Source organism: Sander lucioperca, chromosome 8 (genome assembly GCF_008315115.2).
Source record: "Sander lucioperca isolate FBNREF2018 chromosome 8, SLUC_FBN_1.2, whole genome shotgun sequence".
Lineage (NCBI taxonomy): Eukaryota > Metazoa > Chordata > Actinopteri > Perciformes > Percidae > Sander > Sander lucioperca.
The window spans coordinates 2,879,829-2,951,917 of NC_050180.1; the positions used below are offsets into that span (position 1 = coordinate 2,879,829).

Below are 72,089 nucleotides of genomic sequence, written 5' to 3' on the forward strand. Positions count from 1 at the left end.
CAAGTCTTAAATATGAAGCCCGTGCTAGTTTTGAGAGTGATGAGGTTTAACCATACATACTCATACACATATGACACATCAGTCTTATCATTTTGAGCCTGCTAGGTGTCCATTGTGACATTGTGTTGTGATGTGAGGAGAATCAGGGGTGAACTGGGTCAGGCTGTTCTCATGAACCATCTGTACAAAAAGCTATGTATGCTAAGTAATGCACTGTAATTCGTAAGCATATATACCACATATTTTTTTGCTGCATGCACCACAGTGAGGGCCGCTGTATAGGAACGCTATGGACCGTGTAGGGAGGAGGTGGATGGGTGGGTCATAAATAGCAGCGCTTTCAAGCCGCGGAGCGGAGTTAGCTTCCCGGTGAAAACAATAAACGTATACCCAGGAAATGCTTGTTCCTTGGGAGTGTTTTAATCCAAACCACAATCTTTTTCCTAAACTTAACTAGTTGTTTTGGTGCCCAAACTGAATTGTCATTGTCATCATCTTTTTGTCGCTAAACTTAAAGGTGCAGTAGGTAACCCTTATAAAACTAACTTTCTGTCATATTTGCTGAAACTGACCCTATGTTCCAGTAGAACTACATGAAGTAGGTAATAAAAAATTAAAAAAACGCTCCCTGTTCAGATGCACCAATCAGGGCCAGGAGTGTCTAACTGCATGTCAATTACTCATGCACACGCATTCACTCTCCCTTGTGGGGGGAGGGGCTTAGGAGACCGTTTTGGGCTTTAGCGGAAAGGGGGGAGGGATTGAGAAGTTAATTAGTAATTATTTGGCTAAATCCTGGATCTTCGCAATCCTACCTACGGCACCTTTAACTGTAATTTCCGCCAAAACGACCAGCAGTTCGCGGTGCCCTATACCCGTCGGCGTGGCCGTTTGGAACAACTAAAAACATTTTTGATTTTCGATGCTGTCAGACAACATTTACGTACGAACCGCTTCTCTTCTAGCATAACCTGCATGCACCAATAAAAAACAGGCCCATATACCAGCCAAGATGCCTGCACACAAGCTCAAAAGCACACACATATATAATACAACCGTCCTCCTCCGTCCTCTGCCCGTCCTCTGCCCGTCCTCCTGTAACTGCCGCATGACCTTTGACCCTGACTTTGGAGGTCCATCCCAGCCAATAATCCTCTCAGTCTACCTCTGAGCTCGCTCACTCATGCCTGGTCATGCACAGAGACACCAGCCAACCGACACTCTTGCCAATATTCAGCCCTTTCTGCTTCGTCCTTACTGCCTCAGCAGACACTGCTCTTAGTGAGAAGTGATACTGCAGTTGCCATTACACTTAGAAAAACTGACTGCTGTCATACAGGATACATACAGTATGTAGTTCCCCTACACAGAGAGCTGTTAGTGAGCATTCACACCAAGAAAAGTGATCTGGCGATTTTATCGCAGGGTGTTGAGGCTGAGGGGAGTGTCAGTGAAACGGCCCATTTGTGCGACATCCTGTTTTGTTCTGAAACCCCCCAACAAAGCACAAGTAGACTTTATATTTCACAATTACTGTTTTTCGTCAGTGTTTATAGATTTTGACGTTTCCGACCGCACATGAAGGCAGCTTTATTTCACAGGAGAGAAAAAGAAAAGAGAGGAGTGAGTTGTTTTAACGATCTAAGCGCACGGCGTGAAGCGCCTGGTGCAGGTGTGTTTAGGGCGTGTCCAAATCCACTTTTGCTAGTTTGACGGCGGAAAAAAGGGTCCGTGCGCCGGGCACATGGTTCTAAAGGGTTGTACTTAGTGTCTTCATTAATCAGAGGTGTGTTTTGGGCGTAACATGCAATAAACCAATCAGAGATCATCTCCCATTCCCTTTAAAAGCCAGGCGCGTTTGGACCTTGGAGCATTGCTATTATGATGGAGGATTTGCACCGTAATATTTTTATTTGTAATCTTTTGCATGTGTGTGTGCTGCTGTGCGTCCCTGTGTGTGTAACAAGCATAGTGTGCACGCGCTGTGCACGAGCCTAGGAGCATTTTACTAATGCTCTGTTAAAATAACAATGAAATGCTGCGTTATTGACTTTAGACCAGGTTTTTGTTGGTCAATGATGCGATCACTTCCCGCTGCCTCAAGATAACAATACACCCAGAATGCACCTGAACACACCTCCCTGTAAGACCAGCACAGCCATGGGTGCAAAGATGGATGGAAAATTGACAACTGCGTCGGTCTTAAACTAGCAAAGACACTTGCGTCGGGCTTTGCGCTGTGCTGCGCCGGGTGCAAGATAGAGTGCTTTGTTGTTGATGGAAAATTTCAGCTATTACACAAACTCCCGGGCAGTTCAGTGCTTGTGTTTCGTTTTTCATCCGAATAGTGTTTTAAAACTTTCTTGTGGCAGCCATAGAGGCAGCGATAGAGGCAGCCATGTTTCCTGTACGGGACTCTCACACCACCTCATACAATAGCTCAAAACACACTGACAAGTCTGATCTCTGGTTACGTGATTGGCCAACTCAGCGAGACGTAGGGTTGCGTTTATCCAAAAGTTGAGTGGGTCTCAACTTTTCCTACTGTGTTTTTTTTAGTGTCCCTCCTTCGGCAACCCCCCGCCGCGGCCTAAACCCACTACCCCCATTCATAATGAATTGAAAGACCTGCGTTTTTGCCGGAACGTCGGACGGCGGACACAGGCAGTCTGAACGCGGCCTTAAGCATTGATTTCAAACATAGCATTGATTTCAGAAAGGAGAATTAATCTCAAGAAATCTTGAGAGAAGTGATGTTGAATAATATTACACACTTATTTGGGCTTGAGTATGAAACTTGAAATTAAACATTAATTCAACAAAATACTCAACAGGCTGACACCTTGCATCTTCCTCTTCCCTTTGATTTCAGTTCCACTCCAACATCTGCCTGATCATGTTAAAATGCCCCCTCACACTCTTTTTGTGCCTTGCTAAAAATCTAACTATTGCATCAGAACCTCTGTTCTAGTTCCCAGCTAGGATAATGCTCAGTCTCGGCCTCCGTTAACTCTTCACACACCACCTAACTCCACCTCAACCTCTCTAAGGTTAACCATGGCTTTTTTTTCTGTTAAAGCTCGGCAGACTGAAACAGAGAGGGAACTGGAAGGGAAGCATGCCAGAGAGGGAATGGAAAGATTTGGGAAAAGACAGACATGAGAAGGTAAATTAAAAAGGTAACGGGTGAGTGAGCGGAGGAATCAGGGAGGGAGGGTGCCACAGAAAGAGAGAGACAAAGAGCAAGTCCCAAGTATAACCACACTTCTGTTGCTCTCTGAATCTAGGAGGTTGATCAATGAGAAAGATTTCTCCAGCTGCTTCCACGTCTATACACACTGATCCACACGGCAGCCACACACACACACACACACACACACACACTCAACAAATACACTCTTTTAAAAATGTTGTACACTCTTGCAGTGATGATGTGGTTGCTGCGTGGCTGACAGATTAGTGTCAAAGAGAAGGAGATGCAATTGTGCATGAAGCTGCACACATACAGACAGGGAGACATACACACACACACACACACACACACACACACACACACACACTGGTTGTAATGACTTTAGATACTTGATGATGCAGGGAGTATTTGTTAATTGAATTGTAAAATAATTATCATCACATTCATTCAACAGTTTCTAACTCTGTTAGCTCTGTCCCTTTTTGGTTCCTGTCAATAACATGTTTTAAGATTATGAATGAATGAATCAATGCGCATAAACTAAACATAATTTTTTTCTCTCTTTCAGATGTTTATTTGCAATATTTAATTTTCCAAAAATAGCCAATTTCATTGAATTTTGTGGGGTCTTGTTTTTTTTGTTTTTTTTCAAAGAGGTGCTTTAGGTCATCGACATCAGTATTTATCCAGACTTGGTCTGTTCCTTTGATTTGGAAAAGGACACAAGGAGAGCAGACCAGTGCCTGAGCATCACAACAGGCAGTTAGCCATGACATTTTTACAAACCACTTGTTAAAACTTGATTGATTGAGCACTGAGTACTGTTGCTTCACAGCAAGTGGGCACTGCTGAGTACTAGCGTTGCTCCCCCCACAATTTGATTCGATTATAATTATTCTGTCAACGATTCCGCCAATGCACGATGCATCACCTCCTCAGTATTATTATATATTGCTGCACATGGTTTTCATCAACAAATTCAAGCACTCAGATATGTATGAACTCCCCTTTTCATTGTATCTGCACGGCAGACAACAGACAAAAGGCAAAAACAGTAAGCAGTAATTGATTATGGTCTGTCACTGCATCGATGAAGAGTCGTCCACGTCTTCATCGCGATGCATCGATGTAAGGATTCATTTCATCACCCCTAAAGCTTAGAAATGACAATACAGGCATCTTTACCTCTGTCACTGGTTTCCTGGTCAATTGTAACGTAATGCTGATTCCCCCCCCCCCCCCCCAATGCAGCCATGTTTTTTGTCTGAACACCTACTGTAGTGTAGTAAGAGCTGCTAGTGCAGCAACATGGATACAATCCCTCACTGGCTGGCTGCCAACCTTCGATCATCATCAGTTGCAATAGAAAAATCCGGGCTAATATACAGTACTAATATGAAGGAATTTTCTATAATTATTTTTCACATTTGTTTTTCCGTATTTGGATTTTGGTTAACGGAAATTTCCGTTAAAGGTTCAGAGGATGAACTGTAAATCTACAGAATTTTCTTTTTTTCTGCCAGGACATTATCCATTTTCCTACAGATTTTTTTCTTACAGTGTGTGTTTGAAAGCAAGCAGTCTCTTTTCACACTCATACTTAAACTTCTTAGCCGAGTAAACATCTGTTAGGTCAGTTAGTGAGTGAGCTGTAAAAGCTATTGGCTAAAAAGGTATGTGCCCTGGTTATAACAACACATCTTCTGCTGCCTTTAAGCTCCGGGCTTTGCATTTCATTTGTGGGTGTTGCTGGTGTGCATTAAGTTACTCTTGAGATCATGAATTATTCCTCCCAAGGCTATTATCAGGCCACGGGTTTAGTTATCGATACAGCCTAATGCAGCAGTGAATGATAGCTTGAGTGCATGTAGTAGCATTAGTTATGGGGATTAACATTTGCTGCTGTGATGCAGCCTTCGATAACAGCTAATAATGCCTGTTGTCAATTGGTCTTAGAGTGTTTGGCTTTCTCACATTGGCTGACAATTGAGAAATGGCTAACTTTTGCACAAACCTGACAACATGGGTTTGTCTATTTCACATCCAATTTCCTGTACAAATGTCCTGTCAAACATGGAGGCATTGCTATATTTAACCAGCAGCAGGCTATTCATGCTTTTTGCTATTGAATCCTCTCTGTTATCATCTGGATTTTGTCATAAAAAGTCAACAAAGTCTGAAAAAGAGTTAGCCTCGGACCATGGTTTTTATCGGCTTTAAAGTTGAACCGTATCAGAACAAAACCAGCTGCAGAAAGAACAAACTGCTCCTAGGACTAAAATCTCTGCTACTGCCTCCCTAATTTAGACCATTTGTTGTTTTTAAAGAAGGGCACAGCAGCCGCCGGTGCGGTCGACATGTTTGTTGTCCTCTCTCACGTGTGGCTGCACGAAGCAGATACGTTACGCGTTGCATGTTACATAGGTACGTTACAGGTTACACAGGGAGGGGAATAACATTCAGCTATCAGACGTTCTACTAAAAATAAAGATATCACGAGTCCCGCATCTCAAGTCTGAGTCAAGTCTTCTTTTCTTAACAGTTTTTATTGTCCCAGCACACAACAAAAGCTGAAAGCTAAAAAACTGAAAGCAAATTGTATGACTGTTTTACATGTATATCTCTTCCGACAGCACCTTGGGTGATAAAAAAAATGAATAAAAATAAGTTACAGTTGCACTTGTATGTGTCTCTTTGTAGTTTGGCTTATTTAAAGCACTTAATTGGAAGTTGCTTTGGATAAAAGCGTCAGTTAAATTACATGTAATGTAATGAACAGAATGAAATAGGAAACAATGGCACCTCCAGTAGAGTTTAGATTCTCTGCCGGAGCCCGAGCCCGCGGGCCAGGTCGCGCCGATATTTCCTGCCACTATCCCCGGGCCTGGCCCTTGATCAAGCATTTGTGTTTTTTTAATCATTACTTTGTTAGCCTAATTGGGTGGGGAGAAAGCTATGCCTCTCCAGCTTCTCCCGTAGCTCTGGGTGTATGTCCTGCATTGACTTGAGTGTGAGGTAAACTGCTGAATCGTGTCTCCCCCATCTGTAGCACTGTCTTCCATAACTGCGCAACCAGGCCAGATTGTTTCAGATATCTCACGAGTCCTTTAGCAGCAGATATGGTCTGTCCTATATCCGGCGCGTTGTCGGCCAGTGCGTCGGCATGCAGACTGTGCCGAAGGACAGTATTAATTAGGTGATCGAGACAAGAAAGTCTACTATATGGTTCCAGGGCTTTGACTGTGTTACTGCCTTGATCTGTTACCCACACTATTTGGCTGAGGGAGGGAATATGTGTAAATTGGGCTCTGGCTCATAATTACAGTTAATGTGTCGGGCTGGGCCGGGCCGGGCCGGGCCAGGCTCGGACACAACGTGCACGGGCTAGGGTAGGATCAGTCTTGATTTTCTTGGGCCCGATCTAAGCTTTAACCTCCAGCAAAGCCATGATAGGCACAAATATAAAAACGAACAGGAATTGCACCTCTGCAGTAACCCTTTCGAGACATGCCCCAGTCCTTTCTCCTTCTGGGGTCCACCACTTATTGAATTTTAGGTATCCTGTCCCGCATTTCCCCTCTGTAGAAGCTCCCCTATGTCTCCTTTTTTAATAAACTGGTCAAATGCATTCCAGTTTTTCTCATACACCCCTAATTTGTTTTTTAATATAAATGTTAATCTCTCAATGCATTGCGCCATATTCTTGATCCAAGCACCAATTGTAGGTGCCTCCATTTTCTTCCAGATGAGAGCTATTTTTGCCTGCAGTATAGCAAAATCAACACATTTATATTCTTGGGGTTTCAGATTCAGATTGGTTGGATACAGGTGCAGCAAAATCATCTCAGGGTCAAGTGGACTGGTCACAGACAAGATGAACATAGTTTTATTGATCACCTCCCTCAGGAATTTTTTAATTTCCAGACACAGTGCTTACATGTTCCTTTAGCCTCACTGCATTTAAAACAAAGGTCAGGTATAGGAGGTATAGGTATATGTATGGAGGCATACAGCTCTTCCTCCCTTCCCCCCTCTGGGCAGGTCAGACCACAACCTGATCTACCTCAACATGGCCCTGGTTAAAGGTACAATATGTAACATTTCTGCATTAAAATGTCTAAAAACGACTATACCTATGTTATATATTTTGTTGAGTTGTTACTCTATCCCAAAGGTTTCCAACAATGTTCAAACCCAGAGAAATCTGTCATTTTATTTTAATGACACGGGACGTCTCATTTAGTCGCCTGTCAATGGCGTCATATAACCTAGACCCCTCTGGTTCCTCTAACTTCCGTCAAAACACGGGAACCCAGATGATACGTTCGAGAGTAATTGGAAATCATACAATATCTCAGAAAGAGTTATACACAGTAACCGTAATACAGCTTTTTTTTTCTGCCACACAGCATCATTTGGTCATTAATTACATGCCACTTTGCAACACAGTAATACAGCAGAGACCTTATGTATTGATATATTTCAATATCGATAGATACAGCTTAACGTTGCTATGATGTGCTGGTTGACAAGCAATAATGCTAATGCTACAGTGGGTACAATTACATATTGTACATTTAAGTGACAGCCTCTAACCACCAGAAGAGCCAGAACAGTGAGGAGATGGTCTGAGGAGTTCTTTGAATCACAGCAGGGATGTTTTAAGGTGGCTGACTGGAATGGACTCAGTGAGACGCACGGAAGGGACATTTGATGGGCTTACTGAGTGCATATAGACATAAACTTCTGTGTGGACTCCATTGTTACTCCATTATTAGTCTCGCTCTGCCAGACCTTCCTCCACAGAGCTGCAGAGGAGGGTCTGGCTAGTCCACACAGCATTCCTGGATGGGAGAAAAACATGCTCTGGTTTATTGGCATTTCTTTAAACCAATCACAATCGTCGAGGGCGGGGCTAAGCTCCAGATGGAGCAACGGTACCTCTGCAAAATAGTCTCGGGAAGGAACTTGTTTTGGTGGAACATTCAAAAGTAGTTTTAGCCGTGCAACAGAAAACTCAGATTGGACAGATAGTCTAGCTAGCTGTCTGGATTTACCCTGCAGAGATCTGAGGAGCAGTGAACCATAGTCCTCACAAATCCACCAGAGGTTAGAACGCCAACACAAAGAAAGCCCAAGGCAACTGATATTCGGCCTAAATGAGTGAAATCAGGAGGAATTTTCATCGGCAATGGAGCAATCCCGGAAGTGGAATGTCGTGGATATAGAATACCCACCTATTGACTTGCTCTTTTCTTACTCTTATTGTGACTTTAATTTGACTGTGAGCAACTGTAACAGAATAATTTCCCTGATGGGGATCAATAAAGCATTCTGATTGTGATTCTGATATTACTGTTGTATTTAATTTGACAGGAGTTGTGTATGTCTGCATCAGCCAATTATATTGGAGTAGCTTTAAATGAGTGTTTGCTGTTTGTTTCTGAGGTGTGTCACAGGAGTCTGAAGTCTTTTGAGGCCGAGTCTCAAGTCAAGTCTGAAGTCACTGTGTGTGAGACTTAAGTGCGACTCGAGTCCGAGTCTCAAACTCGAGTCCCCATCTCTGCCTCTATGATTCCATTCACATCTCTGTTATGTTTCCCACATTAGCGCTGCTTTAGCTGCTGTTGTGATAACAGAGGAGACCTGACCTGAGCAGCCAGCCTCTTCCTCCCCTGCAAGCCTTTTCAACGGGAACCTTTGCCCCATTGTTCTCTCTCACTCTCTGTTTTTCTCCACGCACAGCCAAAGGCTTGTAATGCTGTGCTCGGTCACTCTTTTCTCTTTCTATTCCCTGCGGTTTAAGTTCCAGCACCTTAGATTATTTACCTTGGACTTCAAGGTGCTTTACTGCTTTCAGGTCAGAAGGAATGTAGTGGGCAGAGAAAACCCCACAGCTGTTGGTGCATTTATCCTCAAGGTAAATCGTGTGTTCCATTTCTATTCTGAAGTCTGATTTTCTGAGGTCAAAGTCGTAAACACGCCCCCCTGACCTCTGGTTTCCGAGCTCGGAACTCGGGCAACCACCGAGTACCCTGAGATAAAAATCCAACATGGCTGCCCCGTGCATCAACAGTTGTGAAAGCTGTAGTAACATACAGTTATAAGCACGTCTGTGTTATTTGTGTCTCACTAAATCAGTCGTACAAGCAGCGCTGTCCATATTCACGAAAAGGACACTGCTAATGGTTTGTGTAGAGACAGATACAACATGTATGTGTCATTGTTGTAATGATGTGGCTGCTAAAATGTATTGTAATACTGATGGCTCACTCCTGGCAATATCCTCCTCTGCAGCCATCAATATAGATACAGATCGATTAACACACATTACTTTACCTCACACTCTAGGGCAGCAAAAATCTGACTTATTGACTCATTAAAGGGTAACTACCAAAAACCCTATTTTCCTATGTTTTTGTGTCTAAGTGACTGATGGGAACAACAATCTTTGACATTGGTCCAGTAGTAAGCGAGATCGCTGCAGTCGGCAGCGGAGAAACAAGCTACAATGTAATTATGTTTTTTTTTTTTTGTGTGAACTATTTACGTTCACACAAAAAGTGCTCGTTTTGCCGCTGACAGGCTCAGATTAATATTCTAAGTGTCTGACAACATTATGGAAAGGTTGACCTTTCTGTAAAACAGAAAGATCCTTTTTTTTAAACAAAACACATCACAACTCTAGTTTTGGTTGAAATAAACACATAGTTTACAGATTTACATGTGAAAATATCTTGGCTCTATACACGTTAAAAGTATTGCTTTTTTAAATGGAGTCTGGTGGGTTTAGCGTTAGCGACTTCAGAGCTGTTTCAGGTTAAATATAAAGGTCTCAAAGAGGGTTTAAAGGTCTATCTCTGTAGGGATCATTTCCGTAATGTTGTCAGACACTTAGAATAATAATCTAATCCTTTAAGTGACAAAATAAATCACTTTTAGTGGACCAAATTGACGATGCATATTTTCCCCATAGGGTTACATTGCAATTCACACTTAATACTGGACCAGTGTCAAAGATTGTTGTTCCCATCAGTCACTTAGACAAAAAAACGTGGAATGGAAAATAGGGTTGGAAAAAAAAAGGAATTACTCTTTTAAAACATTGAGCATGATAGGAATCTTGAAATCCTGGCCAATGAGATAAGAGGATTAAGTCTGTCTTTTAAATCGACTTTTATCATCTTGTATTCAGTTTCTCCACTCATCCATCTGATACCTCTGTGTTTGTGTTTACAGCACTGCTAATCCAGCTCAGCCTCTCCTCTCACACTTCCTCTCGCTTCACAAAGGGCACCCAGTGGCTCCAGCTACACTGCCGTGCAAAGGCAAAAGGCTGTAACTTGTATGATATTTTTGGGACATTCAAGACAATCCTTTATCACGTGGATAAGTATCTTGAGTCAATTTCGTTGTTTTTTCGAGAAAATAATGGGTTGTCTTAACAGAAACTTCCAAAAGCCCAGGAGAAACCAAGGCAGAACACCGTAACACCAGTTACCGCTCTTTGACTTTGTTTTGGACCGCTCAAATCGAGTTAGGGTACAGGATAGCAATAAGTAGATGGCTATAATTGTAAATCATCAAAAATAAATGCCATGATCACTAGATTGTATACAGGTGTTACTATAATGATTTTGTAAATGGTGATCAGCAACCAATCATTGATAATGTGGAGGTAACTGCCTTTTGCCTTGGCGTGACTTCTCAATTTTTGCAGACAATACAAAGACAGAGTACAGTAACTTCATTTTGAGGTCAAAAGTCAAAATGTCATGTTTGAGCTTGAGATTTTTTATGTAGATAAATATAATTACTAAAACATCTAATTGTCAGATTTCCAGTGTCCTACCTATAAATCAGTTGGCTGGACAGCTAAAAAACTTTAAAGTCATTTTTCTCAGTTCCACACTCTAGTGAGTTCAGGTCTTTTGCCTTTGTAGGGCAGTAGAGGCATCATATGTGATAGTTGATAACGCATAGACCAGGGTAACTCTGCAATTCACAATAAGCACTTTTTGAGTAAAAAAAAAAAAAATCAATTAAAAACAATCTGTGAAACAACATCCCAATCATCTGGTCTGCTCCTCTATCAAGACATAAAAACAGAAATACAACTGTGAGTGGCAAATAATCCATTACAATTAAATCCCTGTATAAAAGTCTCACTTAAAAGAATAGGGTGTTAGCATTGCACTTCAATAACATTGTCTCACGACAGACAGACAGTTTATCTAAACCGATGCCGCAGAACAGTGTTGCAAGATGGGAAACTGGCGTGCCAGCAGCTTAAAATGATAGTATTTTAAAGAAAATTAGTCCTTACCACCCCAGGGTATGAATCCGACCTCCGGGCCTTTGCTTCATGTCTTCCCCCTCTCTCTCCCCACTTTCACGTCTACAACTGTCCTTTCCATTAAAGGCCGATAAGCCACTGTTCTATTATTTTCATTAAATACCATTTCTGATGCATTCTTCTTTTCTTCAGTAGTGTGTTCTTCTGCTGCTGTAACAAGGGAATTCCCCCAGTGTGGGATCAATAAAATCTATCTTATGTTATCTTATCATATCTTCTTGGGCCTGACTGTAACCCTGTTAATTTTAACATTGGTTCACTGTATTAAAGTCATTTTTCTTTGAGCTTTTCTGCCTCAGTGTCTCCATTTGGGTCCTCTTCCCATTACCTCGTACACATATTTGTAACAGGCTTGTTGACCAGTGACTCTACCGTATATTACAGCACACCGAGACTCTACAGTACTACCTAAAGTGTTGTGCTAATTTGCGTTTAATGAGCTCATTTATCCTGGAGTGATTCCATTTTTATTTTCCCTGCGCTCCAGAATAATTCCCAACATACTGTAACCGTGTTCCTCATCAGGGATTCTTTAGTGGAACTCAATGAATTACGTTTGAAGTGCGCCATCATCATAGATTGACCCATTTTATCATTCCAATCAGTATAGTGAGCCTGGATCCAATCAGCCACGCATCTGTCCCCCCCCCCCCCCCACCCCCCACCCCCTGTACAAATGGCTTTACTGTAACAACATGCTCGCCCAAATAATGACAAAGTTAAAACAGAGCTACCCCACAGTGTAAATTCACTACAGTGGAATATAAACATGTACTGCTGGTTTTGGAGGATTGATTGGTAAGGTATAAGGGAATGAAATTGCCAGTGAAAGGGTATTTCTTTTTGCAAAAATAAAAACTGACAGAACAGATTATTAGGTAATGGACTGTCTTTGAATGTGGGTGTTTGCATAAATTTGACTGAAATTACATAAGGGCCAGCAAATATTTTGCATGTGTGCACTTAACTGATAAATATCTACTAAACAGAATAGCTCAACATGTGTGCATGTGTGTGTGTGTGTGTGTGTGTGTGTGTGTGTGTGTGCGTGTGTGTGTGCGTGTGCGTGTGTGCGTGTGTGCGTGTGTGTGTGTGTGTGTGTGTGTGTGTGTGTGTGTGTGCTCACATGTTGTTGCATGTATTTTAACATGGGCCAAACTCCACGCATACTGTAAATGAATGTCCCCGATACATATATTTAGACCCTGTGTATTTAATGCAGCATTTCAGGGTCATACAGTATAAGCACATAAATCCACATCTGTAACACACAGCTGGCTCTAATCTGTCTGAAGGAGTCTGTATTTCAGGGTTAGCAGTGTGTATATTGCTTCAACACTGTTGTTGCATGTTTGTGTGCATAAAGGAACTTGTGCATACTCTGTGTGCGTTCACGTGTGGTTTGCACCATGAATGTTTATTGCATGGTTCATACATTTGCTACAAATGAGGTCAGCTAGAAGTGCATTATTTCCATCCATCCATTATCTATGCCCACTTATATTTTTGCAGAGCATATGGCCGGCTAATCGGGCTCTGCAAACTTGTGCAGTGACATAGTTGCGGCCAGAGCATGAGTGGAGAGGAGTGCAAGCGAGCGGGAAGATTTTGGTTGAAACACAGAGCGGATTCTTGAGTTTACGTTATTTTTTTTGATAATGAGGTTTTTTTTAATTGAGTTTGATAATGCCCCAGTCCGTACACACAGTACATGCAGAAAAACGGCACCCGCCCTTACTCCAAGTCACAAAGTGAGGGTTGATGCTCTAAATGGGATATGGAAACGCCTTCCCAGATTAGTTTGGACATAGCAAACATTTAACTCACAGGACTGATCAGCTGTTCCGCTGTCGCCGTCTTCCCGGTTATTCTTATGACATGTCTTTGTCTCCTGACAGCATAAGACATGGCCAATGGCCATGGTTTTCTGGTAAGCAACCTTTTTCTGGAGGGTTACAGCCATGCGTAGTCTATAGTGCCAACTTCTGACCAAACTACACTGTAGCCGAGTTTATTCCCGTCCAAACCAGGTGATGGAAATGCACATAATTTACATTTCTTTTTTGCAACATTTCAAGTTTGCTCAAATTTCCCCTGACAATTGGGGAACACAATAGTAACATTTAATTTAATTATCCTGCTTAATGTTTTGTATATGTATGGTTTTGATGTAATTTCATTGTTAGATGCAAAGTTAATGTTGTAAAGAGTAATTATTGTCAAGGCAATAATTAATTGGGATCCCAATAAACGACAAAACCTTTTGCTCTGCTTGTTGCACATGGTTTCTGCATTTGTAATGTTTTTAATATTGGTGACTACAATTATTTCCATATCTTACAAAAAACTTTTACACAGATGTAAATTTTAAAATAAAACAGTGTGTGTGTGTGTGTGTGTGTGTGTGTGTGTGTGTGTGTTTGTGTGTGTGTGTGTGTGTGTGTGTGTGTGTGTGTGTGTGTATTTGCAGACCTCCCTGTGCCTGGTGTTTGCTCAGAGATGAGGATCACAAAGCCGTGAAGAGCAGGATTAAGCACCTTCACACCTTGACTACATACAAGCAGCCAAGTGCTAAAAGGAAGGTACACATCGCAGAGTGAGCAATAACACAAACTCAGCGGCTGTCAGATCTTCATTTCACCAATGAAGTCAACCTTTAATCCGGCCTTTTAGGTTGGGTGCTGACCTGGAGAGGTACAGGGCAGAGTTTGGTCTTTGAATTAGGGAAGTACTTTGTCACTGTGGCAGGTAGAGACATAAAGGGGGCAGCCGAAACAAAGCCCTTCCTTTAAAGTCAATAGAATAGGAAGTATCCAACCAAGATTTATCATTTTTTCTTTTTCTTTTGGATAATGTTTTGCCCTCGCTTTTTGCTCATAAGCCCTATTCACACGGGATCAGTATTACCTGGTGACCTCTAGTCATTTGTAATATTTACAGAGGTTGTCTGTGATCTAAATCCTGTGCGAATCGACCATGTCTGTGATTTGGCAGGGTCGTATATAATTTTTTCAAGGTTTTTGTTTCCTGTGCGCCTTTTTATCCCTCTCGCGAAGACGGATATGGGATGGCGGGGGGGCTGCGGACGCGTTTCATGGCCAAACTAGTCTGGACCACCGTCCGAGTCAACACACTCCCCGCGCCTTTGTCCGAGGGTTGACGGTGATGCTGTGTGGGTGCCGTCTCAGTGGGGATGATAGGGTATGCGCCCCTGGGAACCTCAACCGGGCCTGGCACAAAAAGATACAAAACCCCGACCCAAGTGCGGCGGCCTCGGCTAAATGTGTGTGCATGTTTATCTGATGAGCAGGTGGCACCTTGTACAGCAGCCTCGGCCACCAGTGTGTGAATGGTGAATGGTGAATGGTGGATGGTTCCTGTACTATGTAAAAGAGCTTTGAGTAGTCGTTAAGACTAGAAAAGCACTATATAAAAACAATCCATTTACATTTACTAGTTAAAATTACAAAACATATTGTGGTACGTAGTAGTAGTAGTACTCCCGGGACATGAACACCCGTTTCCTGGGTAAAGGTCTTGTGTTTTCACCTTAACTTCTTCGGAGACACAAACTCCTCGACTGACAAACAGGAGTCATTATTCACACAGCTGTTAGAGGGTCCTTGTCAGGTAAACATAATCTCACGTCGTATTAGAGATTTGAAAAAACAACAAATGCTGTTTTTGTTACGAGGATAGCCTCCAACAAACCACTTTTCTTGGCAGTGTTTTGATCATATTTCCCCCTTTACCATGAATCTGTAGACTAGGGGAGACCAAACTTTTTTTGGTAACACTTTACTTGAATGTATCTACATAAGAGTGACATGACACTGTCATGAACACATGACACAGTCATGACACTTGAACCCTAATCCTAACCCTAACTCTAACTCTAACTCTAACCCTAACTCTGCAGTCTTTTAAACAGCATTTTTGTATAACCTAACCCAGCTTTTTTAAGGCGATTTTAAGTATTTTATTTACACCAGTGGTCCTCTTGTGCCCGTGCCCCGTTTTAACCCAAACCTAACTTGTCATGACAAAAACCGAATGACACTGTCTGACAAAAGCGTATATATCATAAACGTTTATGACTTGTTTATAATGTTTATGATACGTTCATGACAGTGTCATGTCACTCTTATGTAGATACCTTCAAGTAAAGTGTAACCCTTTTTTTAAAGAGTGCCAGATTTGATAATGTGAAGATGCCCGGGGTCCAATGGACTTTTTTTTTAACAATAAAAGTTACATACAAATGCACTGATCTATAACAATTTTTATTTTTATTGTCACAATTACCTTTATTTAAAATGGTAATGCAACCAAATCAACGCCACTCAGGCATGAACAAATCTAAAAAAACCAAAAAGACAATTCTGCCTTACTTTTACATGTGTAGTCTGATAACCCAACATACTGTATGGAATACCTTCAACTTACATAAATATCTTAACCTCATGTTCATTTTAAACATGACTTATTTTGAGTAATGCAAAGTTTGTTAACATTTAAGCTTACTACATATGACTCTTGCTTTTGTCTTTCACAAACCGAGGCCGCGGGCCGCGGGCCATGATTGGCCCCCGGGCCGGACTTTGGACATGCCAGCTGTAGACTATTGGCATTAATAAAAACGTAATCATTCACCCCTCCTTTTCTCCTCACTGTCAGTTATTTGCCTTGTATAAATCGACATACAGCATCCCCATCACCAGGTGATGAACTCACACATCTGTTTTCTAATTCGGAGTCTCCTGGGAGATCCCTCAGGCGTTAATGGTCCAGTGATGCTGCTGATGGTCTGATAGCGACCCACAATGCAAACTGACCTTTAAGAGGAAAAAAGCCCTTCACCATTAGCTTCCATTGATTTTTATTGATCCTCCATTGATTGTGATCAGGGTTGTTAGCAGGCTGGGCACTAACCCGAGCGTGTTTTAGCTCAGCCAAGCCTGAATCCTCCGTCTGTCTGAGAGCCATTTAGTGCTAATGCTGCTGCTTTTCATCACTGCAGGGAGACTGAAATGGAAGCGTGTTTCTGCTTGCTGTAACATTAGACTAAGTAGGAGAAGGTCCAAAATCAAAGGAAAGGTTAGATGTGCTGTGATAACGCTGATCCTGAGTGTTGTTAGTGCAGTTGTTGCTGACCTCGGATCCCGGAGGAAGAGAATATGATATACTGAGATTATGTGATAGTGCTCAGCTGTGATTAGCTGGAAGTGTCAGCTCGCCGTTACTCAGGAGAGTCTGAGAGAAAGCACAGAAAGAGCTACAATTGATTCCCTCAGGAAGGAAGATGAGCGAGCTGATAAAGGTTTATGTCAGAAAAAAAACAGAAATTGGCATACAGGTCCTCCTGGTGGACCTTGATACATTTTACATCACTCCCGTTGTTAATCCCATGTTTCCTGTTCTCTGGGAAGGGTGAAATACAATTTAAACAGTCAAAAAAAAATAGAAAAGAAAAAATCTCGATACTGTACAAATCGCAAATGATTTACCTCAGTAGTCTTTAATATTAGACACATGCTTATATTAAAGGCCAAGCCAGCACGTTCCAACCACATTTATATTATTTCTTAATTCCCCTGTTCCCATGTTAACTAAAACCTCAAAACATCCTTAATGTTTACCTTTTGTCTTCCTAAATCAGTATAATGTAGCCTACATTCCACTCATTTTTCTCAATCAATGTTGAGTTATTCAGTGGCTGAAATGGCCCAGTAATGAGTCTAATATTTCAGCCTGTTCTCATGAACCATTCGTTCAAAAAGCTACAAAAGTTAAGCACTGTAATTCGTAAGCGTTCCACTTTTTTTTTTGCTGTATTCACTGCATTGACGGCCGCTGTATAAGAACACGGGGTGGATGGGGGGGTGTTAACATACAGGACTTTCAGCCAGAGAGTGGAGTTCACTTCCCGGGGGAAACTAAAGACTTTCACCCAGGAAATGTAAATTGTAATTTCTCCACTGGGGATCAATAAACAGTATAAATTATAAAAAAAGGAGTTCCTTAGGAGTGTTTTAACCCAAACCACCATCTTTTTCCTAATCTTAACTAGTCGTTTTGGTGTCTGATCTTAACTTTAACTTTCGTCGCGGCAAAACGCTCATATTTTGTGGGCTAAATTTAATCGTAATGTCCGCCGAAATGACTGGCAGTGCTTTCAAAGTCACCTATTTTCAGGTAGCTGAACCACCAACTACCGCTGATACAACAGAGGTCTGTAGCCGGCGTCACAAAGCTCTGTAGCGGCTTAAAGTTATACATAGCTATTTAGTTTTGGCCATTTCTTCGCTGTTTTCTGGCTTTTTGCTGGCAGGTTTCTCTATAGAGCTCCCCTAGAGGTTTCTCTATAGAGCTCCCCTAGAGGTTTCTCTATAGAGCTCCCCTACAGGTTTCTCTATAGAGCTCCCCTAGAGGTTTCTCTATAGAGCTCCCCCTACAGCTTCAGAATAGATATTTGTCAGCTCCTATGTTTACTCGTGTCTGACTCCTCTCTCAGTTAGTCTGCCGTTTCCTCTTCCTCTGTTCCCACGACAATGCTTTCCTAGCTTTCTGCGATACGATAGTGTGAAAAACTCCATCGCTACCTTGTTAGCCGGTTCCTGAATGGGTGTATGTGTGCAGTGCCGTGAAGCAATTTGTTACATCGTGAGACCTGATATCACGCCATACTTCCTGACGCTGAGGCCACCGGCTCGCCGGCCCAAAGTTGCAAGGATGGTTTTTCAGCTCACAGGCGCTAGGGGGGAGCGAGACGACCACCATTCAACTCGAAAAAAGTCGTATAACCATTCCAATGACTCCAAAGCTGCTCAGTTAAGGTAAATTAAGCTTAAAAAAACTGCATAGTTCCCCTTTAAACAACTAGCATCTGCCGCTCGGCGTCATAGAGCTCGTAGCTAGCCGGCATCACATGACCAGCCGGCGGTCTCCTAATTTCTTGGGATATCATACGAACATTTCCGTACGATATCATACGGACCCGTTCATGAGAATGTGTTGAATATTTCTGTTAAAAAGAGAAAGCGAGAGCAGCAGAGGGGTGAGTATGACATGACTTTGTATTGTACTGATGGAATTTATTATTCTATTATTCTGTCTTTACATCATAGTAAATGCAACATGTTGCCTGCTGTAATGCAAATAATTCCAACCCCTGAGTTACTTTTAACTGGCCTTTAGTAGCGACCAGGCTGACCATGATATGAATACCAGACTGTAGATGCCAGTTTGAGGCATTGCTTGTGTATATACAGTATATAGAGAATGTTTGAAAGCCCTTTGGAAACCTTTTGTTTAGTTTCAAAATAGTATTTGCTTCAAGGCACTCTCCCTCCTGCTCCGAAAAAAAAGAAGCAGCCAACACAAACATAAGGTGTCAAATAGTCGGAAAATGAAAAATGGAAAGTAGAAAGTAAATATTTGGCCCCTTGAAAAGAAACAACATGAAAGGGTCAGAGCGCATTCAAGCTAGGTGAATGTAAATACGGCTCCGTTTCCTGATTGAACACGGAACATTTCATGTGAGCCTTTAGATCTCTTTCTTTCTGCTTCACACCTCAACAAGAGGAGCAGAGAAAAAGGTCTCATTCTCTCACACTACCAGGCGCTATTGTCCCTTGTGTATACTGTAAGCTATGACGTCAGCCGGATTTACACCTTGTCAGCCACGTATGACGAAATATGTGTGAACTAACCACAGGTGTATTAATGCGGATTAACTCGTTTATCAAGGTGAATAATTGAAAACAAAGCTCAGTGCCTGGTTAATGGAGGACAACAGAGAAAGAGGGAGACATTGAACATACCAGCCTCACACGCACACACACACACACACACACACACAAACGAAGTCATAAAATAAACAGGCAGGAAACACATCGTCACCGCTCATCCTTCTCTCAAAAGTGAGAGCTCTTGATGTTTATTAAACTTTTACACCTTCCCCTGCACTTTGGGTTTCTTTCCCTCCCTCTCCAGCCCTCCTGGCATTTCTTTTCTCTCTCTTCCCTTTCTTCTTCATCCCTCCGTTTCCAAACACAGCAAACCCAGAGATGTGCAAACAAGCCTGAAAGAAAGGAGGTGGAGGGGGAGGAAAAAGAGGTAGAGAAGGAAAGGAGGCATCAAATGTTGGAATGAAAGAGGGGAGGGGGGGGGGGGCACCATCCGTTCCCTCCGCGCAAGGCTCGATGTTCAATTATAAGACTGGAGAAAGGTGGAGGTGGTGGAGGAGGGGTGAAAGAGAAAGGAAAAACAGTATTGATTGACACTTGGGGAGTTAATCCCTTAGCCATGCTCATGGAGAGGGGAAGGAGGCTCACAAAAGACAGTGTTCAGTGACAGGGAAGAGGTGGAGACGGGGGGAGTGATGGGGGAGAAGAGACAGAGATGGAGACGGAGGAGGAGGAGGAGGATAAGTTTCTTTGAACGAACAGCTGTTGTGTTAAAGACACAGCGCAAGCTCATACTGGGAGGATTTACAGAATGTAATTCACTTTTTGAGGACGGTTGTCACTGGGTGGTTACAAAGATTGGGTAAATGGGTAGGACAAAAAAATTGTTTATGTGATGTGAGTACTAAAATCAACCAGCCAGCATTGATATCCGGCCATCCATGATGACAATCTTACAAAGTAGAAAGGTGCTTCAAAACTAAATTTAGTATTATAATTCTGACATAATACAATTTGTAGTATAGACATTATAAAAGTTGACAGATGTCTAATGCATACTGGGATACTTGCAGACTAACCTGACGTGACTGATGGTTTGTTACACAGAACCATCTGAAAAGTCGTCAATGGAAACTGTTTAGAAAAGGGCAGGCACTTTCATAAAATACCTGGCAGGTGATTGGATGACCCATCTGTCTGACACGGCCATTATTGTTTTGAAGGAACAGTTGTGGTCATCACACACCTAAACCACACCCATAACTGCCAGTAGCCCCTCACAGAATGCTGAGTGGTTTGGTCCGCTGCTGTTCAGACCAAAGAGACAAGACAAGGTAGACAATGGTCTACATACACCACGTTCCACTTCTGGGATTGCTCAGGTGCCGCCGGAAATTCCGCTGATGTCCCTCATTTTCGGCCGGATGTCCGTCCCCTTCCTCTTTCTTTGTGTTGGTGTTCTAAACTCCGGTGGATTTCTGAGGACTATGGTTAACTGCTCCTCAGATCTCTGCAGGGTAAATCCAGACAGCTAGCTAGACTATCTGTCTAATCTGAGTTTTCTGTTGCACGACTAAAACTACTTTTGAACGTACACATGTTCCACCAAAACAAGTTCCTTCCCGAGACTATTTTGCAGCGGCACCGGGGCTCCGTACCAAGACGACTGTGATTGGTTTAAAGAAATGCCAATTAACCAGAGCATCCCAGAATGCTGTGTGGACTAGCCAGACTCCCCCACAGCGCTGTGGAGGAAGGTCTGGCAATGCGAGACTACTTGAAGCCTGACGAGATGGATTTTCATGTGATATGTGATCCAGCGACTTTCTTGTGATATCACGATGATCCAGCTGCCGTGCAAGGTAACTTGCTGACCTCAAGTTCACACAAATCAGCTCTCAAAGCATCTTCCAGGCTTTTGGACACTGATGACTTGGAACTTGGAACACTGATTTAGGAAATCAACTCGAGCATTCATGAAACAGGACTCGGAAGTTGGATTTGTTGATGGTTTATGTGTAATAGGCACTAGACTAGGCAATAGACTCGAGTCGCTATTCTCTGTACTTGTGACTCGACTCTGACTCAAACTCAGGTAATGGTGACTGGACTCAGGCTCTCCTTTGGTGACTCAGACTTGGACTCAGACTCAAACACTGAAGCCTCGAGAATTGACTCAGACTTGGTGACTCGACTGCCTCCTGGCCACAGCGCTTTGCTTACCTGTATTCTGCCTACGACTAATCAAACTCAGTTGTTAACCTGGCTGCGCCTGTTTGGCGAGTCTGTTTGTGGATGGAAATCAAATTTACAGATCTTTCACTGAGCGATCTGGCCACACATGGACCCAGCACACTCTGACCAGATTCAGAACACTGTCACACATCTGGACTACCTCCTTGGAAGACTCAAGGTTCCATTAAAAGACTGGAGAAATGTTGATGGTGAGATGGTGAAGGTGGAGGGGGGAGAAGAGAAAGGAAGTGGTATTGATTGACGCTTAGGGAGTTAAACCCAATGCAATGGATTGTGGAGAGAGGGAGGAGCCTGGAAAAGAGAGGGATCAGTGACAGGGAAGAAGAGGAGAAACAAAGAGTGGGGGGTGAAAAGAGAGGGACGGAGGAGAAGGGATGGATGCATCTGGCCCTTTTCCCCCCTGTACTACAGCTGTTCATTTTTCTTTGTGGGAATGGAAGGTAAGAGCCTTGAACCCAACACTGACTACCTTAGCCCTGATGACATTACTATCAAGAACAGGTAGCCCCTCCAATTGTCTCCTCTGTTCTGGAACCACTTAGTCTGGCTATCACCCGACCAAGCTCAATATTTTAAGATTGAACATTAGTCTGGGGAGTCTGCTCTGTATTTTCTACTGCACAAGAGGCGTGATCAACGGGCATAGTTCAAAGACTCTGTACACAATTGGATAGTCCTTCAACCAATCAGACCAACGATCCGGGTGACGTACAGCTGAGCTCCATTCTTTTGGCCAAATTAGGGTTTTACCACAGCCGGTCGGTAGTAACGCAAACACATCCTTCTTTTGTAGGAATTGTTCCAGGGCAAGTTTCTGTTCCGTTTTCAGAGAAAACTTGCCTTTGAAATATTTTAAAACAGCAGCAACAGCGGCATCAACAGGTTGCTGCGCTTCGGTGGCCGCCATGTTAAATGTAAACAAAAAAATGCCTGCCGTTGCTTCTCTATCGTCATCGTGTTAAACCTGCCAATAGCGCACCAGGTGGATAAGCCAGTTTGTGATTGGTCCCCGCAGATTTGTAACGGAAGCAGGATAGATAAACGTACAGGTTTCCAGCCTGAGCTGCAGGGAGAAATCAAATCGCCGGCAGATCGGGCTGGGTTTACCACTGCAAGCAGGCTCCAGTTTTATGAAACTTGACCCCAGGAACGCTTATGATTTGATCAGGATAAGTGAATGACAGATGAGTAAGAGATATTTAACACTCCCAGTGGACACTTTATATGGTAATGTCTTTCAGACTAGCCAAAACCCTCGTTGTGTTTCAGGCTACTTTCATCCTACTATATTTCAGTTCAAAATTGCATATCTTTTGCTACGTTTACTTAGTAGTGTGTAGTCAGACAGATCCTCTTCCTTAACAAAACGGATTACCCCACTGTCCCATCTTGCTGTCCTGGTTCCACAAAATGTTAGTACCACTACTTTCCCACAAATCTTTGTCAGAGAAGGCCCAGGAGTGTGGAGGGTCATTGAGAACAATTGTAGTCTCAAATAATTTGTAGTTGATTGTTCTGCTAATAGTGTTAATGTCCCGCTGGGGAAACCTGTCTTGCTTCACGATTCATCCCTGCATCAACTGCACTCCATAGCACTTCTGGTGGCCCACAATGGAAAAAAGCTTTGGTCAGGTGCTAACCCTCTGCAGCCACTTCCTGCCTCTCATCACCTGTGGCTTCACTTGCCTCCTCATTTTGACAGCATTGACTGTTTTTATAAGTCATCTAAAATGCCAATGGACACTGCTGAAATAGTTCTACAACATGTGATCTGATCACACAGCCGGGCCAAAGGATATTGTGTGCAACTGAGGCCCCAGGTTTACCTCTACATGTTAGGGTTAGGGTTAGATTACAATTCTGTACATTCACCTGTGCACATGGCTCTCCTCTGGCTTTCCCCCTCAGTTCGACAGCCAGACAGAGCGCATGAAGCAGGTGATGGAGATTGCTCTGCGCTGCATCCCTTCCCAGATCCAAGCTTCCCTGTCTCTCGAGTCAATCCCATCAATGAAAGCCCTCTAGTTTCCGCCTCCAGGATCCCACCACCCCACTGGCTCATTGACGGCCAGCTGGTCTTTATCATGTAGCTTCTTCTGTGCGTTTGCCATAGGGAAGAGACCTCCAGTACCAAGTCGATTAGGAGGGTCACTCCTGGGGTTTCTACCAGGGACATCCTGGACTGCTCCTTGATCTCCAGCTTACATTTTCGTCACACTGACAAGCCTGAAGGAAGCTGCCCCTTTATGGCGACACAGCAGCATTATCAACACAATCATTTGTATCTTCTGTTTAAATTCCATGCCTGCCTGTTTATTCAGTTGTTGTCTGCCTACCTCCTCTCAGCCCTTTGGTCCTGTTGCCTCCACTGCATGCCTACCTGTTTCCAACCTGTATTGTGCCCTCTAAAAGTAAACTTGGAGTACTTATCCTGCTTGTTGAGTCTGCTGGTGGGTCACTGAACTGTCACAGTTGATTATTCTCTTTTCGTACATAGACGAAAACATCAAATTAACTTCTTTAGCGTGCATTTCAGCCGTCTGACAAAAAACGCAGGTCGCAAAAAGTTGAGACAGATTTAACTTTTGGAGAAGTGCAACCCAACATCACTCATGTAACCAGAGATCAGACTTGTCAGAGTGTTTTGAGGCGGTGTGAGAGTCCCGTACAGGAAACAGGAAACATCACTGCCTCTATCGCTGCCACAAGAAAGTTTTAAAACACCAAACACAAGCACTGACCTGCCTGGGAGTTTGTGGAACAGCTGACTGTTTCCCATCATCATCACCTGTCATTCTGTCTCTTATCTTTCTCTCTCTCTGTCAGTGAAATGAAGCTGCCTTCAAGTGCGATCTGACAGAAAACAATAATTGTGAAATATAAAGTCTACTTATACTACATTGGGGTGTTAAAGAACACAACAGAGCGTCACAAAAATGGGCCATTTAAGTGACAGTCCCACTGCCGCACAACCCTGCGGCGAATTGCTGGATCTATTTTTCTAGTGTGAAGGGGCCTTTAGTCTTTTTAAGTCACAACCAAAATAAAAACATGACACATATTTTTGTGGCTTTTGGAATCCTTTACAGTCTTCTTAACATAAATTGCGGATAATTGTACAAAGTGTGCATATCTTCAGAGCCCCCAACCGCGCCTCCCCCCCTCCCCTCTGCTCCAAGCTTTCTTCTCTTAACACATACACACCTATAGGGTCACTTGAACACTTTTACATACAGCACAAACACACAGTCATGCGTTCACTCATACACAAAACACCCCTGTAGACTCCAGCCCCCCCTGGGAGGCGTCTATAGACGCCATTTCATAGAGCATCTCCTGCTAAGATGCAGGTCGATCTTAAGCCAACATGCACCATTAACGATGCCATACTGGCCTTTGTGAAGGCTCCGGGGGGGGGGCACATCCTGCTGCTGCTTTAGCCTGACGAGCACCAGGGCTGAGAGGGCCAAGGGGTTGGACGGTGGTTTATAGTGCTACCTCACAGAAGGGCTTCATGACTTAGAGCGCCTTAATGAGGTGGAGCAAGTTAATATTTTAACAGCCTCGGCTATTGTTAAGCCATATGCCAGTGTGGTCCTGTCTGTGTCACCTTCTTGTGAAGAGGGATAGGGAGACAGAAGAAAAGAGAATGGGAGGAGAAGTAATGGGGGAGAAGGAGAAGATGGAATGCAAAGAGACAGGGAAGGTTTGATTATGAATTTCTAACATTTTACCTGTAATGTGTAATATGTTTTCATACATATTTTGTAGAGGAGGAAACCAATCTTTCTGTGTCTCAATCAACAATAATTTTGCATGTACTGACAAACTACCTTTAACAGGGTTCAAACTTGTAACCAGTGGCGGAAGGAGTATTGAGATCCTTTACTTCAGTAAAGGTATTAATACCACGCAGTAAAAATACTCTGTTACAAGTAAAAGTCCTGCATTGAAAATGTTACTTAAGTAAATTATGTAAGGATCATCAGGGAAATGTATTTAAAGTATTAAAAATAAAAGTACTCAATGCAGGAAAATTCACACACACACACACACACACACACACACACACACAAACCAAAAAAAAAGTTAAAAATGTTTAAAAAACAGCTACAAAAGTGTCAAAAAGAGAGTTAAAGTGTGTGTGTGTGTGTGTGTGTGTGTGTGTGTGTGTGTGTGTGGGGTTCTGTGTTTAATGGTCTAATCATCTCAGCTGGACTTGTAGGCTGTTATATTGTTGGCTTGTTTCATTTATAATAAAACATCAGATTTTATAAACTACATTGTTTGTGGAGTAGAAGTAGAAAGTGGCATGGAAAGAAAAGAAGTACAAGTACCTCAACATTTGGACTTAAGTACAGTACTTGAAGAGTAAATGTACTTAGTTACACTCCAGCACTGCTAGTGCCCCTTTGAGTACAGGACTGTACCTCTACTCGCTACCTCTACAACTACACATAGTGGTATGATATTCATTACACACTGCAATATGTTTGTAAATTAGTAGTTAAAGCTTTAGTTTGTAACTTTTTGATATTAATGAACGTTCCTTACGTTCCAGCCATTACCAAATGAGTTGCTACAAAGCTAATTAAGACTATCAGCTCCACACAACTCTCTCTGTATTTCTCAGTGTGACTATGTTCAGAAGAATGTGGCATCTGGTGACTTTCCCCACGTAGAAACACGAGTGAAGATAATGACCTCTTCTGAAGAGTCTATCATGGTCCATCATTTTTTTAATCCTCCGTATCCTCCTTGGCTACTACCAACTAGCAGGGGGAGGGGGGGGGGGCATGCGTGATCACAGAAGGCTTGTATCATGTGGACACGCTAGAGCTTAGATCTTGCCCAAAAAAATCAAGCCCCACCCTACCCAAGCCCGTGCACGTTGCGTCCGAGCCCGGCCCGGCCCGACACATTAACTGTAATTATGAGCCCGAGCCCGATTTAAACCCGACATTTTTTTAATACATGGGCCGTTATAACTGACGTTCTCAACCACAATTCCGAGTTGTTTGAACTACAGAAATCTGTTTAGAATTATCTTAATAAATACCGGTAATGCAACAAGGACGAAGCATGTAAACTGCGCTGTTTGTTTATTCAGAATGGAATGGATCGCAAATGGATCCGAATGAAGAAACGTAAAAAAAAAACTCGACCCTAGCTGCTCCCTCAGCCGAATAGTGTGGGTAACAAAGCCCTGGAACCATATAAGAGACTTTCTTGTCTCGATCACCTAATTAATACTGTCCTTCACCACGGTCTGCATGCTGACACACTGGCCGACAACAGTGCTGCAGATGGGGGAGACACGATGTAGCCCAGTTTACCTCACACTCAAGTCAGTGCAGGACATACACCCAGAGCTACGGGAGAAGCTGGAGAGACATAGCTTTCTCCCCACCAAATAAGGCTAATAAAGTAATGATTAAAAAAACACAAATGCTTGGTCAAGGGCCCGGCCCGAGGATAGCGCCGGGTCCGGTTCGGGCTCGGGCTCGGGCAGAGAATCTAAACTCTAGGACACGCTGACAGTTTGGTTGTCATTACTTAGAATTCCTCATGGGGGCAACAGAAACTACGCACTATATCTTTAAATAGTGCGGATGTGGGTTGCTCTTTCCTGATTCGGTGCATGGTTTCGTGCAAATACATGAAGTGTTACACGGTAAGTTCAGGACCATTTAATCCCTCAACAAGGGTTTGAGCTTCGAAATATAAGTTTTTAGAGACAAAGTTAGAAAACTAAGAAACGTGTTTTAGTCGAAATATACATATAACATGTACTAATTTGTAACGGGCACACAAAATACTGCAGGATGGAGAGAAAAGAGCGAAGAGACAAAAGAGAAAACTCTTCATAGGATTCTAGATATGAGCTTTGATGATTTGGGACAGACACACAAAACACTTCAGGGGAGGGAAAGAGGGGAGAAGAAAGGCAGTGAAAGAAAGGGAAAAACCCCTTTACATCTGGAAAAGACTCTGACAGGAAGCCACCCATCTGTGGCCAAACAGCTGGGGGCCAGACACAGTGGACCCTGTCAGCATGAGTGTGTTTAGTGTGTGTGTTGGCTCGTGGTGAGCAGGTGGGGGTGGAAGAGAAAAGGCTAAATCAACGGTCTGGAACGATGGATGTCACAAGATGTCTTCACGGCACCAAGCTATCTGGGACAGGACTGTTTTGTTGTGGGAACAGACAATTAACCTGTTGGAACCACTGTCCTCACGGCTCTGCACAACACATTCAGAGCTCTGACAACTCCCCCCACTAATGCCTCAGTGTTTTCATTTCCCCTGCCGCATCTGTCACAGATTACCCCTCACTGCACCCGAGGTATGTGGGGAAGATGAAAAATACTGCGTTTACAGATACACGGCTCACTGGCACAGGCTAAGAACTCCAAATTACGACCACGTTATGAAAAGTTTTTTCAAATGCATTAATTTTTCATGCCAAAAGAATGTTGGATGGTCATGCTGGTTTCATTTAGTTCAATAAATGATTAATGATATCTATTCAGTGATAAATAATTACTTTTAAGACTCTTAGCCCATGTGTTGTCTTCCCGTCGACCTGCAACTTTGTGTTTTTCTGGGTCGAAATTTCAACATTTTGTTGTTCTTTTTCTACTTTCTCAACGTTTTTGTCGATTTTAATAAAAAAAATGTTGTCACTTTTTTTCCAATTTTTTTGTCACTTTTTTAGCGTTTTTTTAAATTATGTTTATGTCAATTTTTTTTACGTTTTTTGTCGCTTTTTCCAGTGGTTTTTTTTCCACTTTTTTCCAATTTTTTTGTCACTTTTTTAATCAAGTTTTTGTCACCTTTGGCAATGTTTTTGATGTGGGGTTTTTTGTCACTTTTTCTAACATTTGTCACTTTTTTTAACGTTCTTTTATCATAGTTCTGATATAGAAAGTTTTTGTAAATGGGTCAAATTTGACCCGAGGACAACAGTAGGGTTAAGAAACATAAATGGATGGATGAAGCATAGAGATAGCACACACGTACACAAACCTCATCAAACCCCAACCTCCTGTTGCATTTCTAACTCTGCGACCTGCTGACAGCTCTGAAAGATTTGGGATACATTTTCCGTTGCAGATATTTTCAGTAAGGTTTGAAAAATATAACTGTGTAATTGAAATCACAGGTCCAGAGATCAATGCCAAAATCTATTGGTTGGTCCTCCAAGTTCAAAATGTCCACCACATTACAGGAAAATGGGTTACTGTAATATTGACATATCATTGAAAAGTCTATCTATAGGGACAGGGAAATAAATAATAATAATTCATGTAAATCATGTAAAAGGGGTTGTAAATATGGGTTGTTCTGCTATATCTAAAAGCAAACTATAGTGATAAATATTTACAGAGTTAGAAACTGTTGAATAAATGTCAATCATTACAACCAGTGTGTGTGTGTGTGTGTGTGTGTGTGTGTGTGCGTGCGTGCGTGTGTTTGTGTACACGGCCATTATCATGTTGTCTAAATATTCAGCAGGGCATGTTATAATTCACCATTATAACAATAGCTATGAGTCAGTGTGAAATGATAAACTGAATAAAGTATCCATGTTAATGAAATATAGATGAACTGCCTCACTGTGGGCCCCACTAGAGGTTTTTAATTAGCAAATACCCTCATAAGTTCAACACAATAAATATGTACTTGTTTAGGGTGCCCGGATAGCTCAGTTGGTAGAGCGGGCGCCCATATATGGAGGTTTACTCCTCGATGCAGAGGGCGCGGGTTAGACTCCGACCTGCAGCCCTTTGCTGCATGTCATTCCCCCTCTCTCTCTCCTTTCATGTCTTCAGCTGTCCTGTAAAATAAAGGCCTAAAATGCCCAAAAAATTATCTTAAAAAAAATGGTTAGGAACTTCATGTTTGATTTAGCACAACACAAATAAAAAAAATACCACTGAGCCCAAAAGTCGATGCTTCAGTTTTATCTGTGCTATACAAACTATATGGTTACACAGCAGCAGTCCAAGAGAAGGAGCAGCTAGAAAGAAGTGAACATAGAGCCTTTAGAAATGGAGCTAACCTCTCCTCTGCTACTCTGAGTCATGACGCCCTGCTGCACAGAGTCCGTCTAAGAACTCTACTAAACTCTTTCCTCCCAGTCAACCCTCAAATTCCTCCCAAAGCAAAAAGACTCCAGTCACTCAACACCAAAATCTGGATCAGTAACACAGCTCTGGTATCTATACATGTATGTACTTAAAATGAACCAAATGTTTCGATTTCAAAATAAAATACATTTGAATATTTATGTAATTTATTAGTTTAATTTATCTGAACATGAAAACAGATTCCATTGAAAAAATACAATAAATGTGAGGGTGTGGTAGAAACCTGTAACGGCTTAAATAAAAACCACAACCAAAGTACATACACTAATTAAGATTGAGTGAAAAAATTCATAAAAATGTGATAATAATAAAGAAATACATGTAGAGAAAAATCATGACATCATGTCATCACCTCAGTTTCCCCTTCTTCTTCAAATGGGTGTGGTATTTGAAAGATGTGGGTGCTGAACAGGCAGGGAGTCTTATCCAAGGTGTTATCAAGTTGCATCATGGGAAGTGTATGATGCATGTTTTGGAGACGTGACTCATACTAGGGATAAAAAAATCAGGATATCTGGCTCAACGGTTTATTTAAAGCTTTAGTTTGTAACTTTTTGATATTAATAAACATCCGTTACATTCCAGCCATTGCTAAATGAGTTGCGACAAAGCTAATGAAGACTATCAGCTCCACACAACTCTCTCTGTATTTCTCAGTGTGACTATGTTCAGAAGATTGTGGCGTCCGGTGACTTTCCCGCGCAGAAACTCGAGTGAAGATAATGACCTCTTCTGAAGAGTCCAGCATGTTTTTTTAATCCTCCGTGTTCTCCTTGGCTACTAGCAACTATATGGAGGAGGGGGAGGGGGGGCTGTGCGCAATCACGGAAGGCTTGTATCATGAGGACGTGCCAACAGTTTTGTTGTCATCACTTAGAATTCCTCATGGGGACGACAGAAACTACACACTATATCAGGGGAATTCAACTTAAATTGCAAGAGGTCCATAGGAATTCCATACCTATTAATATATGCTATATACTAATAATACTTATTATAACACTAAAGTGATCAGTTTAGTCAACATTTTTAAACTCAAAGAGGCAAAAATACAGTGTCTATTATGAACAAAAATATAATGAAATAAAAAGTGCCATAAATCCATTAGATCTAAATTTGCTTTTTAAATATTCCTTTTAGTCCTAAAAATAAAACATCAAAAGGAAAACTAAATAAAGTGCTAATAATCACTTAAAATTAGAAGTACAAAAATACAGTGCCTAGCCTATAATGAAAACAACACATATGCCCGCTGTTGCTCTGTGAGAGAGTGAGACAGGACTTATGTACAGTAGATCGCTCTTATTGGGCTTTGGGCACATTGCTTCTCAGTTTCCTGACTTAAGAATGCAGTGGCTACGTTTTCTCCAAGTGTCTGTGTCTAGTTTCATAGTGGCATTTAATAATTCCACTTTTGACAACAGACTCAAATGAGGCACACCGGCCTCGTAGAACTCACAGCGGGAAGATTAAACGCGTACTTTTCTGTCCACTCATCTCGGAAGACTCGGTTTTCACTGTCAACTTTTCAATATTTTGATAATGCCATGTTCTTTTATCGTTTTGTGTACCTGTGTAACTCGGTCAGCTCGCGTCTCTCCCGCATGTTTTTGCAACCTAGCAACGGCAACAAACAGTTGCAGGCATGGATGTATTTGATTAAGACAAAAGAGAATGGTTGCAGACGGTCGCAGGACCAGGGTCAGCCCTATGTTCCCACAGCCCTATGGTCCCACCACCCTATGTTCCCACAGCCCAATGGTCCCACAGCCCAATGGTCCCACAGCCCTATGTTCCCACAGCCCAATGGTCCCACAGCCCTATGTTCCCACAGCCCAATGGTCCTACAGCCCTATGTTCCCACAGCCCTATGGTCCCACCACCCTATGTTCCCACAGCCCAATGGTCCCACAGCCCTATGTTCCCACAGCCCAATGGTCCCACAGCCCTATGTTCCCACAGCCCAATGGTCCCACAGCCCTATGTTCCCACAGCCCAATGGTCCCACAGCCCTATGTTCCCACAGCCCAACGGTCCCACAGCCCTATGTTCCTACAGCCCAATGGTCCCACAGCCCTATGTTCTCACAGCCCAACAGTCCCACAGCCCTATGTTCCCACAGCCCAATGTTCCCACAGCCCTATGGTCCCACAGCCCTATGTTCCCACAGCCCAATGGTCCCACAGCCCAATGGTCCCACAGCCCTATGTTCCCACAGCCCAATAGTCCCACAGCCTTATGTTCCCACAGCCCTATGTTCCCACAGCCCAATGGTCCCACAGCCCTATGTTCCCACAGCCCAATGGTCCCACAGCCCTATGTTCCCACAGCCCTATGGTCCCACAGCCCTATGTTCCCACAGCCCTATGGTCCCACAGCCCTATGTTCCCACAGCCCTATGTTCCCACAGCCCTATGTTCCCACAGCCCAATGGTCCCACAGCCCTATGTTCCTACAGCCCTATGTTCCCACAGCCCTATGTTCCCACAGCCCAATGGTCCCACAGCATTATGTTCCAGCCATATGTTCACACATTTATAAGAAATTAGTTTTCACTGAAAATTAGGCCCTATGTTCCCACAGCCCTATGTTCCCACATTTGTAAGATTTTTCTTAAAATTAGGCCCTATGTTAGGGTTAGGGTTACATTCCATCTGTAGTCCATTGCTACTGGATAATAGGTTGGCTGTTATTGGCTACCAAATCGGGAGAAAGGGGGATAAAATCTGATACAAATTTATGAAAAAGGAAATGTGGGAATATGGGGCCTAATTTTGGAAAAAAAATCTTAGAAATGTGTAAACTGTGGGAACATAGTGCCTAATTTTGAAAACAGTCTTAGAAATGTGGGAACATAGGGCTGTGGGAACATAGACACGCTCCCACAAGACCCATACAGCTCTACAGAGCTGGCTTCATTCTGCCAAAATTCATTTATTGACAAGATAAATACACATATCATTTATATATCTTTCCCAGTTGTGTCAAAAGGCTTCGCGGTCCGGATGGAAGTCTCCTGTGGTCCAGTTTTGGTCCAGAGTCCGCCAGTTGGTGACGCCTGCACTATAGTTTTAATCTATACACAGTAGTGGAAGAAGTAGAAGTTATCTACCAGGAATGTGAGCTCGTAATTATTTAATTGGCCTGACTCATCTGCCTTATTCCATTGTACTAATCTGTTTTGATGTTGATAAACACAATATGATACTGCACAAACACATCAGGTTAAACAAAGGCAACCTTTGATTATTATCTGCTCATTCAAATGTAATTGTTGTCCTTTTGTAGTTTGACTCAAGCCCTTTGACATGTTAAATGTAACACAGTATGCTCATCTATTACACAACCACAGGAATTCTTTCTTACATTTCACCTATTTAGACCGCGTGCTCTTTATCAGCTTGGACTGTCAACGGGGAGTTATTACTGTTGCTTTTGTGGCAACAGGAGAAAGTCCTATTCACTCCAAAAATGAAAACAAAATCCCCCCCAGAGAAAAGCCATCACTCCGGCATGTTTTTCATGACTGTCCACATTTAAACACATGCAATCTACACCTATTCTGTATCTCTTTTTTTCAATGAAACAATGACAAGGCCTTTTGTCCTTACATGTCATAACATTGCTTCTAGCCAGCTGGGGTGAAGGGACAGCTGCTGAGGACTTGGGTTTCCTTCTTGTTAAAAGCTTTTTCCCCCCTCAGGTATGTGTGTGCGTGTGGGTGTGTCTCTGTGTGTGTGTGTGTGTGTGTGTGTGTGTGTGTGTGTGTGTGTGTGTGTGTGTGTGTGTGTGTGTATGTGGCTTCCTCCTGTGTCAGCTTCAAACGAAGACGAGGTTACCCCCAGCATGTTTTTAAGTTCTGACACACTTGATGCCCTTGAAGTCACTGAGATAAATATGTTTGGGATAGCTGTGTTTGGGTGAGATGGAGAGAAAGTGCGTGTATGTTTGCGTGCATGCGTGTGTGTGTTCGTGCGTGTGTGTGAGAGAGAGACAGAAAGCGAGAGAGCTAGTTAAAAATGAACGATGAAATCTGATCAGATCAGTTCAACAGACTGTTTGTAGCCCTTTAAACACACAGTTTGCTGGTGGCACACACACACACACACACACACACACACACACACACACACACAACAATACAATACAATATATTCAACACGGCAACATACATGCACACACACACACACACACACACACACGCACACGCACACACAGAGCTCATACAAATAAGTGACACGCAGACACAGAAACCCATAATCACAGAAACAAGTACACAAAATAAATACATGCAAGAACCACACACACATTTGAACATACAGGCTGTGCCCAGCCTGGCATATACACACACACACACACACACACACACACACACACTCTCTCTCCCTCTCTCTCTCTGGCGGTCTATAATGCAGGAAAGGACTGTTAAGCTTTCCCAAGGGAAACCAAGCCGTTCAATGGACATTGTTATTAGGCTGTTTTTCTTTAAGCAATCCTCCCCACCATTCCTTTCTCTCTCTCTCTCTCTCTCTCTCTCTCTCACGCTGGCTGTCCCGCCCCTCAGCTGATAGCTGCTGCAGGTGATTAATGCAACCGTTAGCGCTTTGCTAATCAGCCCAAAAGCACTTTGCTTAAATGAGGAAAGTCATCCAAATGGTGTCAAGGTGTAAAAAGCCCTGTGTTACTGTATGAGGTTAGGGACTTTGCGTCAGCTGGTAGCCATTGTCCAATGGACGCGGCCCTTCATCACTTTGTCCTGCATCAGTTCATTCTGGGGGGTAGTTTGGGTGAGAGAGCCTCAAAGTATCCAAGCAGAAGTATGAATCCATTAGATATATACAGTTTGTATATATGAGCTTACATATCTGCATGCATGAACCTAGGCTATATTCATTCAGATACTTGTAACATTTTTAGTATTAGAGCCTGAGTGGACTGGTTATAGTGGGACAGACAGACTGAGTGGACTGGTTATAGTGGGACAGACAGACTGAGTGGACTGGTTATAGTGGGACAGGGACTGAGTGGACTGGTTATAGTGGGACAGAGAGACTTAGTGGACTGGTTATAGTGGGACAGAGAGACTGAGTGGACTGGTTATAGTGGGACAGAGAGACTGAGTGGACTGGTTATAGTGGGACAGAGAGACTGAGTGGACTGGTTATAATGGGACAGAGAGACTGAGTGGACTGGTTATAATGGGACAGAGAGACTGAGTGGACTGGTTATAGGGGGACAGAGAGACTGAGTGGACTGGTTATAGTGGGACAGAGAGACTGAGTGGACTAGTTATAGGGGGACAGAGAGACTTAGTGGACTGGTTATAATGGGACAGAGAGACTGAGTGGACTGGTTATAGTGGGACAGAGAGACTTAGTGGACTGGTTATAGTGGGACAGGGACTGAGTGGACTGGTTATAGGGGGACAGAGAGACTTAGTGGACTGGTTATAGGGGGACAGAGAGACTTAGTGGACTGGTTATAGTGGGACAGAGAGACTGAGTGGACTGGTTATAATGGGACAGAGAGACTGAGTGGACTGGTTATAGTGGGACAGAGAGACTTAGTGGACTGGTTATAGTGGGACAGGGACTGAGTGGACTGGTTATAGTGGGACAGAGAGACTGAGTGGACTGGTTATAGGGGGACAGAGAGACTTAGTGGACTGGTTATAGTGGGACAGGGACTGAGTGGACTGGTTATAGTGGACAGAGAGACTGAGTGGACTAGTTATAGGGGGACAGAGAGACTGAGTGGACTAGTTATAGGGGGACAGAGAGACTGAGTGGACTGGTTATAGGGGGACAGAGAGACTGAGTGGACTGGTTATAATGGGACAGAGAGACTGAGTGGACTGGTTATAGTGGGACAGAGAGACTGAGTGGACTGGTTATAGGGGGACAGAGAGACTTAGTGGACTGGTTATAGTGGGACAGGGACTGAGTGGACTGGTTATAGTGGGACAGAGAGACTGAGTGGACTGGTTATAGGGGGACAGAGAGACTTAGTGGACTGGTTATAGTGGGACAGGGACTGAGTGGACTGGTTATAGTGGGACAGAGAGACTGAGTGGACTGGTTATAGGGGGACAGAGAGACTGAGTGGACTGGTTATAGGGGGACAGAGAGACTTAGTGGACTGGTTATAGTGGGACAGAGAGACTGAGTGGACTGGTTATAATGGGACAGAGAGACTGAGTGGACTGGTTATAGTGGGACAGAGAGACTTAGTGGACTGGTTATAGTGGGACAGAGAGACTGAGTGGACTGGTTATAGGGGGACAGAGAGACTTAGTGGACTGGTTATAGTGGGACAGGGACTGAGTGGACTGGTTATAGTGGGACAGAGAGACTGAGTGGACTGGTTATAGTGGACAGAGAGACTTAGTGGACTGGTTATAGTGGGACAGAGAGACTGAGTGGACTGGTTATATTATGCTTTGAGATTGACCGAGCAAAGCTATTGAACCTAGAGCAGTGTGTGTGTGTGTGTGTGTGTGTGTGTGTGTGTGTGTGTGTGAGGGCTGCAGTCGTTGGAGTTTATATAGTTTATACAGCTCTGTGTGGTCTGCCTTGGTGAGGTTTGACTCTGCTGTTAGTTCCATAAGAAGAGTCAGGGGATTTGATTTATGTAGCTTAATATTTCTTGTTCTACCTGCCACGATGTCCAACCATTTTTTTTTATTGTCAGCTATTTTTGTGTAATTGTCTGAGTTTTGGCTTCTTTTCTGGTTATATCTAATAAGGCTATACCAAGGAAGGTGATTGTTATTCATAATTGACAACCAGTCGTATGCACAGACTGCAAATGTCCACCTATAGGAAGGATTACATTGTTGGTGTGGACAGCCTATAGGTGTTCTTTAATTTAATAGTGAGTCATTTAAAAATGTAACGCTGTTATAACGTTTAGTCAGAGTACATTTGAACTGTCTTTTTACTTTAGTCAAAGTATATTTTTATTCAAGTACCCCTGCAGATAAAGTGTAACTTTATCTAGTACAAACTGTAATTCAGCAAGTATTCAGTAAAAAGCGCCACTATATCGACGTAAATAATGAACAGAAATGACACTGAAGTTAAAGGACCATTTAGTTTGAGGCCTTTGTTCAGTTTGTGCACAGCATCTGAAATTGAATCTCTCACTCACTCTCTCTCTCTCTCTCACACACACACACACACACACACACACACACACACACACACACACACACACACAGGGGCTAATGAGAGTGTTTCTCAGCCCTGTTTGGTGGATTAGCGCTCAAAGCAGCAGAATGGATCTGATTGCGAGAGGAAACCAGCAGAGGGGTAAAAAAGGGAGCGAACAGAGTGAAGAGGTAGAGTAAATAGCAGTGACCCATGGGGGGTCGGCCCCCTTTCACCAGCTCTCTCCCTGGGAATCCACTCTCACTCATTCAGGCTGTCTCCTCACCTCAACGCACCACTATCTCCCGGCCCTTTTGGGATTCAAATGAATGATCTAATTAGCTCTTATTGGATTGCAACTTTCATGGGATGCATAGTGTTTCACTTTTTCTCTTTTACCGATCGATAGAAAGGACACTGGAGTCTGAAATAAAGGGCTCTGTGTTGTTTTCCTCCCTTCATCGACCGGCTCGCCTAATTTCCGCTTCTCTTCTTTCCCTCATTTATTCATTCTTCCTCCCTCCATCTTTCCCTCTCCTCCTCTTTCTGTCAATTCAACATGTTGTATCTGTCTAACTATTTCCAACTCGTTTCAATACAGCCGCGATTCACCCTGCACTCTCATCCTCTTCTGTGCCTCCTCTGTCGTCCTCTCTGGCCTCTGTAGCCACAGGGTGTCTTTGTCTGTTTCTAATGTACCATTAACTCCCAGTGCTTGTCAATGGCCCTCAGTCCCAGAGGCCACAGAATTAACAGAGAGAGAGAGAGAGAAGATACTTTGAGCCAACAGATACTCATTCAGGGGTTAACAGGAGACAAACAGGACAGAACACATCTTAGTTGTGGCCCGTAGATTTTTCAACATTGGTTGGAATCTGAATATAGCCTGGTCCTACCAGACTCTGGTACATTTCATTTGTCCAGAGAGTCTGGCCACTCTCCATTGACAAGTGTTAACTTCCTTGAAGGCGGGTACTCTGTTGAAGTTTAAAACTATTGGATCTGCCCAGAGGCTCTCTGGTAGCCTGGCTCCGCCCTCCTACATACTGTCTGGTAGGACCAGGCTAACAAGAGGGGAGACAACAACAACTATCGACTTAGCATCGCTAGTGTTAGCCTTAGCCAACTCCTTCACCACTAACGGAGCGAGCTGGAAAATCAAACTGTTCCTGAACCCCGTGGGGAGGAGGGCCACAACATCATGGCCACCAACACAACTCAGCAAAGATTGTTCTTGCTCAGGCTTTAACTTCTGGATATTCGGCAGCGTTGCCACAACGGACCGCATCTTTCTCTGCCGCCATTACGGAACTACAACTCAAACTAGCGCACATCATGACTTCAACGTCATCGTTCTCAGCCACTCCCTCTGTTCGCTGATTGGACCGCCAAATATTTGGTTGGAGAAAACCCAAGAATATACCGCAAACCCAGACGGAGTACTGAAGGAAAATTAAAATTGAGCGGAAGTACATAGGAGGGCGGAGCCAGGCTAATCTGAATACACAGGCAGATTGAAAACAGACCAAATGTAGAACAGCAGCCTGCGCTGATAAATAACCCTTAATTTAAGATACATAAGTAAATCCAGGTTAATGACATCAGCTCTGTGTTTGGCTATTGACATTTGAAATCAGCAATCACAGAGAAGCTTCGAGGTAACAGAAATTTGTTCTCAACTTTACTGCCACACCAGTCTTACATTGCCAGACCTATGTCCACAGCACTGCCGAGTAAGGTCTGCCTACACCCCAGATGCATTCTGGGATAGGAGATGCAAACAATGTTCTGGGTTGCATTTCTTGAAACCAATCACAATCGTTAAAGGACGATGGCTCTGCAAAATACATTTTGGTGGAAACATTTGCACCCTGCAAAAGAAAACGGGGAATATGGGAATATCAATGGAATATTCATTTTCATTAGCCATGTTAGTCAGAATCCCTGTATCTTTCTGAATGAGGGCAAAAGACAGAACAATATGTGCTTGTAAATGTAGTGACTGAATGACCCCTGAATCACCCACTTACAGCCTGTTTGCATTGCAACCACCATTCCCATGCAGAAAACACCTAGCAGTTGTGACAATAGAGAGGCACTTGGTGACAAAGCTTCTCTCTCTCTGTCTTTCTCTTTTGACAGATGGATTAATCCTTTCTTCCTCTTTTCTCTCTGGGGGCTGATCCTCAGCTCTGCTTTGTTTGTGTTTTCGGATGACATGAGATCATGTGGAATCAACGCTGTGCCTCTTCCTCCTCTTGTAAATCCATTTGTATTTTCTTTTCTGTTCTCCTCCTATGTCCTCTCTTGACCTTTTCAAAGGAAAGTGGGCAGTCCATTCCCTTAAATTGTCCCTTGTTAGGGGTGAGGATTAGAGTTCCAGACAGACACATTCACAGACCAGCTAATTGTCTCTGTTGGGTGAAAAAAATTCTACCTTCGAAATGCTTTGGCTAGCCTAACTTTCAAAGAGAACCAAGGTAACGATATCCTCTCAATCCACAGAGGAGTGTTTGGATGATATAATCCTGCAGGTGCATGAATGACAAGTGGCCACGAAGTGTTCCTTTATGCCTAGATCACACTACACCAATTTAGCACTGATTTTCCACTTACTGACAGCTTTTGGAGCTCTCGGACAAAAGCCATAGATCAGAGGCAAATCACCGTTGGCTCGTTGTGAAGACACAAGCCAAGAGGCTGGGGCCTCGCAGACGCATTCCAAATATCTAGCAGGCTAAATATCCTGAGCTGTTGTGGAGTCCAGATAGTAGTCTGAATCAAGGGAAGTATATTTTCCAGGATAGGGCGAGCAGAGACACGCACATTCTGTTCTCTACGGGAAACAACAACAACTTCGAGCTAGCAAGCTACAAGCTGAAAATGGCTGAAAAGTTTTGAAGAAAATTTGGATGGTTCAACAAGGCAGGCCTGCTTGGTTCTTTTGGGGAATGATTGTAAAGATTTACAAAGAATATGTTTACAGCGTTTCCTCTCTAACTGGGACGTTTTGGGACTGATTGGTGGGATTGCTGTGGACGAAGTACACACGGAGATACACTGGTAAGAGCTAATGAGGTTGAACCATGTATCCAGCTTATTGAAATAGCTCACGTTACTGTGTTGTGTCAACAGTTAACTTCATTATTATTGTATGTGGCGTTTTCTTTTGCGGGTACCCTATATTTGCAACAAATGTTCCACCAAAACAAGTTCCTTCCTGAGAGTATTCTGCAGAGCCGCTGTCGCTGCTTCTAGAGCTTAGTGCCACCAGAGCATTATTTTCTCCTATCGCAGAATGGATGTATGGTGTAGCCAGACCTTTGCTACACAGCGCTGTGGAGATAGAGATGGAAATGCGAGACTACAGGTAGAGGGGAAACCTGTAAAAGTAAAATTTTCAAAATCATTGAAAGGACCAGTGGGTCAGCATGTAGCTTTCATGCTTCTCACAAGTTCAACTTTGATCAACTTCAGCCAAAAAACTGAGGAAGTTAATATTTTTGGTGTCTTACCATCCACCTTAATACAATCCTGACCAGAAACATATGCAGATGAAGATAATTTGATCGTTGGTTTGTGCTTCAACTTTTGCTATTGTGTCTCATCTACTGAATTGTGTATCCAGGTTGCAGCCAACACAGGAAGGACAAACAGTGACGAGGCATTCAGGCACAAGTGACTCACTGTTTTCAGCCTGTAGCTGTTGTTCAAGTACAACCTGTGCTTTTTTGGTTATCACATGCTCGAACTCTGCTACAGTGCTAAAGTAACAAATGTCAGTAAGCATGCAAGAAAGTGTATATTTGCTTGATAGTCAGTGTTTTAAGAGTGTGTTAGATAAGATGGTGTGTGTGTGTGTGTGTGTGTGTGTGTGTGTGTGTGAGAGGTTGTGTAAGAAAGGAAGAGGAGGGCAAGTGGCAGCAAATAAGTCTCCACCTGATGTGTGTGAGCTGAAAGAATCAGTGAGGCATGTGTGTTGCAATCTTGTGTACACATCTGTACTTGTTTATGTCTGAGAGAGGGAACATGTGTGTGTGTGTGTGTGTGTGTGTGTGTGTGTGTGTGTGTGTGTGTGTGTAGGGGGGGTTTAGATCCAGCCTTTCCTTAGGGTCTGCCTGGCATTGTGCTGCTTCCTGTGCCGGCAGACATTATCAGTGTGGGATCAACAAAGGGACAAAAGAGCTCCGGACACACATGCGCGCGCGCACACACACACACACACACACACACACACACACACACAGACTAGCTAGCCTGCTTTTTCCCAGGCCTCTTGGAGCCACTGACGGTTTCCCGTCTGCCTGCATAACGTATCTATCTATCTATCTATCTATCTATCTATGTATATATCTATCTATCTATGTATATATCTATCTATAGCTAAGTTTCCATCCACTTGTCAATCGAATTATCTGAAGTTCGGTAAAAAAAACTCATGCGAATAAAGCTGGTGAAAGTGTGTTCCCATCCAACGGCTTTAAAGCGAATAAAAACCTGTGCGTAATGATGTCACATGCTGTTTTGGGATCAAATTGGTATATCGAATTGATTTTAGACATCTTAAGGTGTTTCCATTCATTTTCGCACTGAATCGCACAACATTCAAGCAAACATTTGTGAACAAAGTTTTGCTAGACAAAATGGATCATGCCATCTACCAACAAATGATCAATATTGCACAAGTTGTAATAGTGCTTATGTGCCAGCTGATAGCAACATATCAAGCTATAATAAGAAAACAACGACGCTATCAACAAATTGCTATGATGATGCAGAAGTACGTAAATGCCCGACGACAACGGAGGCAGCCTGTGGTGTGGGAATGACAGCGCTCCAAACACTTCTGGGAGATCGTGGTTCAGAGACACTTCACGGAAACCCTTTGGTTGGAGCATTTTCAGATGACCAAGACAACATTTGACCTGTTGTTTAATTTTTTTGGCCCGTCCCTTTCCCCAGATGTCACAAGCTATCGCCCTCCGGTTCCAACCGAGAAGCGTATCGCCATTGCGCTCTACTCTCTGGCTACATGCGCAGAGTACAGAGTGGTAGGCGAAATGTTTGGAGTCAGCAAAACCACCGTGCACCGGTGTGTTTATGCCGTGTGCAATGCCATACGAACAAGGATGATGTGAAGGTATATATACCTACCTGGAGTGGATGAGGCGCATGATATCTCGCTGCGTAACTCCAGAGCGCACCTTGTGCCACAGGTGTATAGCGCAATAGACGGGACTCACGTCCCGATTAGACCCCTGCTGAAGGCTACAGGGAGTTCCTGATAAATTATGGCATTTCTTAGATTTTTGCTATCTAAAATAGCCGTTATATTTTGCTCGTAAATTAAATTCAAAAAGTCTCTCGTCTCCTCGTTCGTCCACTTCCATCTGTCTTTGTTGACACCCGCCATGTGTGCAAACAGAGCGGAAATACTGGCCGGTAATGAACTAAAACTTCTTCTTCGTTTTGTGGCGGGTTGCAACCATAAAATGACCTAAAACTTAATCGCAATTCATTATTTATTCGGCAAATAACGTTTCCATCAGCGTTTATCGCATAAGCCGTATATCGGTCAAGATAAAATCCGAAGAGATCGAACATGTTTCATTTGAGTTGATATTCATGAAATTCAATCAAATTTCACTGTTTCCATAAGGCATTTTTCATTCGATATCACTTCATTCGGATGAAAACGTGTGGATGGAAACATAGCTTATGTATCTGTCTATCTATGTATCTATGTATCTATGCATCTATCTATCTATCTATCTATCTATCGATCTATCTATCTATCTATGCATCTATCTATCTATCTATCTATCTATCTACTGTATGTATTTATCTATCTATCTATCTATCTATCTATCTATCAAACTATCTATCTATTTATATATCTATCAAACTATCTATCTATCTTTCTGTCTGTATGTCTGTCTATTTTAGGCATTACATAATAATTTGGATTCTTCTCCTTTCACTCCTTCTACTTTCCTTTCCCCTCTCCATTTTCTCCTCCTCCTTCCCAAAACCTCTTCTGCACTCCTGCCCTCCTCCCTTCTTCCCTCCCTCCATCCTTTACCAGCTTTCCTCCCACTTCTTATCTTCCCCTCTCCCATATTTCCTCCATTCCCCTCTCCTCTTCCCCCACCTCTGTCACATGTCTCCTGTGTGGCGTGGCAGTGTTGGGTAAATGTTAGTGTTGGTGCCTCATTGACCCGTCCGACCACGTCTAGTCCAATCACAATCAGCCTGTGAACAGCCCACTGACATGGGACAAAAGCAACACAGGTACAACACATTCTTCACTCTTCTGCCTTCTCTTTATCTCTCATCATTTAGCCTTCCTTCGCTTCTCTATCGACCCCCCCCCGCCTCTCCCTCCCTGATCCAAAGCTGTCAGTCACAATCCCAGCTCATCACTTCTGCCCAGCCAGCTTTCAATAGAGGGGTCAGTGAGGCCTTCACTATCTGAGGTTTTCAAAAACACTCATCCTCACTCTGAGCAGACGTGACACATGGCTTTGTACGTGCTTTGCTAACTTCCACATTAAGCTGTCGGATTCTGAAAACAGTGTTTCAAATGTTCGCCATACACACACACACACACACACACACACACACACACACACACACACACACACACACACACACACACACACACATAACAGCATAAATGGTATAAAAGTGGCCAAATCATCAGCCATCATCATCATCATCATAAGACCGGTGATCAAATGTAACACAGTATATTTACTCAAGTACTGTACTTAAGTAGAACTTGTACTGTTGTTGAATGTTTCTATGTATCTGATAGCATTAGTTACTGGCTACTTTGCCTACTTATGATTTTACATAAAAAGCATATGCTACGCTTGTAAAATCCAACACATTAGGCCTCACGCAGCAACATTCTCTTCATTTTCTGTTAAGAGAAGAGAAAAAATGGAGGAGTCAACTCCAGGAGCACCAAACGTTCTTAGACATACATTACGCTACACCGTACAATTGTCAAAGTGCAAGTCATTGTTGCAGATGAAAGGATCCAGTGTTGAAGATGATGACACGGCAGTTTCACTATGGCAATGATCTGAGAATCCCACCTAGACTGAGTACTAGTACTACTATTGGACACTACAGTGGAAAACGATTTTGAGAGGCGTTAGTCACTCATTCCGCTCGTTATTTCCGGGTGAGTCCGACTGCCCGTCCTCCGACCAAGCATGTCAGGTCAGCCAAAATGAAGGCACGGAACACACCAAACAGACTCCAGTCACCGACCTCGCCAGACTGTCCAAGCCGATTATCGGGTTGGTGTGTCAGGGCCATAAAAACGGAGAGAAAAAGATGCGGGCTAAGGTGCAGTGTCAACAGGGAGGTGTGTGTGTGTGTGTGTTAGAAACAGGAGGACTGGTATGTTTTTCTTGTAATACATTCAGACCAGAAAAGGCGATCCAGCGGTGTGAGTGTCACTGAAACGGCCCATTTGTGTGACGTCCTGTTGTGTTATTTTATACCCAATGTAGCCAAAGTATACTTTATATTTCACAATTATTGTTTTCCGTCAGGTCGTTTTACAATTTAGACATTTCTGATTGCACTCGAAAGCTTCATTTCCCAGAGGGGTTGAGAGAGAGAGAGAGAGAGAGAGAGAGAGAGAAAGTAAAGAGACGCCGGGACTGAGGAAACAGTCAGCTGTTGTCCAAACTCACAGGCAGTTCACAGCTTGTGTTTGGTGTTTTAAAACTTTCTTGTGGCAGCAATAGAGGCAGTGATGTTTCCTGTTTCCTGTACGAGAGTCTCACACCGCTTCAAAACACTCTGACAAGTCTGATCTCTAGTTACAGGATTGGTAACCGCAGCGTGACATTGGGTTATGTTTCTCCAAAAGTTATATCTGTCTTAACTTTTCGATGCAGCCTGAACACACCACCCCCATTCAAAATCAATGGGCAGACCTGTGTTTTCGCCACACTGTGATTGCACACTCAATGAGCTGCAACAGCCACCTCAAGCCCAAACTTTGTCTTTAGATACAGTTTTATAAGCAGGTGATTCATGGGAGATGTAGTGCAGAAACACAGGAATAAGCTCTCAGTGGGGAACAATGTGTTAATGCTTTACATAATTCATTCAGAGTGAGAAGAAAAGTGAAGAAGCTTGCCTGTCTTCATCCTCTTTCTCCCGTTGTTCTCATTCTTGTACTCTCACTTTGTCTCAGCCATTGTCTCTGTTCTGTGTCCTTTCTTCTTCTCTACCAGGGGGGTCTGCAAGGCTTTAACAGTCAGTTTACCCATTATTCCTATTGTTTCCTCTCTATGACTGATCCCTCTTTCTCTTTGTATTTTATCCTCAGATAGAAAGAACATGGGATAATCGAGGATCAACACCGTTATTCAGAGCTTCTCCGCCACCAGCTATCCTCTTTCTTGTTTTACTAAGAAGAGCTGCACACTAGAATATGTGCATCGTTGACCCAAACAGAAAGAAACGAAACTCAGGTGTATGTGTAGACTTTCCAGTAGTTATCCCCAATTCACAACACCTGTGTTTTCCACACACACATACGGTCAGATGTAGGGTCTGCAAACAGAAACTAAGGGATAGGCTACAATGTATGAGACCAATTGCAATGCACAATAGTACTCAACAGTTAAAGTTTAAAAAGGATAATGATGAATTTCTGACAGCAAAAATAAGAATATAAAAAATTCATAGAAATGGAATCCATGCACAGAAACCTGTTGAAACACTCCTGCAGCAAAATGCACTTCTGCTCCGTCCATCTGAATTATGCCAAAAACTCAATTATGGACAAAAACACCACTTCCATTTCACTCAAGTGTTTAATACAATTCTGCTAATATGATGGCTGTTATGACTATTGGCAGCGTGGAATTTATCGACGGCATTTACAAGACCTAACCCGACATTATTGTCAACAATATGGGCATATCGGTCAAATATGCTGCATGAAATCATGTATAACCCTCATACCCAATTAATGCAGTCTGAATAAGACATTTGACATAACATTTCTCTATTTCTTGTTTCTGTAGAATCTGCATCACTGTGGTCAGCCAGCCGCTCCATATGTTCTAATCATTCTGCATTAAAGATTTGGGCCCTATTTTAACGATCTAAGCGCACGGCGTGAAGCGCTTAACGCAGGTGTGTTTAGGGCGTATACGAGCACATGGTTCTAAAGGGTTGTACTTAGTGTCTTCATTAATCAGAGGTGTGTTTTGGGCGTAACATGCAATCAACCAATCAGAGATCATCTCCCATTCCCTTTAAAAGCCAGGCGCGTTTGGACCGTGGAGCATTGCTATTATGATGGAGGATTTGCACCGTAATATTTTTATTTGTAATCTTTTGCATGTGTGTGTGCTGTTGTGAGTCTCTGTGTGTGTAACAAGCATAGTGTGCACGTGCTGTGCACGAGCCTAGGAGCATTTTACTAATGCTCTGTTAAAATAACAATGAAATGCTGCGTTATTGACTTTAGACCAGGTTTTTGTTGATCAAAGGCGCGATCACTTCCTGCTGCCTCAAGATAACAATACACCCAGAATGCACCTGAACACACCTCCCTGTAAGACCAGCACAGCCATGGGCGCACACAGGCACGTGCACACATCAAAAGGGTCTTGAGCACCTGCCCTTTTTCTTCCTCTAGAGAAAGTGCCCTTTTTTCTGGATGCATGCTTATTTTTTAATTGTTTTTATAATTAATATAGCCTATATATATTCCTGTATGCACACAGCTTCCCTGTTAAACAAATGTAGCCTATTTCTTGAATTAAAAAATGATCAAAATATCAGATCGGGAGATTAGACTTTGTGATCCCTCTCTCTCTCTCTCTCTCTCTCTGTCTCTCTCTCTCCCTCTCGCTCTCACTCGCTCACTCTCTCTCCCTCTCTCGCTCTATCTCTCTCCCTCTCTCTCTCTTGCTCGCTCTCTCTCTCACTCGCTCACTCTCTTTTTCTATTTCTCTCTCTCATTCGCTCACTCTCTCTCATTCGCTCACACTCTCTCTCTCACTCGCTCTCTCTCTCTCTCTCATTCGCTCACTCTCTCACTACTCTGTGTACTCAGATTCTCTTCCACCTCCCCCTTATATCTTGCTCTATCCTTGTATGTGTGTCCAATGCTGTCTGCTGTCTTTCTTCTATCTAACTACAATCTCCATGTCAGCGACTGTTATCGCCACCTCTGATCTCACTCTCCCTCCTCTGGTTCCCTTCGTTAGCCTTGCTGCTGTGCGTCCCACATGAGCGCTTTAGGCCTCGAGGGGTGGAGATGCAGGGGGCGAGGTGAAGGTAAGAGGAGAGGTCTGCGACCCCTCGGCATGCACAATCCTACACCCCCACCTCAGCTTTTCAGCCTTTTCTGTTGGTTGTGTGGCTGGGAGCACAAGGGGAGGCCGGGGGGGGGCGGTAAATCTCTTTAGCCCCTCTTTGTTTTTGCATTCATGAAGGAAAAGGGGAGGGCAAGGAAAATAAGGTCCCCTTGTTTTTGCACTTTAATTTTGTTATTGCACTTCATTGTGCTTCAGTTTTGCTGTGCCGGGCCGGTGGAGGGATGGGGAGGGCCTGTATGGAACTGTGAGAAAATTACGGGGGCATTCACACCAACGAGAAAAAAAGCAATCTGGCGATTACTGGCGGGAGTGTCACTGAAACGGCCCATTTGCGTGACGTCCTGTTGTGTTCTTTAACCCCCCCAAAGTAGCACAGGTAGACTTTATATTTCACAATTACTGTTTTCCGTCAGATCGTTTATCGAGAGAAGGCAGCTTTATTTCACAGGAGAGAGAGAAAGAAAAGAGACGAGCGAGACATAGAGAGTTAACATTCAGCTGTTACACAAACTCCTGGGCAGTTCAGGGCTTGGGTTTCATTTTTTACCCTCCTACGGCGGGTTACCGGTTAGTTAACAGTAATGTTAACTACTAGCGTTAGGAGCAACGGAGCGTTATAACGTTTCTTTAATTACTAGTATTAGCTAGTACCCAGCAAATCAAGCTGACCTGCTAAACTGTCTAACTGTCTAGTTAACTGTTATATATTTAGCTAGCTAGCTAGTTAGCTAAAATTACGATTGGTGCATGGTTCACATTCAGGGCTAACGTTACATAAGGACAGTCTTAATGTAACGTTAGCTAACGCCAGACACACTTTGATAAGGCACATAAACGGCAAATGCTAACGTTATCCCTGCTGACATTTTAAAATTGTGAAACTATGCAAGTGTTATCTTAACTCGTGTCCAGCTGATATCTCGTGAGGAAACTGCATGTACATAAAAGAAAAGTATTACTTTACCTTAAGTGAAAGCTGAATGTGAATCATCGTGGAGAAGTCCTGACTCCTGCGTTACATTATTATCCACACTGTCTCTGCGTCGAGATGAGTTTGACGTCAGCACAGCCCCCCCCCCCCCTTGAAGTCAAACAATATCATTGGTCAAGATCGTCTCTGCCCGGCATGATTCATCCAATGATTGTGCAACATTCAATTATTTGAATTTGCGCGCACTTTCCTGAAGCACATAGCCTAGACTAAAGAGACCATTTCTGTTACATTTCTGTTTTTTCAACCATTTTAAGGTCTTACATCGCTTCACGCCCTGATTATCAATGTTCACGTTGATGCTACAGAAGCCTTGGTTGAACTGTTGAGCCCTAGCATCCCTTCCCAGTCTTTCACACATTGCATGTATTGCTAAATTGAAAAAAAATATATTGCACACCAATGTAAAGCTTTATTCATACTGTGTCCTCCCTGTCTTTATTCACCGTATATTACCTCAGCCCATGAAAAACTCTTGTTCCCTTTGACCTGTAGAAAGTGGGAGAGGTAAAATGATTTGAGGGAGCAGTAGACTGCACAATGACCTTGCATTTTGTTGAACACTGTGACTCACTTTGGGTCTTAATATTAAAAATTGTTTTAACAACAATTTTAACTTCATAAGGAAAAGAACATGTATGCTACATATTCTATTTGAAGTACACCAAATACATTAAAAAGAGGTCTGTCCCGCATGCATATTAGTTTCTGACTGTGGGGAATTGGGAAAAACAGTAAAAACGTCCCCAAATTTCTGAATTGCTTATTTTCATAACATTCACTGAGCCTTGCCTAAAACAGTTTGGAGTTTGTATTGGAAGACTCCAACGTTTTTAAAGTGGATTAACAGCCTTTTATGAAAAGCCTACTCCTTCAGTTTTGAAATGAAATCACAGTAATTTCTCAAATAAGCATAATGTTGCAGATGTCCATACTGTTTGTCGGTAGGCATGACTTTCATAGGAGGGGACACACTTTCCTATCAACGCAGGGTTGAATTAAACTGTATGAGGGTTGGAACTAGCGGAACAAGTTAGGTTAGGTGGTGTGCAAGTTAGGCAAGCAGGTACATACTGTATTTGAGGTACTGGTGTGCATTAATATTGATTTTCCACCCCTTATAAAAGTGTAGCATAGCTGTGGCACAGGCAATCCATTTAACTTATTAATGTTACACCTTAATGAAACACACATTGCCCAATATGTGCATCAATGCCTGTGTAACCATTGCAAGTCAATGGAAATTGTAGTGTAATTTCAGAGGCAGGGGGGTCAGATCACCGAGGTCTTGGTGAGGCATTTAAGGTACCGGACATGCATGAATATTCATTCTACCCCACATAAGGGGGAAGCTCATGCTCTGAGCTGTTTGCATGACATAGACAGGAACAAACATCAAAAGCCAGAGTGGACACAGTATGAGACATCACCGCAGACATCAGCAAAGTAAGCAGTCAATGGAAAAAGATGTTGGGCCATGAATCTGAAATAGGCCCATGGCCTCCACGGAAGTGAAATGAGGCAAGAACATCAGATGGCCCCTAAAATATTAGGATGGTGAAGATGTAGTCTTACCCAGGCTGTAGGCTGCCTGGCTCTCTGTGTACTGTATCGCCATCCTGTAGGCCTATAGGGTTGTGGGCCTATGTGATGTGAACTGTGGCTGCACGATTCTTTTGTCAACTAATTCACCAGACCAAAACATGATTATATAGTGATGAGCATATCACAGACTTGGACTAAATAGATCATGTACATCCAAGGCCTGTAGTTAGGTTGACTCTTGTCTCTTATGCATTCCCATAACTGAAGCTATGGCTTTGTTTCCACAAATATTTAGGTGAAAGAATGTTTATTTTTACAAAGACAGATCTAAATACAGCATCTTTGTCACCAGTGGTGATTTGGTGCAGTAGTCCTATAGCTTTTTAAGCTTGTGTGCTGCCAAGTTTTTTACTGTTTGTATTACCATAAATATGCTTGCAAAATATTACAGTAGTGTAGTTTCTAATATAATTACATTGATCCAACTATAATTGAGAACAATTGCTTGTGGGTTTGCTGTGGAGTTGTTGAGGCCATGCAGGAGGGTTCATGTCAGCCTCATTCAATGCATTAAAGGGTATGGCTGGTCCTACCTGTCTCAGTACCTCTGTTAACCCCTCTTCAAATAACTGCAAAGCTAAATACAAGTCCTCCTCTATTGCTAGAATTTAGTAGACTTGCATTAAGAGACACTGGCCAGGATGAAGTTTGACAGCGATTAAAAACTAACACACAGTATGAGACCACATTGAATAAGCTAAAATGGACCCCTATACATATACCAATATTTACCCTATGAAGAGTCTCTGATGCATATTGGATAGTTAATTGTAAATATTGTCAAATATTTTTACAAAGTAAACACCCAGTACATTAATGGGATAAGTCTGTAGATATTGAATAGTTGCTTTAATCACTATAAAGTATTGTTTGTATGAAGTAAACCTGATATATAATGATTAAAGTACAGTATATTAGATAGTTTCTTTTAACACTATACAATATTGTTATATAAAGTAAACCCTTATACATTTATGGGGAAAAGCCTGTAGACATAATGAAGAGTTGATTGTAACGTTATATAAAGTAATGACTATAAAATAATGGTTCTGCAAGTTATTATCACATATTGTTTTTTGTACAGTAGAAAACCAGTATTAAACAGATAATCATGTAAAATAATGCCTAAAGCTTTTAAAATACTATTAATGGGCTGTCAAATAGGGTAATTTTACATTAATTTGACATGTAAATAACTATAATGAATGTTTATTTAAAGTAAACAACATACATTAATGGTAAAAGTATGTAGATATATTGGAGAGTTGCTTGTAAATACTCTCAAATTGTTTATATAAAGTAATGACTATTATTACAATGTTTCTGGAAGGTATTATCCCATTATCTTCTTTTTTGTACAGTAAAAACACAGTGTTAAACAGGAATTTACCGTAAATAGATTGGATAATCATAAAATAAATGCCTAAAAAAGGGTATTTGAAAGTCAGTTTACATAATTTTTATGTGTTTACATCCAGGAATCTGTACTTTAACAGGGAGTTCTTGTGGATGGATTGAATAATCTTGTGAATTTACCAAAGAAAACTGTATAAAAACAGCAGTTTTCATTTAAATTATGTAATTTAAGGTATTTTGCAATATTTTTCAGTGTTTGTACAGATTTATACATTTGTTTAACATTCTAAATATGTTTTTTGATTACAATTCTTTTTAAATCTACAGTAGTTGGACTGTGAAAATACAGAAAATGTACAGTAGATATCTGTATTTTAAAAATAATTCTTTGTAGAATAACATAAGGTTTTTTACTGTCATTTCACGGTAAGTGTTGGCAACTTTTGCTGCCAGACTTTTTACCGTTTTTTCACGATTGTTTTTAACGTTTCTTTACATTAAATTTAAGGTTTAACAGTAAAAAACCAGAAAGAGGCCTCAATTTTACACACCGTAAAATTATGTTTTTTTTTTGTCTTTACATAAAATTCAATGTAATTTAACTTTCAAGACCGTTAAGCAATGGAATTATCCTAAAAAAACTATATTATCATTATCAATTTACAGACTAAAACCTTAAATTAATGGGGTTTTTTTAAATAAAAGTATTTTTCTGTATTTCTCTGACATTAACACTTAATGTAGAAAAAACGGAAAAAATCCGTAAAATTATACAGTGAATTCCAGTGAAATAACTTTTTTTTTTACAGTGTAGTGTTTTAAAACGTTCTTGTGGCAGCCATAGAGGCAGTGTTGTTTCCTGGTTCCTTGATGGGACTCTTACACCGTCTCAAAGCACTCTTACAAGTCTGATCTCTAGTTACATGATTGGCCACTGCTACACTGTGTGTGTGTGTGTGTGTGTGTGTGTGTGTGTGTGTGTGTGTGTGTGTGTGTGTGTGTGTGTATGTGTACGTGTGTCACTCTCTCTGTCCGTCCGGAGGTCTCTCCCTCCGTGTGCCTAATTGCGTGTCTCGCTGTGAGAAGTCAAGACCGCCAAAGTCACCATAAACCTGGCTGTTTTATTTTTTATGTGTTTTATTTTTGTAACGCTGCTATACGCGACGCTTACGTGTGCGGTGTGTTCCAGCTGTGAAGGCCGTTTTACAGTCGCCGTAGCCAAGCTGGCGCGCACCAATGTGACGTCAAAATGATGTAGATCTCGCTGGTGCGCCAGGATTCTGAGTGCGTGAGCAGAGGGCGCGCACCACTCTATTTTTTTCAGCGGCGCGCGACAAAGTGGAAACAGGAAGCCTGAACGAGCTCGAGGGTAACCGGATGCCAGGACTCTCAGAGTGACTGCAAGTCTCTCTTGTAAACTTTCATTCAACATAAAAGAACTCATCTTAAAACTGGGTTAAGATGAGTTATTTTATGGTGAATGAAAGGCTTGATCCCACCAAGTAGGTCATCGAATCAAATTGAAGCATTGACGTCAATGCTGCCGCCAGTTCTGCCATTTTCTTCTTCTTCTAGTCCGTAGAAATAGCAAAGTCGGTAGCCTTTCCTCATTAGCACCACCTCTGTTCAGGAGAAGACTGTAACTAGTGTCGCGACCACCACGCGTGAGTATACCCCACGTCTTCGACTCACGTGGGTTTCAATTCCAGGAGTGAGGAAGATAATAGCAGTAAGTGGTACGGAGGGAAAAAAATTCAAAACAGAATTGTGACAGGGAATGCCACAGGCTGTTCGGGTGACTGCACCACGGGTTTAATTAATAGGTAGAGTTTTTGTTTCAGTTGCCTGAGTAAGAAAATGCCACTTTCAGTGCCAGCTCAACAGTTATTTTAATTTCCAAACATGGCAGAGTGAAAAGGTCCTTTTCCCCGGTGGCACTGTGCCTCTAATTGTGATGCGCGTTTGTGTTTGTGATAAGGTCACGAAAGAAGTTGACATTGTGCCTGGTTCTGCGGGCAAACGTAAACTTTTTTGGGGAATGGAACAATCGTCAGTTGACAGAGAGCTGGCGTGGCACAGCCGCAGAGATAAGATGCAAATTGAATGAGGGAAAAACACACGACAAAGGCAGAAAGTTCATGTTTATAATTAAATTGTTCAGTAATAAACATAAAAGGACACAGATGAGTTGGCACACATGTTGACAACACTGTGGGGAAAGGAACTGACTTCAGTTCCCAAAATGGATAATAAAAGTCTTTACAGTTGCTGTTTATTCAGCTGTCTGAGTAATTTGGATGTAATAGTGGGGTATTTGAGGGAGGAAATGTGTCTCCACTTTTGCTATCTATTCAAATATGGTTTGAAACAGATTAATGATGGTGAAGAGATTTATTTAAGATTGTGCTGCTTTGTCAGGACACTACTATTGTAATGTTGGAGACACCAGAAGAATTACAATCAGCATAAGTTGTGTGTTTTTATTGTAAAACATGGTACTTAACTGTATACTAGGCAAACACGTTATTCTTGGGAAAAAGTTAGGAAAGAAACTGCATAATTTAATTTTGGTTTAAAGGTCCCATGACGATGATGATTTTGGATGCTTTTATATAGGCCTTAGTGGTCCCCTAATACTGTATCTGAAGTCTCTTTTATATAGGCCTTAGTGGTCCCCTAATACTGTATCTGAAGTCTCTTTTATATAGACCTTAGTGGTCCCCTAATACTGTTTCTGAAGTCTCTTTAATATAGGCCTTAGTGGTCCCCTAATACTGTATCTGAAGTCTCTTTTATATAGGCCTTAGTGGTCCCCTAATACTGTATCTGAAGTCTCTTTTATATAGGCCTTAGTGGTCCCCTAATACTGTATCTGAAGTCTCTTTTATATAGACCTTAGTGGTCCCCTAATACTGTATCTGAAGTCTCTTTTATATAGACCTTAGTGGTCCCCTAATACTGTATCTGAAGTCTCTTTTATATAGGCCTTAGTGGTCCCCTAATACTGTATCTGAAGTCTCTTTTATATAGACCTTAGTGGTCCCCTAATACTGTATCTGAAGTCTCTTTTATATAGACCTTAGTGGTCCCCTAATACTGTATCTGAAGTCTCTTTTATATAGACCTTAGTGGTCCCCTAATACTGTATCTGAAGTCTCTTTTATATAGACCTTAGTAGTCCCCTAATACTGTATCTGAAGTCTCTTTTATATAGGCCTTAGTGGTCCCCTAATACTGTATCTGAAGTCTCTTTTATATAGGCCTTAGTAGTCCCCTAATACTGTATCTGAAGTCTCTTTTATATAGGCCTTAGTGGTCTCCTAATACTGTATCTGAAGTCTCTTTTATATAGGCCTTAGTGGTCTCCTAATACTGTATCTGAAGTCTCTTTTATATAGACCTTAGTGGTCTCCTAATACTGTATCTGAAGTCTCTTTTATATAGGCCTTAGTGGTCCCCTAATACTGTATCTGAAGTCTCTTTCCTGAAATTCAGCCTTGGTGCAGAATTACAGCCACTAGAGCCAGTCCCACAATGAGCTTTCCTTAGTATGTGCCATTTCTGTGTCTGTAGCTTTAAATGCTATTGAGGAGGAGAGGGGGGGGGCAAGATGGAGGGTGGGGGTGTGGCCTTGACCAACTGCCACTTTGCTTGTTTTCAAGCCATGATGTCTCTCTCTCTCTCATGGGTGGGCCAAATTCTCTGGGCGGGCAAAGTAGAGAAAGGGGAGGTAACCTTTCCCCTTATGACATCATCAAGGGAAGATTCCAGATTGGCCCATCTGAGCTTTCATTTTCTCAAAGGCAGAGCAGGATACCCAGGGCTCGGTTTACACCTATCACCATTTCTAGCCACTGGGGGACCATAGGCAGGCTGGGGGAACGCATATTAATGTTAAAAAACCTCATAAAGTGACATTTTCATGCCATGGGACTTTAATTAAACTGAAGGTAATCTAACTATAAGTATTTGAAGTTTCATTAAAATGTTTGAAAATGTTTGTTAATCAGGTTTAACCCTCCTGTTGTCCTCTGGGTCAAATTTGACCCGTTTTCAAAAAGTTTCTATATCAGAAATATGGGTTTCTTTCAAACAAATTGTCAAAAAGAAATAAGGTGGGTGGTTCCATACAACACCCTTCACAAGTAAAATAAGTAATCAGTTCACTACTTTTATTGAATTTGGGTGTTTAATTCAATTTTATTGCATTTGAAGAGAAAAAACAATATGTGAACGTTGAACAAAGTGACAAAAATATCGGAAAAAGCTTACAAAAACATCGGGGAAAGCGACAAAAGTGTCGAAACAGACGACGAAAAAGTTGAATTTGTTTTTTAATTTTGACCCAGAAAAACAGAAAGTTGCCCGGTCGACAGAAAGACAACACAAGGGTTAAAACATTCTAGATGGATGTGGGTCATTACTGTAAGGCACGAGTATAAATGCAGAATACATTAGACTTAAAGATATGGGATTGGCATGTTGACATGTGTAATAACCCCCAGTGTAATAAATGATGTTATAACCTGAGAGCCAGATAGATAGATAGATAGATAGATAGATACTTTATTCATCCCGAGGGAAATTTCAGGCATCCAGTAGCTTAGACAACCATAACACAACAAACACACATACACACATATATCTCACATTCATAAAAATCACTCACAGAAATTTAAAGAGTTAACAATTTAAGGTCTGGTATGGACTGACCATGTGATGCAATGACCATGATAAGGTGCTATGGTAGAGTGTGTGCAATGGTGGTAGTGCAAAAGTGAACAGTGCATATAGAATTGCTTGAGTTAGAGGTCAACTCCAGTATGTGCTACACTCCATGCCAAATTCTTCTAGCATAACATTTGTAAAAACATCCTTCCGAAGCTTGTTTTTCAGTCAAATGTGTCTGGATGCTAACTCACTGAATTCTGTTTGATGCTTTTCCATTATTTCTATTTAATGAAATGGATTCCTGAGATGGAATATGCTGTTATAGCTGCATGAACACAAACATGATTAGATGGTTAAAATATGTGTAATTTACAGTTCATTGTTGTGAAATAGTGATATAGATTCTATCTATATCTATAATCTATACTCTCTTCAACCTCCTCCCCTCTGGCAGGCACTACAGATCCCTGTGCACAAAAACAACCAGACATAAGAACAGCTTCTTTCCCACTGCCATCACTTTACTGAACTGCGGATAAGTGGGGTCATCCCCACTTTGGCCACTCACCCACTTCTCTACACATTACATACTTATCATTCCAATATGCATCTTGCACACTACTTTGCACTATTACTTTTTGCACCTTACATCCCACTCCATGTGTCTTGATATTATGTCTTATTTGTATATTTGTATTTTTGTATATTATGTTGATATGTGCCTATATGTATATTGTTGTCTCTATTGTACAGTATGTGTCTATATAACTATTTGTCTACTGAATGTCTACCACTATTTGTTGAATGTATAGAGAGTTAACACCTACCTGAACCGTCAAATTCCTTGTGTATTTAAGTATACTTGGCCAATAAAACTGATTCTGATTCTACAACATGCTTATTTCTTAGCCAGTGGTTATGGCATTACATTACATTACATTACATGTCATTTAGCTGACGCTTTTATCCAAAGCGACTTACAATTAAGTGCTTTCAACTGTGAAGGTTCAAACTCCAGACCACAAGTAGTAAGTGCAAATACAGTAGCTTTAAATAGGCAAAGCTACAAAGAGACATATGAAAGTGCAGGTTCGAAAGTGCATGTTCAAAAAATTTTTAATTTTTTTTAAAATTTTATTTATCCGAGGTGTAGTCGGAAAAGATGTGTTTTTAGCCTTCGGCGGAAGATGTGTAGGCTTTCGGCCATCCTGATATCGATGGGGAGCTCGTTCCACCATTTGGGAGCCAGGACAGTGAACAGTTGGGATTTCGTTGAGTGATTAGTTCTCCCTCGCTGTGACGGGGCAGCCAGCAGTTTGGCTGATGCAGAACGAAGTGGGCGGGTTGGGGTATATGGTTTGACCATGTCCTGGATGTAAGCGGGTGCTGATCCGTTTGTGGCCCTGTACGTAAGTACTAGTGTCTTGAAGTGGATGCGGGCCGCAACTGGTAACCAGTGAAGAGAGCGGAGGAGAGGTGTAGTGTGAGAGAACTTGGGGAGGTTGAAGACAAGTCGAGCCACTGCATTCTGAATGAGCTGCAGGGGTCGGATGGCACATGCAGGCAGGCCAATCAGGAGGGAGTTGCAGTAGTCTAGACGTGAGATAACAAGAGCCTGAACCAGAACCTGAGCCGCCTTCTGCGTTAGAAGGGGACGTATCCTTCTGATGTTATGCAGCATGTATCTACACGATCGGGTGGTTGCAGCAATGTTAGCAGTGAAGGAGAGTTGGTCGTCAAGTGTTACACCCAGGTTTCTAGCAGTCTTGGTGGGGACTACCACAGAGTTGTCAATTGTTATAGTCAGGTCTTGGGTAGGAGAGCCCTTCCCTGGAAGGAAAAGGAGCTCAGTCTTGTCGAGGTTGAGTTTCAGATGGTGTGTAGACATCCAAGAAGAGATGTCAGTCAGACAGGCCGAGATACGTGCTGCTACCTGAGTTTCAGACTCAGGAAAGGAGAGAATTAGTTGGGTGTCATCTGCGTAGCTGTGATAAGAAAAGCCGTGCGACTGAATGACAGACCCGAGAGAGTTGGTGTACAGAGGGAGGGGACCTAGGACTGATCCCTGAGGAACGCCAGTTTTAAGTGGGCAAGGTTCTGAGCTAGATCTTCTCCAGGTTACCCGGTAGGTTCGGTCTGCCAGGTAAGATGTGAGTAATGAGAGCGCAGAGCCTGCGACACCCAGATTTCGGAGTGTCAAAATGAGGATCTGGTGGTTCACTGTGTCAAAGGCAGCAGAAAGATCCAGAAGGATGATAATGGAAGAGAGAGAGGTTGTTCTAGCGATGTGAAGCTGCTCAGTGACAGCAAGGAGGGCAGTTTCTGTTGAGTGGCCAGCCTTGAAGCCAGACTGGTGGGGATCAAGAAGATTGTTGTGGTGGAGATAGGTAGAGAGTTGATTATAAATGGCACGCTCAAGAGTTTTAGATAGGAATGGAAGAAGGGAGACGGGTCTGTAGTTATTTACCTCAGAGGAGTCGAGTGTTGGTTTTTTGAGCAGTGGGGTCACTCTTGCCTCTTTGAGAGCATCGGGGAAACAGCCAGTTGACAAGGAGATGTTAATGAGATGGGTGAGGAAAGGAGGTCAGGAGCAATGGACTGGAGAAAGTGAGAAGGGATAGGATCCAGGGGGCAGGTTGTTGGGCGGGCAGAGGTAATCAAAGTAAGAATTTGGTTTGGAGATAAAGGGGTGAAAGAGGAAAGAGTACTGGATGTGATGGATGGTAAGGTGATTTCAGGAGGTGTGGTTGAGAATGAAGAGCGTATGTCATCTATCTTTTTTACAAAGTAGTTGACAAAGTGGGTTGGTAGGAGGGAGGAGGGAGGAGGGAGGAGGTGGACTGGGGGAATCTAGGAGGTTAGAGAAGATGGAAAAAAGTTTTTTGGGGTTCGAGAAAGAGGATTCAATTTTGGTTTGATAAAAAGAAAAAGGGTTATTTCGGTTTTTTTCAACCTGCATCGATGGTGCACAATTGCCCCATTAGGTTACATTGCAGCTCGGTTAGCGACAGCCTGTCACTACGATCTCACTCAATACTGGACCAAATTCAAAGACTTTTGGTCACATTAGTATATTAGACACAAATGCATGGGGAAATGGGGTCGAGGTTGAAACAAAACAAAATGACCCATTAATGCAGCGAGGCAGAACCAAGCTGTGTGTCAGGACAGTCAGTAGTAGCATGCTGAAGGCCTCTCCTTCACTCTGCTGACTCTCTTCACAGCCATCTGAAGGCAGCAGGTGTCTGCTCCATCTGCACTCTCTAACTGAAGAGATGATGTCACTGTCAAGACACAATTACAGGGCGCCTGGGTAGCTCAGCCGGTAGGGCGCGCGCCCATACATAGAGGTTTGCATCTCGACGCCTGGTCTGGAAATATATATATATATATATATATATATATATATATATATATATATGTATATGTATATATATATATTTTTAGGGCTGTCAAAATAACGCGTTAATTTCGATTAATTAATCTGAGAAAAGATTAATCCATTCCATATTGACATTTGACCCGGAGCCGTTCTAGCCACCATTGGACTGTAAAATGAAGGAGGGAGACGGGAATGTGTTGCCTGGATCATTAATTGGAACATTTACTTGTAAAAATCTTCTTCCTGGTGCCACTGATATGTCTGCTCTTCTCTCTGATGCTCTGAAACAGACGGCAACACAAACACCGCTGAACGTGACGCTAGTTAACACTATACTCAACAGCAGCTAACGTTAGCCTACCGCTAGCTAGTTAACACTATACTCAACAGCAGTTAACGTTAGCCTACCGCTAGCTAGTTAACACTATACTCGACAGCAGTTAACGTTAGCCTACCGCTAGCTAGTTAACACTATACTCAACAGCAGTTAAGGCTAGCCTACCGCTAGCTAGTTAACACTATACTCGACAGCAGTTAACGCTAGCCTACCGCTAGCTAGTAGCTGGATTAAACACGGTTAAAATGCTGACAGCTAACGCTAAACGGTGTAAAGTGTGGCTGTGTTTTACTGTAGAGGATTCAACACGGTATGTAACAATCTGCAGCTGCCGTCGGAAAAACAACACAGACGGTGCGTTCAATGAAACTGGTAAACTACAGCCTCGTGGTGCATTTAAAGTTATTGTAAATGTCCATTTCCCATCTGGTGGTTGTTTTTGTCGTTCAACAGCAATTTACTAGTGAAATAAGTTATTGTTATTGTTATACATTATTATTAAATCATTTAATTTTGACCTTATGGCCTTAGCAATAAACAAGCCATTCTTTAATGTCACCAACTGTTGTTTAATACCCTTTTTTATTCTTTTCTTTTTTTACTTTCTTAAAAAGTATCGGTTCAGGCACCGTTAGTTATGTATGCGATTAATTTCAATTAATTAATCACAGAGTATGTAATTAATTAGATTACATTTTTTAATCGATTGACAGCCCTAATATTTATATATTTGTATACCTGGGGGAGAGATGAATGTTCGGAAATAAGAGGTTGCTGTGGCCCGCCGTACAGGTTAGTTTGACCAGCGGGCAGCAGCGGTGGCCGGAGCGAGCATCTGCAGCGGCCGTAGCGGGCAGCGGCCGATCACGGGGGGACATCCTCAGCGGTGAAACGTGAACGGGGGCTGGAGTATAACCTAGCTAGGTGGAAAGCTAACGCTAGCTTGTTCCATCAATCCTGCTTGCAAGTGTCTGCTCATTAGACAAAAACTGGACTACATCCAACTTCAACGAAACTCCCAGCGCGAGTTCAGAGACTGCTGTGTTTTTGTTGTTGTGGAAACAACAGTGTACCGGACTATCCAGCCTGTTTCTCTGTCGCCGGGTAAGAGTGGAGATGGGCTGTGTTAACATTGACTTGTGCAGAAATGAGCTGCTCATTAACCGGTGATCACTGGACGTCAGTGAGTAATCAACATTATTTAGGAGTTACTAAACACTATATTGACTCTAGTAAGGATAGGGATTTTTAGTTTTTTTTAGTTAGGTACTTGGAGGAATTGTGCATTAATGACAAATTCACACATTTTTCTTTTGTTTACAGTAAATAAATAATTACGAATCTTAACATCAAGTTCATAAAGTAACTTTCTTTGCATTCATTTGATTCCCAATCAAGATACACTGGTAAAAATTGCTTTTGATTGTTAATATGTACTTAAAAACTGTTCTGAAATGATAAAATAATAGAATTTTAATCATGTGATAAAATATGTGATTAATTGCGATTAATTATAGAACTTCAGCGATTAATCGCAATTAAAAAAATGTATTGTTTGACAGCCCTAGTTAAAATATAACAAGCTTTAGTGCATGATATTGCAGAATACAAACTTGTGCACAAGGATCAGATATTACAAGACAAGTCTATCTCTCCAAACAAACCGACAGTTTGCCAAGCATCTGATGTCGCCCAGTTAGAAACCTGTCTTTTATCCATTTCTGTCCCATCTTCTGGTGGTGCTGTCATCAGTTTGGATACAGTCCAGATCTTCTCGGTTCCTGCCGGATCCCTCCACGAGTTAACGCATGTATGAAATGTTACCTTGATTCTCACACTCCCAGGCCGAAAACAGACATTTGTTACTCTTGGGATATTTTACGGTTGCTCCATTGTCATCGCCGCTTCCCGTGGTCAGAGGAGGCCTATCTCAGCTTTCCAATCATTTCCTGGGTGCCAATATCCCGTACTCCCTTTATAACATCTTATCACTTCTAAACAACCAGATGGCCTCTCATAACCCAGGGAAACAGAGACGACAAGGTCAGCCCAATGAACTCCAAAACCTCTCACTTTATTCTCACAAAAAATATTTATCCTACAATGCCAAACGGGCCAAAACTTTCAATTAATATTTTGATCGCAGTTCATTATGAACAATTTTCCAACCTCCATTTAAACCTCCTATGATTCTAACTATAACCCGTTCCCATCCGTCTATTCAACCCCCTCACCCCTCCCAGAGACCTAAGTTCTTATTTCTTTCAAACTAGCACCATTTCTCTGTGATTAGTTTGAGCTGTGGATAGGTCTGGAGAATGTCAGGCTCTTTGAGAACTTTAAGAAAAAGAGAGCAGGATTCTTGACCTCCAGCAATCACTTGATCGATCAGCTCAGTAACACGTTCTTCTGGTTGTGAGATATGCTTCAATCTCTCATATTGTCTGTCTGTGACAATACGTTTGGTGTGAACATGCTGCAAAATGAAGGAGTGATCTGCCCTCAGGCACTCCACAAGTTCCAACTTGTGTTTAATTATTATTTCCACAGCAGGGCCCTGCAAAAGACAGGAGGTGTTGCTTATCAATCCTGAATGAATGAGGTTTTATGAAATGGGTCATTTGCTTTTGTGCTGTGCTTTTGCTATACTTTTTACAACTGTGTGATAAAGTTGGCTGCCATTTTAATGTTTCAGCATGTGGTTTGTAGGTGTGCATGTGGGGATTGCCTGTTACTTTGATTAGTCAATGTGTGCCTGAGAGTGTGAATGTGTTTCTTTGCCCTGCTGCTGGTGACTACAGCTGTCAGTCATGGCCGCAGACGTGCCACAACAAATCCGGACCTGGTGGGTATTGACGGACGGCGGAGCACGCAGCCATTCCGCGGCGGAGCCGGTTCGCAGATGTTCCGCATCCAGTGGAAATCCGGAATAACTCAAAGCTCAGCAGCTCATCCTTGAACCAGATTTTGACCATAAACTTGTCAATATTGGTCTGTTAAATATGAAAGTAGAGCCCAGAGGCAGTTAGCTAAGCTTAGCTTAGCATAAAATCTGGAAACAGGGGTAAACAGCTGGTCTGGCTCTGTCTAAAGTAGGGCTGTCAGCATTACAACACTTCACTCGGCTTTGCGTTGTGCCTAACAGGCTACTATTTTGACCCTTTGCCGCACCGTTACTTATCATCAAGCTGCCACTTCCTCCTAACACATCCTGCTGCTGCAGACTGCAGGCTGGATGGAGACAGACAACAGCAATGAAATCATGAATGGCGCTTTTTATTTTCCAAAACTCCCGGACGGCTAGCAGACAAGTCGAAAGCCATTATGCACATTGTGTAAAGCCGAATTAAAATATCACCGAAGCACGTCAAGCTTGAGCTACCACCTATGGAGCTAAGCATCCCGCTCTCACGGCAGTTCGTGTAAATGTCATATTATTTTTAATCTATTGATACGTGTTCACGGGGATGTTTTTCTCGTTTTTTTCTTGGTGGCCAGCACGAAATACCCTACGGGGAAAGGACGCCTCACACGCCGGTCGAAAAGGACGCCTCATATGCCGGGAGACGGCCGCAGGGGACGGCTGCTGGGGACGTGCCACAATAACGGGACGGTTGTGATTAGGAAGACTACGGGAAACAAAACGCCACACACGGGACGCGATCCCCGCTCGCCCGGGTGAAAGTCCTGTGTTGGTTCAGGCAAAGCACTATTTTGGAGAGTGCTACTTGCCGACCTGTGGATGAAACCAAATCCCCCAAAATGACTACAGCTCTTGCGAAACGGGTGGCAACTAACTGTAGACCTGTCAGCATCGTAGAGGACTCAGGTCTTAAAGATGTACTACGGTTGGCGTGTTCTGACCCGTCTTATACACTGCCGTCGAGGGGGACAGTAGTTTCACGCATACACAGCCTGTATGACACGGAGAAAGCAGCCACACTGGAACTGCTGCAAGGTGCTGCCAACGCTGTCTCATTAACCGGTGATCACTGGGTAATCAAAATTATTTAGGAGTTACTAAACACTATATTGACTCTGGTAAGGATAGGGATTTTTAGGTACTTGGAGGAATTGTGCAATAATGACAGATTCACACATTTTTATTTTGTTTACAGTAAATAATACTACTCTAATAATACTCGGCTGAAACGAGTATCCGGTACGGATAAAGCACTTTTGCCGAGTACGAGTATTATACGAGTAATACGAGTCAATATCTGTGCTCGGATTGAATAAAAATCCTCATTGGGTAGTTGACTGTGTCTGCGTTCTGTGATAGGCTAGTCGTCACAGCGCCCCTCCCCTACACACATACAGATGTATTGTGTTGCTGTGTCCCGCACTGCTCGCTCACACACACACACACACACACACAGAACATCTCTCTCTCGCTCTCTCTCTCTCTCTCTCTCTCAGGTTCGCCGGTCTTTTCCGTTAACGTTGAGGGTTTCTTCAGCTTCAGGTTTGTTTTTTACTTCGGTTTGTAGTACTTACTTATTAACCAGTAGAGTTCTGGTAAACGTGGGGTTTGTTCAGACGTGGTGCTTGGTAGAATGCGACTCGCGTTGCGTCTCTGCCTGTCGGAGATTTATTTTCTTTTTTAAACCGTCAGCTGGCTCTAACCAGATCTGAAAAACAGCGTCGGACTATTTGATTCGTAGAACACAGTCCCCAGTCCCCCCCACCCCCCCTCTCTCTCTTTCTCTCTCTCTCTGTCTCTCTCTCACACACACACACACACACACACACACACACACACACACACACACATACCTGGTCTGGAAATAAAATTAAAAAAAAAAAATCACACTGATCATAAAAAAATTTAAAGTTAAAAAAAAGAAAGTTATGTTGAGTATGAAAACTCTTGTTCATTACATTCAACTTCATAATTGCAACCGCATGTGTTGTATTCATTGTTGTAAACTTGTTCTGTATATAGTTTGTTTGTTATCGTGATCAAAACCATTGATCTGAAGCTCAATGCTGATGCTGTCATGTAAATAGTTTTCTAATCAGCAATAAATATAACAATTTCTGATCAACCCATATCAATTGCATGCTTAAAATAACATACCGGTTAAAGCCCCGCCCATTTCAAGACAAACCGACCCACTTCCGGGTTAAATCCCGCCCACTTCCGGGTTAGGCCCCGCCCAGTCCGAGTACAGATACAGATACAGATAATTCATATGGTTAACAGATACAGATACAGATACAGATAATGCTGTACTCGCTCATCCCTAGTAAATAAATAATTACAAATCTTAAAATCAAGTTCATAAAGTAACTTTCTTTGCATTCATTTGATTCCCAATCAAGATACACTGGTCAAAATTGCTTTCGATTGTTAATATGTACTTAAAAACTGTTCTGAAATGCAAAATGATAGAATTTTAATCATGTGATAAAATATGTGATTAATCGCGATTAAAAAAAAATATCGTTTGACAGCCCTCTAATATATATACATACAATGTAATTTTGCTAAATGAAAAATCACATTCACTTTTAGTTTCACTTGTTTTTATTTTCAACAAGTAGTGTATCTGAATACACTACACGTTTTTTATAATTATACATTTTCTACTTTTAAGTAATAAGTTGTATGTCCAATTGCCTCCTCATCATCACTACCATTTGTCTCTCAGCCAAGCTAAACAGTGGCTCCACTCCTCTCTTTACACACACACACACACACACACACACACACACAGACATCCACATCCACACACACACACACACACACACACGCACACGCACACGCACACACACAGACAGACACACATCCGGTGAATTCGTGCTGTTTTTGCAGTGTTATCAGGCAGAGATAGGGGCAGCAGGGCGGATTCTCTCAGGACCTCAGCTGAACCTCTGAACCTGGAGGCTGTTGTCATGACCTCTGCCCTCCTACACATGTACACTCACACACACACACACACACACACACACACACACACACACACACACACAGATAACTTGGTCGCAGAGTCCCGTAGTTCACCTTTGTTTGGTTCCTGTTCGCTCAGTCAACACTGTCACACTCTCACAGCCTTACGCATCCCAAACACACACAGTCCCTCACCTGATAGGAGCTCCTCACACATCCGTTACTTTCCCTTTAAAGAGGCGTCAGTGAGTGTGTGTGTGCGTGTGTGTGTGTGTGTGTGTGTGTGTGTGTGTGTGTTATAGGTTAATCTGTCCCTGAAGGCGAGCAGTGGAGGAAAGGGAGTGGTGGTCAGATGAAAAGTGTTCTCTTTGGCCTAAGAAAACTACAAACAAACACACACACACATACACATATACCCACATACACAAACATGGATGCACGCACACACACACAAACACACACACTCACAGATAACTTGGTCGCACAGTCCCGCGTTCACCTTTGTTTCCTGTTCGCTCAGTCAACACTCTCACAGCCTCACGCATCCCAAACACACACAATCCCACTCGATGGTGTTTTAAGCCCCCAACGTCGACTTCAAGGCACCTAACCCTAACCCTAACCCAAACCATTGCCTAATCTTAGTGCCTTCCAGGCAACGCTGCCTGGAAGATGACATTGGGGGCTTAAAACACCAAACAGCCACAGTCCCTCACCTAATAGGAGCTCCTCACACATCCGTTACTTTCCCTTTAAAGAGGCGTCAGTGTGTGTGTGTGTGTGTGTGTGTGTGTGTGTGTGTGTGTGTTATAGGTTAATCTGTCCCTGAAGGCGAGCAGTGGAGGAAAGGGAGTGGTGGTCAGATGAAAAGTGTTCTCTTTGGCCTAAGAAAACTACAAACAATCAAACACACACATACACACATACACAAACACGGATGCACACTCACACGCACACACACACACACACACACACACACACACACACACACAACCTTTGTCAAAAGCAGCACAGATTCTTAGCTTTTTTATGTAAAGTGCTCTCTGGAAGCGCCGACAGTAAAGTCATCTCTCCATACCCAGGGGAGTTTGCACCATTAGAAGGTAAAATACGGCCAAAGATAAAGTACGGATCTCTTGTAACAGAGTCCACATGTACCCCTGATCAAACCGAATGCTTCCTGTCACGTCTCTTCACATCTAACTCCCCTGATAAATCCCATTGGTTGTTAGGCCTCTAAATATAAAAGATACCTACACACACTCTGTCACGTCTGCCTTTGTTCCCTGGCAGCAGCCTGCAGCCGCCAGGCTCGGGGTTGTACATGACGAGCTCCTTCTTCATCTCTGAGGCTTTCCAACAAGCGGTGAAGGCAGAGTGCTGAGGCCTCCGATAGCGAAAAACTCCTGTTGATCCAAAACATTTCTCATCTTCATCTGGAGACAGGCGGGATATGAGAGAAAGAGTGCGAGGAGGCTTCGCATCTTTGATCAAAAAGCTGCAGGAGAAAGATATTACAGATGAGGATGAGAGGAAGAGAGCTTTTTAAGGAATAGCGGCATGTTGGAACAAGTGAAGAAATCAGCAGGAGTTGTAGGGGAAGATGGAGAGAGAGAGAGAGAGAGAGAGAGATTCTAAAATATGGACGGATTGGGGGAAAGGGGCTACAAAGATGGAAGAAGGAACACATAAGAGGGTAATAGTGAAAAGCAGATGAGAGAACAGAAGTGTGGAGTAGAGACGAGCTGACAGCATTCCACATCTTTCTGTCGGAGAAAGTATTGCACAGTACTATGATCAGACAGCTGCTGCTCGAGTCCTCACTAAGACCAAGAAAGTGGGTCACATCACTCCAGTTCTGAATTCTTTACACTGGCTTCCTGTCCCTCAAAGAATTGATTTCAAAATACTTGTGCTGGTTTATAAATCACTAAACGCTTTAGGGCCAAAATACATTCCTGATCTGCTACTACAGTATGAACCACCCAGACCTCTCGGGTGGTCTGGGACACGTCTGCTTCCTGTCCCCAGAGTCAGAACGTTCACACCACAAGTCTTAATGCTTAAAGGACAATTCTGCTGCAAAACAAACCTAGGGGTTATTAACAGATGTGTACCCACTCTGTCGCTCTCTGGGACGTGATTTCATGCTAATCAAATGTGTTTGTAGCTTGAAACATGCTAACACGGACCGCTGATTAGCTTACAACGCTAGTATTTGGGGCACAGGGAAAGTAAAAACAAATCGCTATTTATACCACTAAAAAGGCTCAGAATATCACCATACTTCAACGGTAGCATAATGAGGGTCCCTAAATGTTAACCGATGCATTGAGAACATTGTAAGTGTACAGACAGTTTATTAAAAAGATAGTTTAGAAAGACAGTAGCTCCCAAGACGACGGTCGCCTGTATATGAGAATGCGACTGTCTTTATAAACTTTTTATCTTAAACTTAAATCTTTTTAATAAACTGTCTGTACACTATTTGTAATCAAGAATTTTCCCGGACCACCTCATAATACACATATTAAAATATGTCTACACACAGTCCTACCTGAATTAATATTATTATTAGCACTAAAACTGGTCATCGCATCAGTACAACAGGCTCGTTAAAAGAAAGTTAACTGCACACAACGGCTGCCACATATTTAATTTATTTATTTACTCAAGTGCCCGAGGGCATAATCAGGTTCATTTGAACAACAGGCTTATTTCCATAGCAATGGAGTATTAAATCTATACAGTAATAAGAACACTTGGATATAGTCCAAATTTCAAAACCTTTGGCGATTTTAGGGTTAGGGTTAGGGCCGAGCGCCACTAGCCTATTCTATTCTTAACTTTTATGGGAATTTCCTGGTAAAATGAAGGTTAAAAAAACTATTATTTTATTTTGCTATTCCACGGACACACACACGGACCACCTGCAGTACCACCACGGACCACTAGTGGTCCGCGGACCACAGTTTGGGAATGACTAACATAGACAGCCCTGGACCGGGGTGATCCTCCCCCGGGAAGTTTTTTTGATAAACAAGCTCTATTTTGCTGTTTTTTTATGCACTCAAAACGTTCAGGGTTAAGCCCTGACAAAATGACCTGGCACCACCGCTGCCTGTTACCATAGTAACTCACTCTTGCTGCTGTGTGCACGGTGAGACACGGTGACTGCTGCCGGATGAGCCGCAGCCGCTGAGATTACTAAGGGTCTGAAAAGTCCAGAGTGAAAGTCGCCAAGTTGGCAACACTGTCTGTGCGTGTAATAGGGCCTGCACAATATATTGTTTTTTTAACGTTATCATGATATCAACTGGCATGATAAACACATTGCAAAAGACAGATTTTTTTTAGTTAGTTGAAAGAGAGTATCAGTAGATAACTACACTTTAAACTGTTACTGTCATTCTTTTTTAAATGGTGCCTTATATGCTAAATTCAATGTTCAATTCGTTCAATAAAGTTATTTTGGAAATGAAGCTAGCTAGATTTATCAGTAGGCTCGGTTAAACACAAAAGGAACCAATGCTTTGAGATGGCTACTGTGACTAACTTAGGTTGTCCAACCGAACAGAGCCAACTATTTCGTCACGTCTTTACTCGTCAGGGCATAATAAACAGAGATTAAGTCATGAAAGTTTCTACAGCAAGACAACACAAGGGTTGAAGAATGCAGCTATGTGTTTTGTCCACCTTCACACAGACTGACAAATAGACTACCAGCTCCCAACAAGACTTCATCATTCCATTCCTCTCATTCCTGCAATTAGGGACACGGAATGCATGGGGCCTTGAACATTGGACATAAACGCCTCTCCTCCACTGCCGCTTTGTTCTTTCTCACGCTGGGACAACTGGAGATGATTGCCTGGATGAGACGCAGGACTCCTACTTGTTTCTCTCGCTTCTTTTCATTGAACACCCCCTCCAGCTCCTCCGCATTCCTGAGGCCAGAGCATGTGAGGAGGAGACATTCCTGGGACCTTTGTTGGGCTCAGGATGCTCCTCCGCTGAGAAATAGGAGGAGTGGTAATGATAGGAGATGTTTCACTCTTTACGACTGTTGTCCCTTTACTCACAAAGGTGAAAGTGGTAGGGAGATCAGGGGTAATAATGGCCTTTTTTCTTTTCACTTAGTGTTTTTGGTGACAAGGAGGTGCAGTTAGTGAACACTGTGCAAATGTTTAAGCTGTCTCTATCTTTCAAATACATCTCTAATATTTACCCCATTAAGAAATGTAAGACGTGTAATGCAATTTTTCATCAACATATTAAGGAAACGTTATTGAACATAGCACAACGGAGCAATAAGATGTTCTCTGACAATGTGTTGCATTTCTTTTCCCAACAATAACTGCCTTTGCATCTGCTCATAGCAAATAAAGCATGATTACACTTTGTCATGGTTATGTGTAGGCAATCACAGAATGTGGTCTTCGTTTTATATTTTAAAGGTCACATATTATGCAAAATGCACCTTTTCATTGCTTTTTAACATAAATGTGTGCCCAGTGTGTCCAGAGACCCACAAAATATGAGAAAAGATAGATTCAAAGATTACACAATTACATTGCTAAAAGGAGAGTTAATTTCGGAATCACATTCATCAGGTGGACAGAAACAACTTCAAATGAACCTTTATTCTGTGATAAAGTGTCAGTGGTTGTTCCGCTGCCCCCAAAGTGGCCAAATAAGGAATATTTTCCTTTGACTAACATTCAGATTAACAGAATGCACTACAGCCTTCCCAAAATTAAAGCAGAAATTCAATGCACAATAAGTCCACGTGATTGAGAACAATTAAACTGTCTCTGAGTGTATCAGTCACTCAGACTTCACAGGCTCGACATATATACTGTGCATTGCTCAGCTTCATTAATCTGGCCTGCCATGTCCTTTATCCTCCCACTTCATCTATTTCCCATTGTTCAGCTTTCTGCCTTGATTGCTGTCCGCCATGCATTAACATTCCTCAGACATATAGACACACACACGCAAACATACACAACATGCACACACATGCCAGCCTAGTCAGCAAACCTGCAGGTAAACACAGCCAAGAGCAAACACTCTGAAGCATGAGCGCACACACACACACACACACACACACACACACACACATACACTAGTTCCACATTGCCACTGTCGGATGTATTGTTGGGCCGTGATAAAGCCATCCAGTCTGGTTCTCAGGCAAGACAGTCCAACTCAGCCACAAAGTGCAACACACATACACACACACACACACACACACACACACACACACACACACACACACACACACACATACACACACACACACACACACCAGCTAAAATGTTAAACACCAAACTTCCAGTGTGTCAAATACCAACGCTTGGTCAGGGATCTTAGTTACTGACACCCCAGTCAGACGCAGGGGGCTTTCAATTAACACACACACACACACACACACTAACACAGTATTTTCCCAGTTTGGGATTAATAAAGTCCATCTATCTATCTATATATCGAATTAATATATGTTTGTATACTACAAACCAATGTAATCCCATCCACAGCAATATTTGGTGCTCTGGTTACCCCTTGGGGTCATTCTTCAACGCACTTGGTCGGGACCCTTGGCGTCACTTTTCAACGCACTAGGTAAGGATCGATTTGGTGCAATCATTTCTTAACGTGCAGGGTTACATCACTTGGTTAGGGTTAGGAAAGATCTTGGGTGGGGTTAAAAAAAACGTTTAAGTGACATGTGGGACGAGAATGGTACACCAATCTCGGTATCCTGGGTGGAAGTCTTTCATACTACGTCCTTTCGTTATCGCTCTTCATAATACGTCATCTTACAGATACAGATATCTAGAAACGGTCGATATTTTGACTTTACGACTGCTCCTGACTAGGCCTAACATTTACTTTTAGTTGTAGCAGGAAGAAGGCTTAAGCCTAGTTGGTGCAACCGTGTAACTATTAGGTCGTAAATAGAATGCCAAGTTATTACAGACTTAGCGTAAGCCCTGTTGTTTACAAAGGTTAAGAATAAACTGTCAAGTCTGTATTATTTTTTGTCAAAGTAATATTATTACTACAAAGTTATGCAGTGTATACTTTTGACTGCATTATCACCAATACATTTCTAATTAATAGTATCATTTATTGGATGAAATATGGAATTGTCCCGCCTATTTTACACACTTCTGCAGCACCCAAGCACTTTGACAAATGACAACACGTTAGTTGTGACTCACATCAAAGTCTCATTTTCTCACATGCTCTTTGTAAGTGTTCTTCTGATCTTTCAGTTAGCATAAATGACAGCTGTTATGTTGACTGCTGGTCTGATTATTAATATGGTTTTCTGAGTTTGAAATTGTTCCCGTTGCACCTTGGTAAGGATCGGTATAAACATCCGAGGAACCTCCTTGGCAACTTAGCACATATGTTATTTACAGTTTTTTTGTAGTTTATTTAACTCTTTTCCTTCATTTGTGCAGACATGTAAACAAGTCAACTCAACTCACGCAAGTTTGAAGAGTTTTCAAGTTGATTCTCCAGTGACTGCCTGGAAGAGTAGGGAAAACGATCAAACCTCAACAGCGTGCATGTTAAACCATTAGAAACAATATCAAGTGGACATGATTTGTAGTTAGGAGCTGAAACATGCAAACATACTGGTTCAACATGGACAGAAGTAGGTGAGAAACTATCTTGTTTTCC

General features: G+C 42.4%; 2 long non-coding RNA genes across 2 annotated transcripts; one reads left to right on the forward strand and one right to left on the reverse strand.

Annotated features, from left to right (window-relative positions):
• Window positions 1-10,605: 10,605 nt before the first annotated feature.
• Window positions 10,606-30,086, forward strand: LOC116043201. Its single transcript, XR_004103423.2, has 3 exons — window positions 10,606-10,768; window positions 13,010-13,011; window positions 30,075-30,086. It is a non-coding gene; the product is annotated as an uncharacterized LOC116043201 (long non-coding RNA).
• On the reverse strand, window positions 24,349-44,628 carry LOC118495534. The gene is made up of 3 exons (XR_004897979.1): window positions 44,618-44,628; window positions 34,523-34,527; window positions 24,349-24,480 (listed from the first exon to the last, which is right to left on the reverse strand). It is a non-coding gene; the product is annotated as an uncharacterized LOC118495534 (long non-coding RNA).
• Window positions 44,629-72,089: the final 27,461 nt, after the last annotated feature.